The 72,089-nt window shown below is 41.8% G+C and overlaps 1 long non-coding RNA gene across 1 annotated transcript; it reads right to left on the reverse strand.

Annotated features, from left to right (window-relative positions):
* Positions 1 to 18,424: 18,424 nt before the first annotated feature.
* Positions 18,425 to 49,920, reverse strand: LOC122422390. Its single transcript, XR_006263806.1, has 3 exons — positions 49,873 to 49,920; positions 36,896 to 36,899; positions 18,425 to 18,526 (listed from the first exon to the last, which is right to left on the reverse strand). It is a non-coding gene; the product is annotated as an uncharacterized LOC122422390 (long non-coding RNA).
* Positions 49,921 to 72,089: the final 22,169 nt, after the last annotated feature.

Here is a 72,089-nt window from a genome sequence, read left to right on the forward strand (position 1 = left end):
CATTGAGAGGAAACAGGGAGGGAAGGTGCTCCCTTGTTACCTAATCAGTTCAGGCCCTGAGCCACCAGCCGCAGAGAGCAGAGGAGGGCTGCGGAGGGAGTGGGGAGGGTGAGAGGCGGGCCTCCGGGCTGGTCACACACACACACAGAGACACACACACAGACAGACACACAGACAGACACACAGACAGACAGACAGACAGACACACACACAGAGAGACATACACACACACAGACACAGACATACACACACACACAGACACACACACACACAGACACACACAGACAGACAGACACACACACACACAGACATACACACACACAGACACACACACAGACACACAGACAGACACACACAGACACACACAGACACACAGACACAGACACACAGACACACACACAGACACACAGACAGACACACAGACACACAGACACAGACACACAGACAGACACACAGACACACACAGACACACAGACACAGACACACAGACAGACACAGACAGACACAGACACACACACACACAGACGCACACAGACGCACACAGACACACAGACACACACACACACACACACACACACACACACACATGGCTGCCGGCCTCTCACTATCTCCTCTGACTTAGTCAAGACCAGATCAGGCTCAGCCTCCACAGATGTCCAGGTACTCCGTATGGGACCTGGGTATTTCCCTTCCCTGGGTCACAGAGAGACAGAGCGAAGGTCCCAGAAGGCCAACAGTGGTTTGGCAGGCCTTACTCAGCGTTTGGGCACCTCCCTGCCTAGGTATTAGAAAGTAATGATTAAAACAAAAGATTCTAGTCTGTGAAGGTTTGGGGTGCAGGGATTCCCAAATCTACTCAGGGATGTTAATGAAAAAATTTTTTTCCATTAAAAATAACTAAAATAAAACAAGATTTATTAGCTTAGGGTGAAAAAAACCCTAATTTTTCTATATATATATATATACATACATATAATTTCTGAGAGGATAGTTGCTATAGTTCTTACAACAAATAAAGAAGGTAGCAGTCATTTGGCCAGAAATGGTTTTGGAATTAGAGAGCTCAATGACCAGGGAAGCAGGAACTGCCAAATGAACATAAATACCCTTGTAGCAGCTGACGCCCTGCAGTTAAGGGGCTTCTGTTCCCTCAGAAATTGAATGAGAATAAGGTGAAATTTTGGGCTTCCCCGTGGCTCAGACAGTAAGGAATCTGCCTGCAATGCGGAAGATCTGGGTTGGGAAGAGCCCCTGGAGGAGGGCCTGGCAGCCCACTGCAGTACCCTTGCCTGGAGAATCCCCATGGACAGAGGAGCCTGGTGGGCTGCAGTCCATGGGTTTGCAAAGAGTCGGACACGACTGAGGGACTAAGCATAGCACAAGGTGAAATTTTACCTTTTTTTCCTCCTGGGCCTCAGGGCCTGGTGGGCAAACATAGTCCCTTTTCCCCACAATCCAATGTCAATTGATAAGCACTTACTTATAGGTACAGAAGGATTAAGGAACATTTCCATCCACAGAATAGAGGTTTGGGGTTTTAGTAGGGGCATACTTTTGACACAGTTCATTATATACAACTCCTTACCTGTAAGTTTTAGTCACTGACTAGAACTTGTCTTCAGTTTCTTTTTCATGAATGTAGAAGCTATATCTTGTTATATGTTTCAGTGGACAAATATGATAATGTTGCTGGTACCCATGAAGATTTGAGAGCCCTGTAGGTGAATGAAGTGGTAGAAACCCTCCCCTGCACCTGCAAATTCTGATTTTTCAAAAGGAACTTGCCTGGACATTAGCTGGCTTCTCTATCAAACAGCATGTGTACAACGTAGTGACTTACTCTGTTCATTTTTACTGTTCACACCTATCAACTGCAGCTTGCTCTTCTTTTGTCCCTGAGTTTTTAACTCAGAGGGCATGCTTCTGGAGTATAGGTTTCCTGTCTATTAAATGGTGGTGTATTGTATTACAAGCAAGTAGAACTTAATAAACAAATCATATGAACTTATCATTTAAAAGAGAAAAGGTAGGAAATTATGGTCTTCCACCTTCAGATGAGAAGAAGTATTTTAAAAATAATCTTTATCTCTGATTGCAAAGCAATATATTATTTTAAAAGGTTTTGAATATATTATTTTAGGATTCTTTAGAAAAAGAAACATTTATGATCACACTTCTTAACGATATTCCTTTGAAAACATTCCTCAATTTGCTATATTAAAGTGAATCCTGTTCTTTTTTTCTGGAGCTCCTAAATATTATATGTTTACAGAAATCTTTACAGGAAGAAGATGAGACCAGACCCGAAAATTTCATCTTGAATACAACTAGGGGCTTGTCTGAGATTCGAGGGAAGTCATCATCTTTTAAAAGCAACAATTAACTGCAGTCAGTATCATCTACATAAAATCTTTGTAGCCACATCATTTACCAAATTGGGCTATAGAATTGAGATAATTTGGCTGAATGGATATTTGATAAATGTAAAAACTTTCCCCTAAAAGTATTTTTATTATAACTAGATATTTTAACATCTATATCTCCATGCACATTACTGAGAGAGAAAAAGAAAGAGATTTTGATCTCAATCTCTCCTATTTATTCAAGTAAATTGATTTTGTTGGTTTAATAACCGCTTAGCTCTCAATTTCTTGTCTGTGAACAAAATAAACTACAACCTTTTTGGAAGAAAAAGGCTGCTTTGTGTCTCTGGATCCCTAATATTAGGTAGAAGTAGCTAGTAGTATTACTTTAAAGAGAGAGCAAATCCATTTTTCCCAAAGTGAAAGTGAAAAGTGTTAGCTGTTCGGTGGTGTCTGACTCTTTGTGACTCCGTAGACTGTAGCCTGCCAGGCTTCCCTGTCCATGGGGATCTTTCGAACCCAGGGATCAAACCTGGGTCTCCTGCACTGTAGGAAGATGCTTTACCATCTCAGCCGCCGGAGAAGCCCCAGAGTTGGCTTAAATTTCTGACTGAGGGTCTAAAGGAACTTCGACAGCTGAAATGCGAACCCTACAGGCAGTGTGCTTACAGGAAGTACTCAAGCCAAGGCACAGTTAACTTTTCATGCCATTATTTTCTATGAATGCACCTACAGGTGTACTTTAATTAGCTGCTTTATAGGGAAAGCTTTTATTGTCTTTTTTATGGCTCTGAGTTCCTATTGTTTAACTGGATTTTAAGAAAAATTATAAAGAAGGTTTATGCAGATGAATGAGTCAGCACTTTTGTACCTTAAACATTGAAAAGTGAAATGATTTTATACGAAAAGTATATATTTTATATTTTATATACTTAAGTATATACGATTATTTGGACCTAGGGAATATTTTTGTAATCATAACAAAGATATTCATTATGAGAAAAATTTCCTGCAAGTGAGTTTAAAAAAAAACCCTCTACTTGACATTGTAAAATATCTTTCTATTCCCTTTCCTCTCCCAAGTTAATTCAAGTTTTGTTTTCTCATTAAAAAAGAAAATAGTTGGTTTTTACCTCCTCGTTTACTTTCTTTTAAGGAAGGTCAAGGAAATGAGCCTAAAATTGCATTTAAATTTTGCAGGGGCTGAATTTTTACTTAATTTTCTTTTCGTAATAAATATTATTTTATTAGCTTATCCAAGTACTGTTACTAAGGCTATGCACATATTTGCATAGCTATTTCTTTATGCTTATAATTTTTCAGAAATATTTGTTTAAAAGTGCAGGGTGAAAAATTTTGCTTTTCCTCTGAAAACTGGCTGGTTGTAGAATAAAAATGATGAAACTTTTTATGTGCTTAGGCCTCACTGGATCTCTAGGGAAATCTGGTAAGAAATGACAAAATAACTAGCTATAGTGACTGAAAAATTGCATTTGTTCAAGTGTAGGATGGAATTTCATAAACATTGGAATTTACATAACTATTTGTATGACTATAGAATTTCATAAGCAGGAGGTATTGATGTTTGATATTTACATGGCTATAGTTTTAGTCCATTTGTTTGATAGTGATGCAGGTGGATTTCGTTTGTGTATTTAAATAAGGCTGTAGATAGCAGCATTCATATTCTTTGTATTTTTACTTCTTCTATCCTTTATGGCGAAAGCAAATCAAAACAAAGAAACTTCATGGCCTTAACTCAAGCCCAGATTCCCGGGACTTTTTAATAAAGCCTTAAGGTCACAAAGTTAAACACAAACAAAATATATAAGTTTGGCTCTTAGAGGCAAATGTCTTTATCCATATTATGAATAACAAACTATCTTCCCCACTTTTAAAATGTACTCTCAAATTAATTTATAAAAGAGGTTGGTTATTAGTAATGTTTCACAAAGACCATAGCTATGTAATTGTGTAAATATATCATATTCAAACTTGTAAGCTTAATGTTCATGTGATACATTTTCCTTTGCACATATGGAACATACACCATATTTTCAAAGACCATCCACCTATTTACTGTTTTGAAAATAAATGTTACTCACAGTCTAGCTTCCAAACATTCTAGACACACATTTTTTGAGACCTTTTTAATTATATAATTTCCCAACAGGTCTTTATAAGAAACACTAATTACCTCATTTTTTCCATAAACTACATTTTCTAAGTAGGTCCTACTCTATCAACAAAAAATGTTGTCTTTGTATATTCTCAGTCTTTCCTGTGATTTTCATAATATATTCTGGTTTAGAAATGTCTCTTTAAATTTTTTGAATAGTTATTTAAGAAAAAAAATTTCAAACAGTTATTTAAGGAAAAAAAGTGTCCACTGAAAGTGAATAAAATGCGCAACAATGATTATCTGGGAAGTGTTCAGTGCGCCTTGTTTGCCTTGCTTTCTTCACAAGCCACTCCTGTCAGTGGTCAGTTATAATAAAGAAAGAACAAAGTTCCTTGATGTATAACTGCAAAAAAAAAGCTGCCTGCAGTTCCTTTCAATTGCTCTGTTGCCCAGGCAGGCCGGCCTCCAGCCAGAAGCCAGCAGGCAAAATTTAACAGCCACGCTTCAAAATGTTAGTAGCAAGTATCAATGCATCCATAACTCTCAGCCCTCTAGATATGGGGTCATCCTTCAATACTACCCCACTGTCATAGACAACATTTGTCTTGTCCTACATTCAACTGATTGTGTCAAACTATGGAGGGACTCTATAATGCACATATACAATAGCACAATGAAAGCAATAATCTCCAACCCAGCTTCTTTATTTATTTGAGTGCTATTACAAAGTTTCCTGCAGCAAGGAGAAGCTGGGGAGGCTGTGACATGCTCCAGCCCTGCAGTGGATCTTAGAGGATCTGGGCTCCGAAGGGCTGAAGTATAGAGTGAAGTTGCTTTGGTATTATGAAAGAATCTAGCTTTTCCATTAGTTTGACAAGCCACTTTGTTTTCCTAAATTTGGGTAATCACTACTTACAGTATGTAGAATTTATTTTCTTTTTTACTTAAAAAAGTATACTATGCTAATGTTTATGGATGTTGGCTAGCAAAATAATAGGTTATTTACTCACCTTGATGTGTCAGCACTACAGATTCTCCAACCCAAACACATCTTATACGGAAAAGTACATCTTGTTTTCTTGTAACTGAATCGGATTTTCAAAATCATAGTGAGAGTCTAAAGGTATACTTGCCCTAGAGCTTTTTCAAGTTGTTTTACCCATGTATCAAAGCCTTCAAGAAAATAAAAGCTGGCTTTGGAGAATGATTGCATTTTCCTTTTGAATCTATACCTGTTATAAGGACTGAAATGTCAACAAGTCAATGGAGAACATTTAATTATTTAGTCACTGGAAAGGTTGACGACGCATTTAGATAGAAGCCTGTATGACTGGGTAAAATAATATTGAGAAGTACTGCACTCAATTTAGAAATATTACCTTTAGCAGAGATTGATTAGGCTAAACAATAGGAACCATTTAAAAGCTGTGATACAAACACTCTTATAATTAGGATTTGTATAAAACTAGTTAATTTCTGTAGACAATTATTTAATTGTGTGATTATATTGCAGTGTTTCTGAGCCATAGAGCCTACTTTTGCTATGGCAATGTAATGAGAAAAATGACAAAGAAAGGAATGAGTTTCAGGAGAGTGATGTCTTTTTCAGCAATCAGAAGAAATGCCTTGTTGAAGAATATACATCAGGGTCGGATTAATAGGAAAATGACCATCAAAAACCAAATTGCGTGTGGAGGGAGCATGGGATCCTAACCCAGGTGTGACAAATAATTTGTAGTTCTCATCCATCACAGAGCAGAGAAAGAGACATTGAGAGCAGTCAGCCTCCTTCCAAGGACGTTCACAAAGAAAAAGAATCTTGTAAATATCTTCGCAAAAGTCAATTCTCTTTCAACAGTCACACGATGCTCTTGGTTACATAGCTGCAAAGGACGTGGGGTTTCCGCCACACGGTAATATTTTTATAGCCCCGCAGTCACCATCTATTCCATATACACAAACATCCGCGTACCCAGAAAATAATTGTGGATAATTCAATGTTCAGATTCGATAATGGATGCTCAAATAAATATGAGAATTCCAAGCAAATTTGTGCAAATGAAAAAAGATTTCCTCTGACATAATGGCATGGTGCAAGGCTGTGTGTAATGAGCTGTAATTTGTCTGGTAGAGCATTTTAAAGGGGCTGATCCATCCACTGGAAGGCCAGCAGCCGCTCCGAGTCTTGCAGCAGTGAGCTGGCCTGCCTCGTCTCAGAGGAAATTACACCACAAGCAGGCCAAATTTCTGACAACTTCCATAAATTATTTCAGATTTTCATATTTCAAATTTCATCTGCATTCATCATGTGAGTTTGACTGGGGAAAATGTCTGGGAGGAGTTCTCCGAGCATTCAGTGCAGCGGTCCCAGGAGCCTGCCCTGGGACTAGATAATTTAATTTCGTTTTGATTAGATTATTCTTGCTGCAGTCTACTGCCAATCTGAAGTATTGCGCCTTCTCTTCTACTTAACCTTCCTGCCCCATGCCTGCTCCAGCCTGCATGCAGCTCTCTGTATTGCAGAATATATTTGAACAATCAAAGTTAGGAGTTATTATTTTGCTTTCCATTGTCCATCCTTATAAAAGCACACATCTTTCACTGGGCTCCCTCTTCCCAGAAATCAGATTACTCCTTTTTTTTTAGTTTGTAATATTGTTTACCATTTTCAGTGGAAAGTGCCCTGTAATTTAGGTGGAAAATCTAAAATCATTACTAAATCTCAGGATGATGCAATAGACCAGAAATGAGCATCATCTTTAAAACAACTATAATCATCACTAGGCTGATACACAAGAGACTGAAAACAGGTAAATAATGAAAACACCCATCCATTAAAGTAAAAATCTATTGTAAACCAAAGTTATTTTTCAACCCTTTACCTAATGGTCAATGAAGAAAACCCTCTGTAATCGGTCTTCAAAAGCAGGACATTATAGATTCAGAGTACAAACTCTTATAAACATGCAAAGCATAAACATGATTAACTTACAAAAAATACTGGCACAATAGCAAAATAATATGGGAAACAGTAAGGTTTTAAAATATTCTCTTAAATTAAACTTGAAGACATGAAATGATGATTAACAGTAAGTATGGACCATGGGTACCTCAAAATGCATAATCACGATTTTTTTCTCTATTTTTAGAAAATGACTGTACTTACATGGGTTTCAATAACCCAGGAACACCAAAACTGTTTGTCGCTTACTAAGTTAGAGGCAAGATTATTAGAAACATAGATAAATAAACAAAGCTAATGTTGTTCTTTAAGTAATATCTATCACTTCCTCCTTATTGAGTTATTTCTTTAAACAATATAAGTTTTTTTGATGCTATGTGTCTGAACTGAGGACTTTCGGTTCTTTATTGTTCTCCATTTTGATGAAAAAAATTGAATTGGGGTCTGTTATATTGGATTTTGTTCAGTAAATATACTGAAATCATATTTTTGTTAGAAACTATCAATAAATCCAGTATAAGAAAAGTAATAAGATATAAATATGAACAGGACCTTTGCAAAGGAACTATTACAAAGAGAGTGCTCCCAGAAAATATATTAGGGAATGTGTTTTTTCCCTTTTGCGAGGAGAAATACAGAAGGAAGGACATGAAGCTGTGTTGTTTTTAATACAGATTCTGTGCTTGAAGTAAAAACAATTCTAACCACTATTTCACATGGTTCAGTAAAATCATTTTTCCAGCATTGAAGTTAAAAAAATAGCTTAGAAACACACCTAAGTCTTTTTTGCTACATCAAGATAACTTGCTAAAAAGGCATCACACTTGATAAATAATTGACTTCCCAGATTATGAAAATTCTGAACCTTTTGCTGTCCATGTTCCAATAGACGTTATGTAACAGTCTTTGTTCTTAAAATCAATTTCAGTGGCTTATGTGGCTAAACCATCTATATTTCGAACCCCATTATATTCTATCAGTAGTATCCTAGGAAAAGAGGTACAAGGACTTAACATCTACTACATTATGGATACATGTTTTGAAGCAGTAGATCATGTTTATTTCCTCTAGTTTTGGAGATGTTGGGGATCAAGAGGAAAAACAATGAAACATGTTGAATGTTATTTTTCCCCTTACTTGTTTAACTGAGTCCTCTGGGAAAGGAATGATGTTGTAAACTACACTGGCTTGAGGCAACTTCATTCTGTGGAGTCAATTCGCTTAGTGACCCCTTACTCTGTCATATGAAGTCACACACTGGGTGCTGGTCGGTTGAGGTGCTAAAAGCTTCCGGGGTATTTTCACTTTTATACATCATCATGGGAACAAGCACCTTAAATCCAGGAAACTTTCATGACATTCCCTATTAGTTAAGTTCTTTGAACAGTTATCTATCCACTTGGATATAATGACAGTTGTTAAATAACTTTCCAATAAATGAAATATGAAAAGGAAAAAATTGTAGCTCAGTATTTGCAGCTTGTCTTAAGGTTCTAAAACTTGTTCTAATAAAATTAAATGGATGCACTTTTAAAGTCCTATCTAATTACTCTCTTGAAAATCTCTATGACTTAATGTTGGAGCCACTGTGCCGTTTGGCTTGGAGGACTGGCAATTAAGCTTTTTGTACCCAGTATTCAAATTTGAGAATGTCACTTTATTACTTTGATTTTTAATTATGGACCGTGTCAGCAGAAAAACTTCCATTGAGAGCAGTAAAAGAAAAAAAGAAAAACCCTTTCCTGGAAATGGCAGTCAATGAAAAGAAAAGCAGCATTCCTAGAAATGTATAATTTATGATTGTAGCAATAGGCTCCTGAGGGCTATCAAACCAGTTTGGAGACTTGCAGGCATGTCCATATGGTCGGGACCTTTGGCAGCAGAGTTTTGGCTTCTGGTGCTGGGGAGTAGCCTAACTACTTCAAACTTGGTAAGCTGAACTCCGGAAGAAATGCAGTTATTTATGTGTCAACATGGTAGAAGGACTGACTCATCTTTCCAATAGAGCAATAATTTTGTTGCTCTTAGGAAGAAAAATGAAAGCCTTGTTAAGGTGGGCTGTTTTCCCAAGGTAGAAGCATTCGAGTTTTCAGTCGAAAAATTTAATCTCCTGGTCCCATAATTTAGAGGCTGCTATGTTCCCCGCATTGCTTAAACCCAGGCGCGCCACTCATATGATAAGACTATGGACTTCTGCTCTTGGGGGTCAGCGTCATCAAATATAGTGGGAATAGCGCCCCCTAGTGTTGTGGGACTCAGAGGCTCCCGTGAAAGAGGATCTGCCGGCCCGGATCTGCCTGTATGAAGCAGTGGGAGGAGAGGGCTGAGGCTGGCTGCGTTCTGGAGTTCCCGCTCATTCTGACCTCTTCCGCGTAGTCAGAGAACCTTAGGTCGCTAAATCCGACAGGCGTCTCTCTGTGAATCTGAGTGGCAGTACTGCGTTAGAATTGAGACCCAGAAGCCAAATGGACCCAACTGTATTCTCTCAAGGTGGTTCTTTGGGAGTCGTGTAGGCTTTCTTACTCTCAGACGTATTCAGGCCAGGAAAATCTGGTCCCTGTTGTAGATTTGGACTCTTGGTAGAATTAGTTCATTATTTGGAAAGACTTCTGGTTAAGGAAATGTGACAAATGGCTTAAAACCCCAAATCCCTTATGTTTAAATCTTTGGTTGAGAAGAGCTCACAGGGCAAGGAGCGTAGGAGGCAGATCAGAATCACCCTTCTTGGCCTTCACTTTCCTCATCTGTAAAATGGAATGACTGGATTAGATCCGTTGTGAAATGTGTTGCAAGTAATCAGAAATGAATAATGTATAGACCTTTGTGAATTTTAATTTTATCTTAAAAATAAATTAGAACAATTTTGCATCCATCTAATTTCAACTATGATTTTTTGAGTAGGGGAAACATAGTGCTATTACAGTCAATATCCTGGGGCTGGGAGTGTGTCAGCTGCGAGGGGCATCCGCTCAGACAGAGTTAACTGCTGCAGCAGGAGGCCTGAAAGGCAGCTGCCGTCTGTGACAGTTAGGGAGCATGGGCCTGTTCCTGGGTGGACTTCCTGGTGACGCAGATGGTAAGGAATCCACCTGCAATGCAGGAAACCCAGACTCGATCCCTGGGTCGGTAAGATCCCCTAGAGAAGGGAATGGGAACACACTCCAATATTCTTGCCTGGAAAATTCCATGGACAGAGGAACCCGTTGAGCTACAGTCCCTGACATCATAGACACATCTGTAAATTAGGTAAATTCATCTTTGGTCTCTCTCTACTCTTTGCTTTTTTAATATTTCATTACTCTTTTCACATTATGCCCACGCTCTCTCTGCTGCCTCTGCCCTCAGTCCTCACCTTGTCCTTGCCTTTTCTTTCCTCAAAATGAAAATGACCACTTCCTAGTGGTCTAGTCCAGCCCAGTTTTGTAAGACATAGTTCATGTAAACCCGGTAGTGTTCAAGAGTATTTTGGATAGTATCCACAGAAATCTTTATGGTGTAATAGTTAAGAATGTATTTTGAATGGTATTAGAAACAGAATTTGTACATCACAACTGTGGTTCTGGGATATTATTGCTTAGAGCTAGGCTAAAGTAGGAACATGCATTTTTCTCAAAATAAGTCAATTTAAATAAAATACTGGGTATATAATAGTATAATGGTACCACAGTATGGAAGAAATCATGAAAGGTGGTCCATCAAGGACTGAAATTGGGAAACTTTGGATAGATTGATTTTTGCTAAAGAAATAGAAAATCATTTAGTGAGCTTTCCTCCCATTCCAAGTGACTGAAAATCACAAAAATAACAGTGGCCTTAAGTGTTAGAAAAGGAAACTGTTTGCTACGAAAACGCCAGTGATGTTAAGAATATTCTCTTCATCTTTGTGTGGCAGTTCTCATGCTGCTGCCCATTGTTTCTGCTACCTTTTGCTCATGGTGTCTTCATTTCTTGTGTGTTCTGTGAGTTTTTAAAAAAATTAGCCACATGCTCTTGCTCTTTGGGTAATTCTTAGGGAATTTCTTTGAGATATGGTTTGAAGGATAGTTGTTTTTTCTGTTCTAGGTTCCTTGGGTGAACTACCCATTCAGAACTACTTTAAATTCTAGGCTTGAGGTTTTTTAGACCTCTCAGGTGACATGAATTTGGGCTGCAAACCTGTGCGAGGGCCAGCTTTTGGTTATGAATTATCAGGGTGAATTTCTCTTTTCCCTCTCCCACTCTATGCCAAGGTTCAAGAAAGGCAGCTTTTTTTTTTCATTTATTTTTATTAGTTGGAGGCTAATTACTTTACAATATTGTAGTGGGTTTTGTCATACACTGACATGAATCAGCCATGGATTTACATGTGTTCCCGATCCCGATCCCCCCTCCCACCTCCCTCTCTACCCGATCCCTCTGGGTAACGTTTTTGTTCTCTGCCTCAGGAAGAAGTTTATTTCTGGTTTACTGTTACCTGGGTGCTTCGTCTGTCATCCCTCATGTCCCTTGAGGCCATACATTTTTCAAGCCCCAAATCTTATGTGCTCAACAAATGTTTACTGCGGGAGGTTAACTTCAAGGCCCTAAGTACTTCTCTGGATTTCTATTTAATTTTTGGCCTCTGAATATTTCTTATTTTACTTACTTATTGGTATGTTAAAAAATACTTGAAAAAAAAAATACTTGATGCAACAACTCTCATAGATGGTTTGGAGAATGAAAATTGGTATAACCACTTTGGAAAACTGTTTGACAATATATATTAAGGTTAAATCTATATGTAACTTATCTATGACCCAATAATTGTTTTCTTAGCCATATAACCAATAGAAATACATATACAAATGCTCCAAAAGACACTTACAGGAATGTTTATAGAAGTCTGTTCACAATGGCCTTTTACTCAAATTTACATCAGCAGAATGACTATATAAATTGTGGCATATTTATATCACGCATAGAATTTACACTACTGTAGACAGGCTGGGAATGGACAAATGGCAATTATATGCAATAATATGAATGAATCTCACAAGCATAGCTAAAGAATATAGACACGAAAGAAAATATAATGTGATTACATTTATATAAATTGATTTAAAATCTGCAAACTAATCTGTGTTGTTAGAAGTTGAGGTGACATTGTTGGTGGGGATGTAAATTGTTGTCACTGTGGAAAACAGCACGGAGATTCTTCAGTCACTGACAACAGAGCTGCCATATGACCCAGCCATTCCACTCCTGAGCACGTGTCTGGACAAAACTATAATTCAGAATGATACCTGCACCCTAGCGTTCACTGTAGCACTATTTGCAATAGCCAAGACACGAAAACAGCCTAACTGTCCATTGACAGATGAACGGATAAAGAAGACATGGTACATACGCACAATGAAACACCAATCAGCCATAAAAAAGAATGAAATCATGCCATTCGCAGCAACAAGGATGGACCCAGAGATGATCATCCTGAGTGAAGTAAGTCAGAGAAAGACAAACACCAAATGATATCACTTGTATGTGGAATGAAATAAGGCAGTGAACACATCTGTGAAATAGAAAGATTCACAGATATGAGAACAAACTTGTGGTTGCCAACAGGGGGTAAGGGAGAGAAGGGTGGGAGTTTGGGATTAGCAGATGCCAACGGTTACGTATAGAACAGATAAACATCAAGGTTATACTGTATGGCACAGGAATTATATTCAATATCCTGTGATAGATCATAATGGAAAGCAATATGAAAAAGAATATATATATATAGACACAGCTGAATCTCTTGCTGTATGGCAGAAATTAACAGAACATTGTAAATCCACTATACTTCAACACAATTTTTTGAAAAAAGTAGAAGTAGGGGTGGTGATTACTCTGGGAGGATTAGCAGCTGGAAGGGAGCACAGAGAGACCTGTATGGAGCTGATCATTTGTTACCTCTTATTCTGGGTACTGGTGATGCAGGTCTGTTCAATATGTAGGAATTTGTAGAGCTGTACACCCACAACATATGCATGTTTCCAAGTATGTATTTTTCTAAAAAAGGAAAAAGTACTTTCTGCATCCTTGTGAATTCTGTCTTGTGATGAGCGGTCAGAGTAGGCGGCTTGCCATGCTCTGGGAAGGGGAAGGAGGTGGTGCTCGTGTGGCCCTCCGTTGCATCTCCTGCATCTAGCGCAGTATGTGGTCCAGAGTGAGGGCTCAATACTTGGGCACCCTCTTCCAACAACACAAGAGAAGACTCTACACATGGACATCACCACATGGTCAACACCGAAATCAGACTGATTATATTCTCTGCAGCCAAAGATGGAGAAGCTCTATATAGTCAGCAAAAACAAAACCGGGAGCTGACTGTGGCTCAGATCATGAACTCCTTATTGCCAAATTCAGACTTAAATTGAAGAAAGTGGGGAAAACCATTAGACCATTCAGGTAGGACCTAAATCAAATCCCTTATGATTATACAGTGGAAGTGAGAAATAGATTTAACGGACTAGATCTGATAGACAGAGTGCCTGATGAACTATGGATGGAGGTTTGTGACATTGTACAGGAGACAGGAATCAAGACCATCCCCAAGGAAAAGAAATGCAAAAAAGCAAAATGGCTGTCTGAGGAGGCCTTACAAATACCCGTGAAAAGAAGGGAAGCAAAAAGCAAAGGAGAAAAGGAAATATATACCCATTTGAATACAGAGTTCCAAAGAATAGCAAGGAAAGATGAGAAAGCCTCCTTCAGAGATCAATGCAAAGAAATAGAGGAAAACAACAGAATGGGAAATACTAGAGATCTCTTCAAGAAAATTAGAGATACCAAGGGAATCTTGCATTTCATGCAAACATGGGCTCAATAAAGGACAGAAATGGTATGGACCTAACAGGAGCAGAAGATATTAAGAAGAGGTGGTAAGAATACAGAGAAGAACTGTACAAAAAAGATCTTCATGACCCAGAAAATCATGATGGTGTGATCACTCACCTAGAGCCAGACACCCTGGAATGTGAAGTCAAGTGGGCCTCAGGTAGAATCACTACAAATAAAGCTAGTGGAGGTGATGGAATTCCAGTTGAGCTATTTCAAATCCTAAAAGATGATGCTGTGAAAGTGCTGCACTCAATATGTCAGAAAATTTGGAAAACTCGGCAGTGGCCACAGGACTGGAAAATGTCCATTTTCATTCCAATGCCAAAGAATGCTCAAACTATTGCACAATTGCACTCATCTCACATGCTAGTAAAGTAATGCTCAAAATTCTTCAAATCAGGCTTCAGCAATACGTGAACTCTGAACTTCCAGATGTTCAAGCTGGTTTTAGAAAAGGCAGAGGAACAAGAGATCAAATTGCCAACATCCTTTGGATCATCGAAAAAGTAAGAGAGTTCCAGAAAAACATCTAGTTCTGCTTTATTGACTATGCCAAAGCCTTTGACTGTGTGGATCACAATAAACTGTGGAAAATTCTGAAGGAGATGGGAATACCAGACCACCTGACCTGCCTCTTGAGAAACCTGTATGCAGGTCAGGAAGCAACAGTTAGAACTGGACATGGAACAACAGACTGGTTCCACATAGGAAAAGGAGTACGTCAAGGCTGTATAGTGTCACCCTGCTTATTTAACTTACATGCAGAGTACATCATGAGAAACACTGGGCTGGAAGAAGCACAAGCTGGAATCAAGATTGCCGGGAGAAATATCAATAGCCTCAGATATGCAGATGACACCACCCTTATGGCAGAAAGTGAAGAGGAACTAAAGAGCCTCTTGATGAAAGTGAAAGAGGAGAGTGAAAAAGCTGGCTTAAAGCTCAACATTCAGAAAACTAAGATCATGGCATCTGGTCCCACTACTTCATGGGAAATAGATGGGGAAACAGTGGAAACAGTGACAGACTTTACTTTGGGGGGCTCCAAAATCACTGCAGATGGTGATTGCAGCCATGAAATTAAAAGACCCTTGCTCCTTGGAAGGAAAGTTATGACCAACCTAGATAGCATATTAAAAAGCAGAGACATTACTTTGTCAACAAAGGTCTGTCTAGCCAAGGTTGCAGTTTTTCCAGTAGTCATGTATGGATGTGAGAGTTGGGCTATAAAGAAAGTTGACCACTGAAGAATCGATGCTTATGAACTGTGGTGTTGGAGAAGACTCTTGAGAGTCCTTTGGACTGCAAGGAGATCCAACCAGTCCATTCTAAAGGAGATCAGTCCTGGGTGTTCATTGGAAGAACTGATGTTGAAGCTGAAACTCCAATACGTTGGCCACCTGATTCAAAGAGCTGACTCACTTGAAAAGACCCTGATGCTGGGAGGGATTGGGGGCAGGAGGAGAAGGGGACGACAGAGGATGAGATGGTTGGATGGCATCACCAACTCAGTTGACATGGGTTTGGGTGGACTCCAAGAGTTGGTGATGGACAGGGAGGCCTGGTGTGCTGCGGTTCCCAGGGTTGCAAAGAGTTGGACATGATTGAGTAGCTAAACTGAACTGAACTGAACTGAAAGGCTCAATAAATACTTAGAATTTAATTTTTAAAAAACACACAGTTACCAGTTGACCAATTTTCTTCAGTAAATAATCAACCAACCAATTACACAAGCCAGGAAATAACCGATATATCCCTTTAGAAATGCAGTCCACCTTACTGTAAAGAATGTGGGCTGAACAGACTATACTACTTAATTCACTCTCAGAAAGTTATCAGTGAGGGAGGCTCAAAATGTGTCTCAATTTAAAAGAGGGCAGAATGCACCTAGGATTCATATATGGATCAAGGGAATTCTTAAGTAACTTCCTTTTATTTTAGATGCTTTGCCCTTTGAGATATCAATTCCTTGAACAAAGAGTAAAAGTAATTTCCCTAATGGGAAGTAACGGAAAAAAGTCTTTAGAAAAGTTTAAATTATATTTAAGACATGAAGGACGTTTTACTTGAGGAAGTTGAAGCTTATAACAGAAAATCGCTGTCTACTCAGTAAGTTGCTGTGTAACCTTGACCAAGCCTACCAGCCTTCTCTGTTTTCAGTCTTCTGATTTGCAGAATAAAAACAAGCACTAGGTTTTTTTTCAAAACTGAAATTCTATAACTGTACAATGTCATCTAATGATAGAAAACATTGGCTTGAATTACTTTAAACATATGGAATATAAGTTATTAAAAAGGAAAGGTGGTCTTATTTAAAGTAACAAAATATAGTATGATTTAGGATAAATTTCATTTTGTTGAGCGGTGATCTTTTCATAGGGCTTGATTAAGGATTAAAAAGGATTTGAAGTTAGAGTATTCTTTGTTTAGAATTGTCTCTGCATTTTGCTAACCATTGTGGCCGGACTGAGCCTGTTGCCTCGTCTTCCTGGGCACGTAGCTAGACTCTAGTTTCTTCCTTCATAGTAAGCTGTGGTCATGTGTTCTGGCTGATGGTGCGTTAGCAGAAGTGATACATGCCGCTTTCAGACATGGCCCAGTAACACCTCTGACCCAGGATCGTCCCAATCTTTCCTTAGGCTATAGTGTTAGAAGCAACCCATATTATAGAAGATGGCAGGGCCACAAGGTGAAAGGCTTCTGGCCTGATTTATCACTCAGAGGAGAGCTGCTGATAATCAGGAACACCTGTTTTGGTCTTTCCATGAACAGGAAATAAATATCTGTAGTGAAAAGTGGAAGTGTAATTCACTCAGTTGTATCCAGCTCTTCGTGATCCCATGGGCTGTAGCCCACCAGGCTCCTCTGTCTATGGAGTTCTTCAGGCAAGAATACCAAAGTGGGTAGCCATCCCTTTCTCCAGGGGGATCTTTCTGATGCAGGGAAGAGGGCCCCGGTCTCCTGAATTGCAAGCATGGTTTGAGTTTACAACTATTAATGCATATTTAACTAAAGAAACCCTCCCAAAATGTGTCTTCAGAAGAGAAACTGCAGATTGAAGAGAATGCTAATTCTCAGTTTGTGAAAATTCATTGAGCCGTACACTTAAGATACCTACATTTTTCTGAACATGTTTTAAACCTTTTCTAAAAAGAAAAAAGACTTTAACTTTCTGACTTTTGCAAGCAAAGCAAATAAGAAAATCAGATGTTCTTATTTCTTAAATACAATTTATCATGTTGCTTTTCTCCTACTAATATATTCTTTATAAAAAACAGTTTTGCCAACAAGATAAAGTGTGGCCCTCCCAATGTTCTCTGGGAACTGGGCCACTCACTGCACTATTGACCTTTGGAAGGCACCAGGGCATGGTCGAGACTGCGGATTCAGTTAGGCTGAGTTCAAACCCAAGTTTTACCACTCAGTGCCTCATTTTCCTAATCTATAATGTGGAGCTAATAACATGTACCTGCTTAGGCCATTAAACATAGGATAGAGTGGCTCAAAGCATGAAGTTGGGATCAGGCTGCTCTGCCGTCCCTGTCTTGGGTGAGATACTTAAATCCTCTGTGGTCTGTTTCTTCATCTGAAAAGTGGGGATAATGGTACGTATTTGGAGAATTAATATTTAAGACATGCAGAGTGCTTAGAACAGTGCCTGCCACCAAGGTGTATGTAAATGTTTGTTTTATTGCTATTGTTGCGAGGATTCACTAGAATCTGGACAAAGATTCACCCATATTGTAGACACTCATTAAATGGCAGTAGTGTAGTATTCAAAGGTGTTTGGGAATACTTGTTTGTACACAAAAACGACAGAATCTTAGTTTGACACTTTCTGTATACACAATACCCTATTGTCCAGAAATTTCATTCTAACCCATTTCGGTTAGGTCCATACCACACTTGTGTATTATAATGATATATATTAAGAGTACATAAATATGTATACTCATATGTATGAATATTAAGCAGATGCCATTTGTAAGTGAACATATTGTACTTATTTTGAGAGTGCGTGCTTTAAAATTTTTTGCTGATAAGGAACACAATCAGAAAGGAAAGTTTGTCCTAGCTGAAAGATGATTTCATCAATTTTCTCAGGCAAAGGGATAAGCACATCTTAGAGTGCTTAATTCTCCAAGCCAGGCGTCAACAGTGCGTGAACCGAGAACGTCCAGATGCTCGAGCTGGGTTTAGAAAAGGCAGAGGAACCAGAGATCAAATTGCCAACATCTGAAAAAGCAAGAGAGTTCCAGAAAAACATCTACTTCTGCTTTATCGACTACGCCAAAGCCTTTGACTGTGTGGATCACAACAAACAGTGGAAAATTCTTCAAGGATGAATACCAGATCACCTGACCTGCTTTCTGAGAAATCTGTATGCAGGTCAGGAAGCAACAGTTTGCCCCAGACATGGAACAATGGACTGGCTCCAAATTGGGAAAGGAGTACATCAAGGCTGTCTATTGTCACCCCGCTTATTGAACTTATGTGCAGAGTACATCATGAGAAATGCTAAGCTGCATGAAGCACAAGCTGGAATCAAGATCGCTGGAAGAAATATCAATAACCTCAGATAGGCCGATGACACCACCCTTATGGCAGAAAGTGAAGAGGAACTGAAAAGCCTCTTGATGAAAGTGAAAGAGGAGAGTGAAAAAGCTTGCTTGAAACTCAACATTCAAAAAACAAAGACCATGGCATCTGGTCCCATCACTTCATGGCAAATAGATGGGGAAACAATGGAAACAGTGTCAGACTTTATTTTTGGGGGCTCCAAAATCACTGCAGATGGTGACTGCAGCCATGAAATTAAAAGATGCTTGCTCTTTGGAAGAAAAGCTATGACAAACCTAGACAGCATATTAAAAGCAGAGACATCACTTTGCCAACAAAGGTCTGTCTAGTCAAAGCTATGGTTTTTTCTGTAGTCATGTATGGATGTGAGAGTTGGATCATAAGGAGTGCTGAGCATCGAAGAATTGATGCTTTTGAACTATGGTGTTGGAGAAGGCTCTTGAGAGTCCCTTGGACTGCAAGGAGATCCAATCAGTCCATCCTAAAGGAAATCAGTCCTGAATATTCATTGGTAGGACTGATGCTAAAGCTGAAGCTCCAATGTTTTGGCCACCTGATTCACAGAGTTGATTCACTGGAGAAGACTGTGATGCTAGGAAAGATTGAAGGCAGGAGAAGAAGGGGACGACAGAGAATGAGATGGTTGGATGGCATCACCAACTCAACGGACATGGGTTTGAGCAAGCTCTGGGTGTTGGTGATGGACAGGGATGTCTGGCTTGCTGCAGCCCATGTGGTCGCAAAGAGTTGGACATGACTAAGAGACTGAAAAATAACAATATATATTATCACTATAATACACAAGAGCAAACATTTTAGCATAATGGAATAAAGGAAATTACCTATAGTTTAAAATGTATTGCTAACTGTGATGACTTAATGCAATCATTAGCCAATATCTCAAGGCTTAATATATACTTGGGGTAAGTTTCATTGTTAATGAGTGTGCATGTTAACCTATTTTAAACAAGATAATTTCTTGACAATTTCAAAATTGTTTATCTGACTTATGTCAGATCTGATTAGATCATCTTAAAAAAAACTCATTATAGCTGATGATATCTTTCTAGAAGTATAAATTCTGCTGTTTTCATGTTGTTTGTTTTGTTAGAATGACCTTCAGTTCACAGTTTCTCCTTTTAAGCTACTTTTCTATTTGGGCTTCCCTGGTGGCTCAGTTGGTAAAGAATCCACCTGCAATGCAGGAGACCCAGGTTCAATCTCTTGGTGGGGATACCCTGGAGAAGGAAATGGCAACCTACTCCAGGATTCTTGCCTGGAAAATCCCAAGGACAGAGGAGCCTGGTGGGCTATAGTCCATGGGGGTGGCAAAGAGTCATACTCAACTTAGTAGGTAAACCACCATTATAGCTGATGAGTCTTTCCAGAAGTATAAATTTTTCTGTTTTCAAGTTGTTTGTGCTTGCTTTATTAGAATGATCTTCAGTTCACAGTTTCTCCTTTTAAACTACATTTCTGCTTTCCTAGTTTAATTAAAACCAGAAAATTTAACTCTCAATCCATAAACTGGGCACACTCTAAATTGTAAGATGTTTCACTATGCCACTGGCAAAAGTTTACATTAAGAACCCTAAGGGTGCTCCTTCCCTTCTCTGGGAGAGACTGCTGGACACATGAATCTCTGTCAGAGGGACTGGATGAAGGCAGCGATGTCCTTACCTATTTTACATATTATTTAAGTTACATTTCTGGCTTTTAAAGATGAAATCGTAAATGCAAGCAGAAGTTGTAATGTTTTTTCCTACATATACAAAGGGTCTTCCGAGGCCCTCTTCTCACTTCTCACTTCTGTCTGCCCGTGGTTTGTGTGTGTGTGTTAGTAGCTCAGTCATGTCTGACTCTTTATAGCCTGCCAGGCTCCTCTGTCCATGGAATTCTCCAGGCAAGAATACTGGAGTGGGTAGCCATTCCCTTCTCCAGGGGATCTTCCCAATTTAGGAATTGAATCTGGGTTTTCTGCACTGCAGGCAGATTCTTTACTCTCTGCCACCAGTGTGTAGGCTGCCCTAATTCATTCTCTTCTAGTTGAAAATTTTTATTACATGCCAGAGAATACTACCCTTCCATCTCAGGCAGATCTGAAGATTTCTTTCTTAATGGGAAAAAGAAATTTACCTTCTGTAATATAGTAAGTACTTGTAATTGAAACCTCAGTTATAGAGCAAGAGAAAACTGAACAGCAGGTGTAAAGCCTGCCCTTGGGAGAAGGGTGGATGGCGTAGGGGCACAGAACTTGGCCGTGGGCATCAGTCACGCCTTGATCTGAGCCCTGGTTCTACTGCTTACTATTAATAACTGTGCGAACTTGATGTAAGTTAATCAATCTGGACTTCAGTTTCCCCATCTGAAAAGAAGTGATAATAGCTGCAGCATTAGGTAGGAAATATATTAGGTTGCTGTAAAGAAAAACACAGGAGGGGTAACTCAAAATACACTGGCTTACAAAGATGTCTGACTCAACGGACATGCATCTGAGCAAACCCCAGGGGGTTATGAAGAGCAGGGGTGCTCCGCGTGCTGCAGCCCGGGGGGTTGCAGAGTCAGACGGGACTTAGTGACTGAGCAGCAACAACACAAAAATACAATTTTACTTTTACGTGCAAAAGTTCATGCACACTGGGCTCCCATCTCATGATCAAATGCACCTTTCAGTTACTGCTATTGTGTCTGATTGCAGAAGACGGAAAAAGGACTAGGTAAGGTAAGATTCATTACTTTTCTTTTCAGATCCTGACTGGGACGTCTTTTAAATCCCACTGGCCAGGCCTTAGGCACGTGCCTGGAGCTAACTGCAAAGGATCATGGAAACCATAGTATTTCCTGGTGGCCAGATGCCTAGCTCCAGGTTTCTATTACTATAGGCAAACAGGAATAGGATAGAGATTACATGACATCTTTAGCACAGAACTGGGTCCATGACTAAACTACAGAACTAAAGATCACTATTATCGTTATTCAATCTCTAAGTCTTTTGCTTTCTCTTAAGCAAAATGATTATTGATTGACTGCTTCATTCAGTAAACAGGTATTGAGTACTGATCTTGTGGAAAGAGTGTCCTGCCTATCTCACCAGGTAGTACGTATCAAAACAATAGTGACAGAAGTGGATGGGTTTTGGAAATTTTATCAACTATCGTCTATATATGTATCTTTCACTTGCAAGGGATCATTCTTACTTTCATGTTGACATCTTCTGAGGGCCTGTATCACAGCTAGAAAAAAGGATAGAAAGAAAATTTCTACTATTTTTACTGAGAATATGAAAAATAAAAATACTCGGAAAAATAGGCTGATGGGGGAATCTCCTTGAAAGATTGGAGGTGAGAAGCAATAGAGCAGAGTGGAAAAGGCCTGGACTGTGGATTGACATGACCTCATGTATTAGACAACTTAGGCTGTCTAATAACTGCCCAAATCAGTGTTTTACAACAGTATTTTCTCCCAAATCTAAGGCTTGGCAATAGCTTTGCTTGCTTTTGCCAGACTCTTCTTAGATTTGCTCCCTCTGTCTTTTCGTTCTGGTTCTTCTATGTAGGGCATGTTTTTGTGGCAGGTGGCAGGAGCATAAGAAGTCAAGCTAAATCATGAAAGCGCTTTTAGAGCCTCTGTTTTTTTCTACCCAGCTTTATGGCGATATAATTGATACCTAACATTGTGTAAGTTAAGGTGTGCAAATGTGATGGTTTGCTCCACTTACATACTACCTAACGATTCCCACCTTAACATCAGCTACTAGCTCCATCCTGTCATATAGTTACCATTTCTTTTTTTTTTTTAAATATTAGGTATTTATTTATTGATTGACAATACCGGGTCTTCCCGGTCTCCCCTGCACAGGGGCTACTTTCTGGTGGTGGTGCCTGGGCATCTCACCATGGTGGGAGCATGTCTCGGAGCACGGGCCCTGGGGCTCTCAGGCTTCAGGAGCTGTGTTGGGGGCTCAGGAGTTTGACTCACAGACTCCAGAGTGTGGGCTCAGCAGTCGTGGTACACGGGTTTGGTTTCCCTGCGGCATGTGGGCCCAGGGATCCAACCCGTGTTCTCTGCATTGGCAGGCAGATTCTTATCCACTTGACCACTAGGGAATTCCAACCATTTCTTTTTGTGATGAGAACATTTAAGATATATTCTCCTAGCAACACTAAGTGTATGTATATTATGGTGTTATTAGCTATAATCACCATGCTGTACATTAGATGCCCAAATTTGCTAGTCTTATAACCGGAATTTGTACCCTTTGACAATGTTTCATTTCTCCCACCTGCAGCCCCTGCTAACCACCACTCTACTATGTTCCACTCTTCTATGTTTCTCTGAGTTTGACTTTTTAGATCCCAAATATGTGCTGCTGCTGCTAAGTCACTTCAGTCGTGTCTGACTCTATGTGACCCCATAGATGGCAGCCCACCAGGCTCCCCCGTCCCTGGGATTCTCCAGGCAAGAACACTGGAGTGGGTTGCCATTTCCTTCTCCAATGCATGAAAGTGGAAAGTGAAAGTGAAGTCACTCAGTCGTGTCCGACTCTTAGCAACCCCATGGACTGCAACCTACCAGGCTCCTCCATCCATGGGATTTTTCAGGCAAGTGTACTGGAGTGGGGTGCCATTGCCTTCTCCCAAATATATGATATCATATAATATTTGTCTTTGTCTAATTTGCTTAATTTAGCATAATGCCTTCAAGGTTCATCCAGGTTGTCAGAGATGGCAGGAGTTCATTCTTTCTCATGGCTGGATAGTATTCCATTGTATATGTATAGTTACTGTATCTTCTTTATCTGTTCATCCATTGGTAGACACAGGTTGTTTCCATATCTTAACTTAAATTGTGAGTAATGCTGCAATGAACATGAGGGTTCAGATATCTCTACGAGGTTGAAGCCTCTGTTTGGATATGGCATCTCCATTCACATTTCTTTGACCGAAGCACATCATATGGCCAAGACCAAAGTCATTAGAATGGAGAAGCATTTTCCATCTTACAAGTGAGCACTGCAAGGCAGAAAAGGAATAAATAACTGTGAACAAATAATATAGTCTAAAACCCTTGGGTTTGAATTCCCAATTAGCTGTGTGACCAGATGCAAGGCTGTTAACTTTCCTGAGCTGCATTTAGTTAATATAAATAGCAATTAAAAAAAAAAACCCTAGGTGGTCAGTTGCTCAGACATGTCAAACTCTTTGCAACCCCGTGGACTGTAGCCCTTCAGGCTCCTCTGTCCACAGGATTTTCCAGGCAAGAATACTGGAGTGGTTTGCCCATTGCCTCCTCCAGGGGATCTTCCCTACCCAGGAATCGAATTTGCATCTCTTGCATCTCCTGCATTGGCAGGCAGATTCTTTACCACTAGTGCCACTTCAGAAGCCCAAGAGCCCATAAGATTGTACTTATTAGATGATAAAATCCCTTTAAAGCAGAATTTCCTAGTGGCATGCCACAAATGGATTAAGAGTGTGGCATAATAGAGTATTTTCAGTCCACAGACCAGTGGGGTAAGACGCTCACCCAGTGGCCTCCTCCCATGAAGAGCCACCCCTGTGTGTTGGCTGCACAGATAGTATCATTTTCTTTGTGCCATGACATGAAAAATAATAAAAGGCACTGGGAATGAAAGTACCTAGATGATGCCTGACACTCAGTAAGTTTTAAACCAGAAGCAGCTGTCGTGACTGACGGATGGAACAGAGAAGGAGGCAGCAGTGTGATGGCAATGAGGCATCGGTAGGAACCACTGACAAGAGAATTCTTTCCCCACCCCCGCCCCCACTCCCAGCAGTTTCAAGAAAACTCTACTTGATGCTTTGCTGTTTTCCTCTCTGTGACCCTATGGGGGTCATGACCTCACTCCACCCCCACCCCCCAGCAATTTGAGAAATCCTGGGAAAGAGGATGCAGAAGACAATGTCCAGAGCTTATGCTCTGTGTGACCAGAGTTGAAAGTTGAATCTAAAAATATGTCTTACTATAGAACACCAATTGTGGCTGTTTCTATAGTCATTCCGGAGCTTATTACAAATCTTCCCCAAAAGAAATTCCTGGAATTGTGCTCGCCTGTGAATTGCCGGGAAGACACAGTACCATTCTTGGTCTGGCATGTGGTCAAGGCTGACTTGCAGTGGTCTGATTTGGAGCTTCTCACCGTCTGAGAGTGGGAAGCCAACGCTCTGGGTCTCTTTAAATCAGAATCACTCCTGGATGCTGAGACAGTCTTCTCTTACTACCACAAAGATGAGTGTCCTCAGTGTAGACCCAAAACTGAAGGCAACAGCCTAAGTCATTGGGCTATGCTGCTGATCTTTAGGCTAGTTATACTGCTAGGCAGGCATGTCTGTGCACTGAGATATCTTCCTATTATTTTACTCTGATGCTTTCCCAGTACCTAGCACAGGTGCAGTCAGGGTCTAGTGTCCTAAGACAAATATAACAGTTGAGAAGATTAACTTGAAAACTGAAGTTTTAAAAATAAAGCTGGATCCAATTTTTAGCTTTATCCAAAGTGATTTCCATGGCGTGACTGTTGGTTTGTTTGACACCTATTTAAACTTTGTTCATTACTTCAACAGAAATGTATTTATTATGTATTTATTTTTACAATTATTTACTTATTTATGGCTGTGTTAGATCGTCACTGCAGGGCAGTGGCGGCTTCTCTTCCTTGGGGCCTGCAGGCTTCCCCCTGCAGTGGCCTGTCCTGCTGCAGGGCGCAGGCTCTAGGGCATGCTGGCTTCAGTAACTGTGGCCCTTGGGCTCCGTAGTTGCCCCACAGCCTGTCAATCCTCCCGGCCCAGGGATCAAACCCATGTCCCCTGCATTGGCAGGTGGACTCAACCACTGGACCGCAGGGAAGTCCAGCAGACATTAATTAAAAGCCTTTTATGTGAGAGATTCTGGAAATACAATGATTAGTAAGACATAGTTTCTGGCCTCAAGGAGCTTCCATAGTGAGAACAAGAGCATTAATGGAAATAAACATTATTTTAAAATTTCATCACAGTGTTAATTAACTACAACTAATATCTTGAAGAGAAAAAAAAAAACTGCATGAAAATTCTCTGGTAATTAAACAGTACTTTAGATACACACATTAAAAGTGTTGTTAACAAAGTAAATTCCTCTTTCCAAATTTATGTGTCATAATGAGAGTCTCCCATTATCTTTCTGTGGAGGAAAAAGACCCACTTAGTCAGCAGTGTTGCTAAGGGAACAGAGAAGCGGCCATGGCCCTGAACTGCTGATAGGGCTGAGAGGGGTCTGAAATGGTTCATGCTTTCAGGAATGGCAATCTGGCAATATGCAAATGCCTGACAATGGGAGGGAGAGTCTTTAAATAAATTATGGAACATTGCACAAGGGAATACTATGTGAACCATAAAAATGATGCTCAGATGAATATGGATTATGTCTTTGAGCAAGAAAAATACAAGACAGTAGACACAGTATGATTCCAATTACATGTGTGTGTGCCTGTGGGTATGGGTGTACATGCATAAATAAAACTTGGAAAAAGATAAGGCTGATATGTTAAAAGTAGTTATTTCTGAGTCTTGAGAGTCCAAGTGATTTTTAATTTGAGGAGTGCTTTTCAGCACTTTTTGAATTTTCTACAAAGAACACTTATTACTGTCATAATCAGAGTGGGTTGGGGGAGGGTTTGGTATTTTTGTTTTTTATTTACTTTATTTTTGACTGCACTGGGCCTTTGTTGCTGAACTCAGGCTTTCTCTAGTTGCAGGGAGCAGAGGGCTACTCTTCGTTGAGGTGCACAGGCTTCTTATTGCGGTGGTTTCGCTTGTGGCAGAGCATGGGCTCAGTAGTCGTGACCCATAGGCTTAGTTGCTCCGCAGCATGTGGAATCGTCCCCAACCAGGAATCGAACCTATGTCCCCTGCATCGGCAGGTAGATTTTTATCCACTGCACCACCAGGGAAGTCCTGTTTGTTGTGTTTTTTAAGAAACAAAAAAGTCTGGATTGGGTCATGTCAGCTCCAGGGGAAAAACGATTCCAAGTAAAAACATTTACCTTGTGTGGCAGGATTAAAGACATGAGCTTGGGCAGCTGGTGGGGTTTAGACTGATGTAGAATTTTCCAGCTAGGCCTGTTGAAGAGATAGCTGGTTTTTTTGTTTGTTTTGTTTTTGTGTTTGTGTGTAAGCAAGAAATTCATGGAAATTTTGCACTCTTACAGGAAGAAGATGCAGCAGTTCTCTTAGACAAATCATGCCAACTTTGTCACTTTTCAATGAAAATTTTGGAAAAAAGACAACCAGGAGAACTGCTTGCTGGAACATTAGCCAGAGGTAGGCCTGAGTAAGGATTGGTGTTAGTTACCTCATGTCACCCCTCACCTAGGTTGTTGAATTTATAGAGCAAAAGAGAGCTGATCTCTAATTTCAGTTTCTAAGTAAAAGTTGATTCTTTTTTTTTTTCATTTATTTTTATTAGTTGGAGGCTAATTACCTTACAATATTGTAGTGGTTTTTGCCATACATTGACATGAATCAGCCATGGATTTACATGTGTTCCCCATTCCGATCCTCACTCCTGCCTCCCTCCCCATCCCATCCCTCTGGGTCTTCCCAGTGCACCAGCCCTGAGCACTTGTCTCATGCATCCAACCTGGGCTGGTGATCTGTTTCACCCTTGATGGTATACTTGTTTCAATGCTGTTCTCTCAGAACATCCCACCCTCGCCTTCTCCCACAGAGTCCCAAAGTCTGTTCTATACATCTGTGTCTCTTTTTCTGTCCTGCATATAGGGTTATCGTTACCATCTTTTTAAACTCCATATATATGCGGTTTAATATCTGTATTGGTGTTTATCTTCTGGCTTTACTTCAGTCTGTATAATAGCTCCAGTTTCTTCCATCTCATTAGAACTGATTCAAATGAATTCTTTTTAATGGCTGAGTAATATTCCATGGTGTATATGTACCACAGCTTCCTTATCCATTCATCTGCTGATGGGCATCTAGGTTGCTTCCATGTCCTGGCTATTCTAAACAGTGCTGCGATGAACATGGGGGTGCACGTGTCTCTTTCAGATCTGGTTTCCTCGGTGTGTATGCCCAGCAGTGGGATTGCTGGGTCATATGGCAGCTCTATTTTCACTCCTGGGCATGTATCTAGAGAAAAACTCTAACTTGAAAAGATACATGCACCCCAAAACTCAGCAGCACCATTTACAGTCACCAAGACATGGAAGGAACCTGTGTCCATTAACAGACAACTGTCTAAAAAAGATGGGTACATATACGTGATGGACTCAGCCATAGTAAGAGGTAATAATGCCATTTGCAGCATCAATGGATCTAGAGGTTATCACACTAAGTGAAGTCAGTCAGACAGAGAAAGCCAAACATCATATGATATTATTTATATGTGGAATCTGAAGAAGTGATACCAAAGAGTTTAACTTACAAAACGGAAGCAGACATAGAAAACAAACTTAGGGTTCCCAAAGGAAAAAAGCTGGGGCTGAAGGCGAGGTGGTAAATTACGAGCTCAGGATTAGCAGATATAAGCTATTAATACTATATATAAAATAGATAAACAACAACATCCTACTGTGTACCACAGGGAACTATACTCAATATCAACATTCAATATCTTATAATAAGCTACAATAGAAAAAAGTTGATTCTTTTATTTTAAACACTGCATTAAAATTGCTACATATTTTAAACATTCTTAAAAAAATAGAAAATTGTAAAAAGAACACAGTTTTAAAAATTGCCTTATTTTCTTCAGATTTTTCTCTTCCCATACCAATATAAATATTATAGAAAATTTAAGCCATCCTGAATCCTCTCCCCAATCCCATTTTCCTACTTTCCTCCTTAGAGTTAACCACAATAATTATTTCAGCGCTCATCACTTCTATGTGCATTTTAATAATTTCTCTCTATATTTTGTATCAATAAACATCTAAACTTTTTTTCCTCAGACTTGCTTATTTTGGTGGTTGTTGTTCTTAGATTTATCCGTGTTGATAGATGTCACTCTAATTTATTCATTTTGACTTCTGTGTAGTAATCCCTTGTAGACATATGAGGCAACATATTTAGCCATTCTTCCATTGATGGACATTTAGGTTGCTTACAATTTTGTTTTGTTTTTACTATTTCTAACAATGCAACAATGAACATTTGTGAACTTGTATCCCTCTGCAGCATGTAAACCTGAACATGGGATTATTGAGTCATAGGCTAAGTGTAACTTTTTTCTAACTAGGAATAGCAAATGGCTCTTCCAGGTGATTATACCAGTTACAGCCCCACCATAAGTGTTTGAAGGTTCTTGCCAGTCTTTGGAACTGCTGCTATTTAAATCTTTGCCCATTTGAAGACTGTGGAATGATTTCTCATTGTCATTTGGTTTCCCTAATTAATTTTGAGGGTGACCTTCCTTCCGTACTTTATTTGCCATCAGTTTTTCTTTCTTCTTAGCAACATGTTATGGCCTTTGATCACTTTTTAAAAAATACTCTTTTCCATTATGGTTTATCACAAGATATTGAATATAGTTCAATAACAAGTAGGACCTTGTTGTTATCTATTCTGCATATAATAGTTTGCATCTGCTAATCCCAAACTCCCAATCCATCCCTCCTCCATCCCACCTGCCCCTGGCAATCACAAGCCTGTTCTCTATGTCTGTTGATCACTTTCTTAATGAGTTTTTAGCTTTTTCCTGTTTGGTTTAATTCTCACTTTAGCTTTTAAAAAACAAGAAAAATAAATCCATCTACCCATCCATTTCATTTTTTTTTAAGTGAAAATTGGTTGTTAGATGCTATGAGATAATTAAGAAAAAAAGTTGTCACTTACATGAAAATATTCAGTTTATACTATTTTTGAAGGTAAGTAGAGGAAGCTCTTCTTCCATATATTATTTGTATTGTATTAGGACTAATCTTCAATTACATTTTGTTCTTAAGGTTTATTTCAGACTATTCTGATAAAAATACAAAATGATGTAGTTACAATGATTATTGTATTGCCCTTAATTGTCCAAATAAAGCATCCATTCTAGATTTTAGAATCAGAAAATAAAGAAAGATGGCCATGCTCCCCCAAGGTTATCTTGCCCTCATTATGCAGCCGCACATGTGGGATGGTCAGGGGTACACAGAGAATGACTAATGCATTAATAAGGCTTACATGTACCTCTCACCCCCCTATAATTGCATTCCTTTCATTAGCTTTTACCCAGCTGGTCTGAGTTGCACAAACAAAATATTGTATAAGATCGGCCCATTGATGGTAAATTCAGAACAATTTTTGTAAAACTCTTGCCAAGTTACATACTGACCCCAGGGTCTTTAAACCAGCCAAAAAATGTTGAGCAAAAACTGAATTAAACCTATTATCACAAATTTGTGCCCCCTAATCTGATGAGACTTCCAGATGTCCAGCCCAAGACCATCTGCTGAATGTCTGTGGGCGCGCACTCCCAAAACATGTGCCTGGATAAGAGTAATAGACCAACAGCCTGCGGCTCTGAAACTCTGAGTGGTTCCTGCTTAGACATAAAAGCAGACGAACAGAAAACAAGTGAGTGAGGGGCTTTTGAGGGATTTTTTTAAACCATAATTTGCTTTCTGTTTAACTGACCAGTTGCTTTGTTCTTGTAGTCAAGTGGCTCATCTCTCTCAAAAACAACAGACTGTGATTTCAAATATTTTAAAAAGCCAATTCCAAAACCTTTGGGAGTTAGTTGCTAACTTACACTTGGTAATAATTCTGAGTAGCATGATTCGTTGGTTATAGTAGCTTCGTCTTACGGCAAGATTCTGGGAAAACAGACTCAGAGAAGGACCTGCATGGGCAGGAGGTTATGGCAGGGTGCTCTTGGGAACAGTTGGGGTGAGAGAGTGAGGGGAGTAGAATCGGGCGGAAGGAGAAGTTGAACTGAGAGGAGCCACAACTGAGGCCGCAGCCATTCCCGTGCCGAGCTTCAGAGCCCAGATGCTGTGACGATTCCATGTGTTAACTTGGCCAGGCTCTGGTGCCTCTCTGGTTGGTCAAATACCAGGCTAGATGTTGTTGTGAAGGTTTGTTGCGGTTGTGGTTTTTTAGATGTAATATTTAAATCAGTACACTTTCAGGGAAGCAGATTACCCTCATAATGTGGGTGGGCTTCATACAATCAGTTGAAGACCTTAAGAGGTTACTTTCTTTCTTCTTTTCTTTTTTTTAAATTAATGAGAGCATTTATTAATGTATAAAATACAGTGTAAAGTTGTTTGTAAATCTGGTTATAACAAATTAAAATGTAACTATTAATACATTAAATTGAATTAACAGCTGTTTACCTTACTTCATTTGTGCTTAAAAATAATGATTATAACTGTAAACTCATATTCTAAGCATTTGTAATAATAAATCCCACTTATTCAGTCATTCAAAGTATTAAACAATTACGTTTTTTAGTCTCTGTAGTTGGCACTAAGACTATATCAATTAATAATAATAATCCATGGCTGATTCATGTCAATGTATGGCAAAAACCACTACAATATTGTAAAGTAATTAGCCTCCAACTAATAAAAATAAATGGGAAAAATAATAATAATAATAATGGTACCAATGAAAGATCAAATGGAAAAAATGGCCTTCCTTTACAAAGGACCACTTTTATTAGATCCAACAAATTCCAATTGGGCAATTCTTCTACTACTAGAGGAATATGTCTTCTAAGTTACTTTTGCTTCAAAGAGCCAAGACTGGGGTTTATTGAAGCAGAAGGAAATCTCCTTAAGACTGCAACATAAAAACACTGCCTGCATTTCCAGTGCCGGAAATGCGACCCCAAGGTTGCTGCATTAACTCTCACCTATATTTCCAGCCTGTCCTACAGATTTCAGCTATGATTGTCCCCACATGCATATGAGTCAATTTGTTAGCCTAGGGGTTAGATCCTCTGGGTCTATGTTATGGCACTTTTATTAGGGCTTACCATATATGGCATATGGCATCTGTTCCCATCCGTGTCAAGAGCTGTGAAGGGCCTGAGATTTTTATTCTACTTGCAAGCTAACAAGTTGGCTTGCCACAGTTTCTGGGATGCTGGTAGAGCCCCATGGATGAGGCTACTGGGTCAGAGATGAAGCATGGTTTATAACTCAAAGCTATAGAACAGACGAGTTTAAGCATTTTATGTTGGTTGCTTGAGCCCCAATTTCCATAAGGTGATACAAGAAGGATCACATCACACCTGCACCCATAGTGGACTGCATTATAGTAGAGGGACCCTGAGTTTAGAGAATCCAAATCTTTTATAATGGGCAGTAAGTAAAAAAAAAAAAAAAAAAATGGGCAGTAAGTATGCATGTCCTTTGCTCCAGAAGGAGGTATATGTCTATCTTCCATGCCTGTAAGAAAACCTAAGCTCTGGAGGAAGACACTAGATCTTCCAAGGCTATTGGCTACACAAACATCCTTGAAATGGTAATTCAGACCAAAGGCAGCCAATGCCTCAATAGGACTTGCAAAAATGCAAGAACTTGTGGAGAGCTGTCTCAACACAAGACACTTCTAGCATAGGGACTGCCACGTTATATGATCCAAAGAACAGTGCTTTTAAGATGTTGTTTTTAGTGAAAATCTGAGAATTTGGTCTCTAGCTTTATGTTAAACTGTTCTGTCTTTATTTGGCAGCTTTTCACCAGTAGATTAAGAGTCAGACTGCCTGGGTTTGATCCTGCCTCTGTCACACATTTGCTGTGTGACCCTAGGAAAACCATTTAATCTTCTGTGCCTTCAAGTTTTATCTGTATCATAATGGTAATAAAAGTACCTTCCAGATAGGGTTGTTGTGAAGATTACAAAGTTAATAAGGGTAAAGAATTTAGAACAGTGTCTGGCACACAGCCTGTGTTTTTATTTGATGCCTTTGACGTTTGTGCTTAAGGAAACCATTTGCCGCTTCCTCTTCTACTCCAGACTGGTATATTGAGGCTAGATGAAAGGATCAATTCATTTCCTTTTACCACCTCTATTGCAGAATGTATGCTAATGTGTCAGATATTGCTATTGCCTAAACTGATATCCACTCACCCTCATTTCCTTAGTGCTAGAACTTGAATTCCAGGGGTAGAAAAAAGCCTCAATTTCCAAGTCTCTCTTGCAGATTGGTATAGCTTTATGACTGCATTTTAGATGATAAGTTTCCAAGCTGCTAAACAGAAGCAGTCCCATCTTATAGGGAGCTCCCTTTTTGTCCTTCTACCTTCTTATCTTCTAGACTTTAGTTTGGATGTGATGGTGGCAACTCTAGCAGCCATCCTAAATTGTGAAGGTACGAGCCACACTCTGTGCATAGCTTCAGAAAGACAGGAGCCTGTGTCTCTGAAGACATCACAGAACTGCCATCTGTAACAACCTGATAACATTTGACTCTGGAATTCTTTAACATGAGGGTGAAATCAATGTTTTCTTGGTTAAGCCATCGTAATTTTGCTTGTTTGATATCATTTGTTGGCAGTCAACCTCTCCTGACTCATAGCTGCTAGTTTCTGTATTCATTCATTCATTCACTGATTCTTTATTCATTCCTGTGTTTATTGAGTCCTACTCTGTGGTAGACTCTGAAATGTTAAAACAACGTCTTGGTATATTCCCTTCTCCGGGTTACTGGATCTCATGGAGATGAGTTGTAGCTCCAATAAACCCGAATGGAAAATTATACAAAATAATGGTGTTTGTGTTAGAATATCTTCCTGTTTTTTGAAAATGGAGCTGTTTAATGATCTGCAAATTCACGAAAGTTCAGAGGAAAGAATGAAGCTGCACTGAAAAGGCCTTGGTGACGGTGGGAGTCAGAGTTCTGGTAACTTGCTTTGATTTTGCTTCCTGCTCCCGGCTCTTCCCTGCATCCATCTTTGGTTAGAAATGACATCATCCCTCACTCTCACCAGCCTGAAATGAGTTGTCCTTTATCTTTTCAACTATGAATGTTCCTGTGAAGTCTTCTATTTTTAAGACACAGGGGAAACAGATATGAAAGTATAGGAGGGAATTGTGATCACAATAACCATACACTCTCCATCTTTAAAGTAAAATTTTTCAAACATTCAGCTAAGCACATAAATCCTTTAGTTATCTCCTGACAGGTCAGACATATTTAGCCTTGGTCTATCTATGAAGAAGGAAACTGTGTTGAAGTCCTAAAGCTTCAGGTACTCATTTAATAAATATTCATGAATATTAACTACAGACTTGGCACCAGAGATAGGGGTAAGCAGCAAAATCAGAACGGTCCTTGCCCTCTTGCTTCTTAGAGTTTTCAATAGCTGTCTTCCTTTCGTTGACAAAAATTATTCAAATTCTCACCCATCTTTACTTCAAACACACATATATTGTGTTGAGTTGGTTCCTCCAAACTGGAATCATGTGTAAAACTGCCTCAATTTAACCTTTGACCCAATGTAGACTCATTCAGATTTCTTTTCTCCAAAAGAATACCCCCACCCCTGTTTCACATGAGCTATGGTATATGTCTTCATAAGGTAATATGGCATCCATATGATGTGAGCTGCCCTAGGAGAGAGCTATAACATTAACATTCATTTACCTCTCCAGGAAACTACCCCCTCTTCCCATACAAGTTAAACCTAATGTGCAAATATTCAGTAGTCCTTTTTCTTTCCCTTACCTTCAGCGCATCTTCGCCTACTCAGTGTAAATCATATTTACAAGGTAGGTTTTGTTGTTGTTGATTATTTTGTTTTTCAACATCTGGAGTATAATTGAGATAAAATGTAGGTCACTGAATAAAGGGCCCAGGACTTGTGTTTTTTCTTCAACAAGCAGCCCTTTGATCTATTTCAATTCATCAATAATATATTAAGCACATTACCATTTTATCTATTTTCCACAACCCCATATCGGTTTGAAACTTTAAAAAAAACACCATCCAACTATATTTGTATGTTTGCATGTCTTTTGCATAGTATGAACTTGACAGACTAGCAGTGCTGCAGAATTCTGATAGGGTGGAAATTGTGTTTAATCAATGTGATAAAAGCAAGGGGAAGTAACATAGACTTGAATAGCCAAAGGAAAAGGGTTGGCTTTTTTTTTTTTTTTTTTTTTTGAAGCAAAGAAGTCTGGAAGTTAGATCAACAGTTGCATTTTTTTTCAGTTCACTTTGTTTTCATTCTCCTTCCCTGACTCCAATCTAATTTATTTTTGCATTAAATCATTCAGCTCCTTTCCTTTTGTAACGGGTTGGATTTGGGGAGATGAAGACAAACAGCTTAGACCTTGGAAAACACATGGGCTCCCGGGGTAGACGGCATCTGGGAGGATTCAGCATTGCCTCCACATTCTATAGGGAAAAAACAGAGCCAGGTGCGTTTCTCCCCAAATCAAATTAGCTGCGAGATGCCACATCCAATTGTGGCAAATTGACGTGAGGGTTTGTGATGTCTGCACCCGCTCTTCCAGCAAAGGTCACCGCGGAAAGACGCAGGCACCAGGCGGCGGGGGGCGGCAACTCTCGCTAGAGCCGCTCCAGCAGGGGCAGGAGAGACGTAAAATGCAATCAGCCTTCGGAAAATTGCAGGAGAATCCAGTGGTAAGTATGTGTTCTAATCGGATTTACTGTGCCATCATTTACCTCTTTAAGGATGTTAACATAACATTATGTTTAATTGAAAAAATGGGTAGTTAACTGTTCAGAAGAGATTCTCCAGCCCCCTGTATAAGCCACAGTCTAATCAGGCACAAAATATAGGATGCCTTAATCGCATCGCCGCACAGTTTTCACATTTCTTAAATAAAATTTGCTTACTTACCTCCGAAAATTAACTCAAAATGTTGACAAATTTGCCCATCTTGATAGTTGTTTTTAAAGATCTCCCCTGACATTAACAAGTTTACATCATGCTTTATGACATTTAATTAGCCATATTTTATTTAATTAGCATGGTAAGACATCTAAAGCAATCCAAATGTTTCCTGAAAAGCCCAAGCAGAAGGCAGCAGTTCCATACATTGTGAGAGACCATGAAAATGTCTCTTCAGGCCTATTACCAGACGGTCTGCATTTTTGGCTACATCTAGTAGGCTGTTGTTGCTGAGAAATGGGAAGATTTTACGGTTTTGACAGACCATTTCAGGACCCCTCCCCCAAAATCTGTCTATAAAGGGAATATACTTCTTCACACTAACTTAACCCAGGACATGTCTCTGCTTGAAGGTAAAAATGACGCCGTGAGGCTCGTGATCTAACTGTATTTACTAAATAATGAATGGATAAGTAAGTATCTCATCTTGGAGGAGGTTGTTTTATACAATTGAAATCCTTTCTTCTCACAGTTTTTTTTGGTGACTTCTCACATACTTTCTTTATACAACTACTGGTGAGCTTCAGGGTGCCAAGACTCTGCTATAAATGTAAGTCTTGAATATATCGAACCTTGCTTATTTTTTAAAATTTTATATATTCATTTTCAGCTGTGCTGCATGGGCTTTTCTTGAGTTGCGGAGGGCAAGGGTTATCCTCTAGCTGCTGTGCGAAGGCTTCTCATTGCGACGGCCTCTCTTGTTGCGGGGCATGGTCTCTAGAGCACACGCTCAGTAACCGTGGCACACCAGCTTCGCTGCTCCCCGGAATGTGGGATCTTCAAGGATCAGGAATCAAACCCGAGTCTCCTGCATCGGCAGGTGAATTCTTTACCACTGAGCCACCAGGGAAGCCCCTGAATGTTTATTGAGTGAGTATCATGGGCCAAGCAACACGACAACCACTCTCATGCATTTACTCCTTCCCCAGATATTGGGAGGTAGCTGCCATTATCATTGCCATACATTAGAAGATGAAAAGGAGGTGTAGAGATGGTTACTGACAGCTAAGTAACAAAGTTAGGGGTCAAGCCTAGAGCTTCTCAGAGTAGGTCAGGGCTCCTGCAAAAATCACCCTGCCCCTCAGAAGGCAGACTCCTCAGGCCTGTTCAAATCCAGCCTGCTCTATTCTGAATCCAAAGCCAGAGCACATAACCTGTCTATGTCACAGCCTAACTCATGGCTAGTGGTGGCTGGCCCTATTCTTTATATATATAAAAAACCCCAAAACGATATGGACTATCCATAATAAAGTACCAAAAAACCATGATGGAAACTTAATTTCTAATCCTAGAATGTAAATTCTGCTCCCCTCATAGTGTAGCCGAGTAATAAAGCTGAGTCACCTACCCTGCCTGAGTTCTCCTAGTTATGATTTCATTTTAAATGCTACATTAAACCCATATGCTGCCTCCAGACTTAATATTTTTTCTGTGCAGACATGAGTTCATTCAACTTTTTTTTTTTTTTCATTCAACTTTTTAAACAGCAATTAGGCAAAGAACAACCTTTGTTCCATGCAGGTGAGTAAATGAAGATGTCCAATGTGAGGGGGCTGTGATAGGAGGCCACTCAGAAATCTGCTGTCTTCACCTTGATGATATAAAAAACTTGGGGGAGAGTTTTAAAAACACCCATGCAAATCGCTTTCAGATTTGGATTGTTTGTATTTGAAAGTGAGATAAGTGTAACTTTAAAGCATTTACTTAAATATTCCAATGGATATGACCCCCACCCTACCAATATCTGTGGTTACTCCAAGCACTTCCAAATTCCCCCCTCTCCCACATAGGGAATGCAGATGTAGGTTTTATGCTAAAATAGCAGAGCTCTAAGTGCATTAAGAAAATCATTTCAATAGAGCTTTTACTAATGCAGACGATTTTTTAAATGAAACAAGGCAGATACAGTAGCAGAGGCGCCACAGATTGAATAAATATCACTTAACCAATTACCAATTATCCATGCTAATGAAGGATGAGACAGAGCTCTGATAAATTAAAACCCCAAATAGACTGAATGTTGGTTTAACCAATGACTCTCCCCCTTTTGCAAGAGTGTCTAAGGGACAGCTATGAAATGACTGATCTGAATTTTACTTCCTCGCCCTTCCTCCACCTGCCCACCCTCTGACTGTGGCTCTGATGGGCAGGAAAACGGTCAAAGGGCAGACAGCTGGAGGGAACTCAAAGGGAGTAGGGGGGACCCACTGAGTGGAGAAGCTGCCCCTGGATAATTGGAAGTTGATTGGACGCACAATGGCCTCCTTTTGTCCACTTCTCATTTTGGATGAGGGGCCACAGCCAAGCCTGGGACAGCTCTTCCCAGGACCGTCCTCTCCTGGGCCAGTGGGGAGCGTCCATGGTGATAGCTGTGTGTGGCACAGTTCTTGATTTGCTCCTCTCCGCTCTGAGTAATCAGGGAGTGAGCTGGAAAACTCCAGCCATACCGGAACTCTGCTTCTTGTCATTTTGCAGAACTTCAGCCTGGGTCAAAGACCAGAAAGCCCGAAGGGGCTCCAGAAAAACATCTTCAGTGACGTGTCCGACATGAATGTTATGAGGCCTGGAGCTTCAGGCTACAGTATTCATAAGCCTCTATTTCTGCCCCCCCACCCCCGCCACCAGACTTTCTCAAAATCTTCCTTTCTTCCATTACTCTCACCCTCCGTTCCCTCATCTGCACTCCTTCCATCACTCCTCTAATACTCTGTCCCAGCTGGCCACCCTGGTCCTTCGCCTTATCTCTACTTGGTTAGTGGCCTCGCTCCCGTCAGCGTCACACATCCTGCATGTCGTGGGATGATCGCTGTCTTCCTCATGCTCCGTGGGCACCTTGCCCAGAGTTAACATAAAGTCACACGAAACTGTAAGGTCGTAGCCTTGGCCGAAACATCTGAGCCTGTACAGTGCATCTCTGCTGATCCGGCCTTTTCAGCCCAAACCTTGGGGCTCCTGTCCCACCTTTCCATATTTCAGCAACCAAACAGTTAAAGCTGGGCACAGCGGGGTGTTCTCTTGACCTCCACTCTATTCAGTCGGTGCCCTTCAGAAGACACTCCACCTCATCATCCCATGGCTCAGGTGCACTCACGGTACCCCCAGGAATCTACAAGGCCAAGTGCTTATACACAGTAGTCGGAGAATAAGTATAAAATATTAAACATTTAGTCACTTGCAGACCAGAATTTGCTTTCAAGTCCTACGAGCAGAGCTCGGACTGATCCATGGCTACATATGTTAGCACCTAGGGTAATTTAGGAGAAATATTTCTCCTTGTTTTAGAATTCCAAAAATGGTTCACGGTTCCACACTTTGGTGTATACTCTTTACGCTACCTGGAATGGCCTCCCCAGCTGTGCTCACAAGCTGCCACTGATCTAAGACTGCTCACGAGTCTCCTGATGACCCTTTGTCTGTTTAAGCAGTCACAAGCTTCCCTATGTCTCTATAGAGGTTCGTACCATTCTGCGTCTAATGCCTTGTGTTGGAGCTTAGTCAACCCATTTTCAACCCATTGTCTTTGTTCAACTAAACCAGTGTTGGTCAGCCTTGGCAGCACACTGGAAGTCTCTGGGGAGTCTTACCCTCAGAGATTCTGATTTAATTGTGAGTGGGGAGACCTGAGGGCTGAGGGATTTAATCCTCCCCAGGGACTCTCACATGGAGCCACTGCCTTAGACTGTGGGGCAAGGGAGTTATTGTATCGCATTCGTCTTTATTGCCTCTTCCCCTGGTGCGGTGCATGGCATACAGTAGGTGCTCATTGAATAAGTGTGCCTCTGCATTAGTTGTCCTGGTCTAGGCAGTCAAGGGCCCGTGGCAGAGACTGCCAACTTTCCACCAATATTCGTTCTCCATTCTATAGGAGAGCTGTAGAATTTCAGCTGCAGGTACAGAGATGCTTAGGAGAAAGGTCAGGTTTCCCAGCTTCGCTTGTGGCTAGGAGAGGCCAAGAAAATCATTCTGGTCCATTGGATATGAGCAGAAATAGTGGGTGCAATCACTAGGTTATGCCCTTAGAAGGAACGGTCATCCCTTTCTCTGCCCTCTTTCATCCTTGCCTGCTGGCTAGAGTGCCAACACGGTGGTGGTGGTGGGCCATCTGGGACCTGGGAAGGAGAGAAACATAATGGAGGGGACCTGACCCCTGACTTATGAAGCCATCTTGCCAACCCTAGAGAAAGATGTAAACTGAGGTCACTCTTATTCTGGGTCTCTGTTACAGCACCCATGTGGTCTTGCCTAACTAATTTGGAAAAGCATTTTTTAAAAAAAATTCCATTTTATGTGAATTTAAAAAAATAATTAATTAGACTGCGTTGGGTCTTAGTTGAGGCCCGTGGGATCTTTTGTTGCCGCTTACGGAATTTCTAGTTGCAGCACTTGGGTCTAGCTGCTCTGCAGCATGTGGGATCTCGGTTCCCTGACCAGGGATCAAACCTGTACCCTCTGCATTGCAGGGCAGATTCTTTACCACTGGACCACCAAGGAAGTTGTGGGAAAACATTTATATTGTTCTATCACCAGGCCTGATACTTGAGCTTGATAGCACTAGCAAAACTTATCCTACCTCCACGCTAGTCTGGTAGCCAACTCTTGTTGCTCCTTAGGGACAGCAGGACTTGGGTTTCTGATGGCTCCCCATCACTCTTAGGCTAAAGACCAGAATCCAGAATCCAGGTCATGGACCACAAGTCCTTGCCCTCCAGGTCCTGTCTGCCTCTCCGACATCATCTGCTCTCCTTGGTCTCCCAACCCCCATCTCACTGACCTGCTGCTCTTGATTCCTTAAACGTGGTGCATTCTCTGCCACCACAGGGTCGGTGTATGGGCTGTTCCTTCTGCCTGGAATGATCTTGCCCCATGTTTTGACCCGGTTAACCCTAACTCATCCTACTGCCCTTCAGGTCTCAACTTGGTTGTCACTTCCTCAGGTCTCCCCTGATCTCTCTGACTAAGTAACCCTCATATGATACATCTTGAAACTCTAAATTTACTGAGTTGTGATTTTTGTCTTTATTGGGAGTGATTATTTAATTAACAACTGTCTACATCACAAGACTTCTAGCTCCACAGGAGAAAGGCCTATGGCTGCTTTTGCTCACTACCGACTCCCCAGCGCCCAGCAGAGTCAAGCATGTAGTAGATGTTGTTGCTATTGAGTCGCTTAGTTGTGTCCGACTCTTCTGAGACCCCGTGGACTGAAACCCACCAGCTCCTCTGTCCATGGGATTTCTCAGGCAAGAATATTGGAGTGGGTTGCTGTTTCCTTCTCCAGGGGATCTTCCTGACCTAGGGATTGAACCTGCATCTCCTGCATTGGAAGGCAGATTCTTTACCACTGAGCCACCTGGGAAGCCCCATATAGTAGATGCTCAGTGAATATTTACTAAATGAACATGTGAATAAATGAGTGAACCCAAGAGGGTAGTCTTTCCTTTCCATTGCAGAACCAGGTAGAGGCAGGGAAGATGGAAAGCATATGGGGAAGAGGGACTTTATTTCTTAGCTCTCTTGCCAGAAAGCATCAGCCAAGCATGGTCTGGCTAGAGGAAAGTTAGCCAACTGTGATCTCACTAGCCTCAGTCTCAGATTAAGTTGTTCTTGGCACTCAAGCTACCCGATCACAAAGAAGTGGGTCGCCTCAGCTCCGGGGTGCAGCATTTCTTCCTCGAGCTGTGATGAATAGAGAGCACTAGTGCTTTCCTCTTTCCTCTCCTGTTTGCAGGCTCATCCGCCTGAAAGTTCCTGGTCTGAGCTTCCCTAAAGAGTCACGATCTCTTATCCAACCTGGCTCCTCTTGCCTGAATCACCTCTCCCTGTCCGCTTCCAAAGTATCCAAGTCCTGCCTCTCTTCAAAGCCTGAGTTTGTTCTGGTTCCTTCAGGAAGACTGGATAAGCTACATTAACTTGTGAATTCTCCCCAAACCCTCCCCTGCCCTCAAACCCAGGAGTTTTGTTAGGAGCATTCAGTAGGCTTTTGTGACAACTTGCCTAGCAACAGTATTTCTTTTCGTGTAACTGTACTATCTCCCCAAAGAAAACATGAATTCTTTGAGGGCAGGAATATGGTCTTTTTTCTTAGTGCCCAGCGAGTGTTTCCTGGTAAGCAGTTAGTGAAGCATGAAGTGTTTGTTTAGGACAGTGATGATGGTGGGTGTGGTGATGATGATACATAAGGAAGTATATATCTTCTCCCCAAAGACTGTGGCTAACCTGTAATCCTGTGCCTTCGAATTAGGCCAGGAATGGAGTGCACATGGGTCGTGAGAAAATATTTCACTCCAGGATTAAAAGTCAAATCTGTTCTAGCATAACACACCACGAGGGCTCTAATTTACTCAGGCCAGAGTGAAATAGCTGAGATCTGAATCTCAAAATTGCCCAACGCAATAAAAACTCTGAATGAATTGAGGAAGTCTCTTTTAACTTTGGTTATAGTGAAAGAAGAAAAAAATGAACAAGTTAGGTTAAAAGGGCATTAATCTTGGATGCTAATCCTGTGTTTTGTTAGATTTACCTGGTGCCTCAAAGGCACCCACATCTGACTACCTGATTTATTCACAGAAACTTATGGATTCTTTTCTGAGAAGATGCCGAAGTATATTTGTCAAGACATGAATTGGTGTGTTTGCTTTTGTCTGTCTGCTCATCCATCCATTGTTCCTTCCTTTTAGCCAGCCAGCAACAATATATTGAGGGTTGCCCAAATGTTAGGCACTATGCTAGGCAAGTGATATAAGAACAGGCATTAGTAATAGCACCAACCAAAAAAGTGGTGAGGGTTTTGTTGCGTGTTTACCATGTGATAGACACACACATTGCTGTATTTAATCCTTCCAACAACCTCTAATGTACAGGACCATTGTACGCCTTACCTTGTCTCTCCTGACTCATGTTTTTTTTTTTTTTAAGATTTATTTATTTTATTTTTGGCTGTGCTGGGTCCTCGTTGCTGCACAAGTGCTTTTCTCTAGTTGCAGCGAGCAGCGGGTACTCCTTGTTACGGTGCACGGGCTTCTCAACGTGATGGCTTCTCTGGTTGCTGATCACTGGCTCTAGGTGCTTGGGCTTAAGTAGTGCGTGCAAGGGCTCAGGAGTTGTGGCCCACAAGCTTAGTTGCTCTGTGGCATGAGGGATCCTCCCAGATCAGGGAGTGAACCAGTGTCCCTTGCATTGGCAGGAGGATTTTTAATCACTGGACCACCAGGGAAGCCTTTGACTCATCTTTTTAAGCCCAGCTGTTTGCCATGACAACCAGCTTTCTACAGGTATAACCTGGGCAGAACCTTCTTTGAGCTACACCACTGACCTCTCACTTTCTGCCCCGGAGCTTCAGTGCAGCTGCCAAGGTTTGCACGTGTAGAACTGCTCAGCCACTCCGATGTGAGCTCAGAGATGAGAATACGAGGGGGTTACCATGTGATAAGTGCTGCTTCTTCTGTCTCTCAAAAGGACAGTTCTGAGGTCTACACGGTTCCTCAGAGGGTCCCAGCAAGACGGAGCCCCAGTGGCCGCACTGACCAGCTCACTCATGTGTGCTTATACTGATTTTCCCTCCTGCATAGTTTCACTCTTCCTAGTTCCTGCTCTTGTTTCCTGAGATAGCTTCCCCCCAAATAACTACTTGCATGAGTCCTTGGTCTCAGCCCTGCTTTCCAGGGGGGAAATCAAATGAAAACAATTAGCATTTACATTTCAATAATTGAGGAATGTATTGGTGATCCTCAAAGATGCTAAATCCCAGTCCCTGGAACCTGTAAACATTCTCTTATTTGGAAAAAGGGTCTTTGCAGTTGTGATTAAGTTAAGGGTGTTTAGATGGGAGATTATCCTGCATTATCAGATGAGCCCTACATGCCCTCATATTTGTCTTCAGATATTATTATTCATGGGATAAGGTAGAGAGAGAGAGCTGATGCATACAGAATAGGAGGAGGTCATGTGACCGCAGTGGCAGAGTGGAGTGATGTGATAATTAGTCAAGAAATGCCCTCTGGCTCAGTGGCTCAGTGGTAAGCAATCTGCCAGCCAGTGCAGGAGACAAGGGTTCAATCTCCAGGTTGGCCACAACTATTGAGGCTGTGCTCCGGAGCCCGGGAACCGCACCTACAAAACCCGCAGGCCCTATAGAGCCTGTGATCCGCAACAAGAGGAGCCATCGCAATGTGAAGCCCGTGCACCACACCAGAGAGTAGTCCTCACTCGCAGCAGCTAGACAAAAGCTCACACAGCAACGAAGACTCAGCACAGCCAAAAACAATCTAAAGAAATTAGCAAAAAAAAAAAAAAATTTTTTTTTTTTTTAAAGAAATTCCCCTAGCACCAGAGGCTGGAAGAGGAGAGGAGAAAATTTTCCCATGGTACCTCAGAGGGAGCGTGGCCTGCTGACACCTTGATTTCAGCCTACAGACACTGATTTCCAGCTTCTGCCCTCCAGAACTGTGAGAGAGTGAATGTATGTTGTTCCAAGCCACCAAGTTTGTGGTGGCTGTTTGTCACAACAGCCACGGGAAACAGATACAAGGAAACCGAGGTTCACAAAGCTCAGATAATTTGCCATGGGTGCTAGTTAGTAACTGGTGGAGCCAGGATTCAAACTCAGTTCTGTCTGATGCTGGTGCCCAAGTTCTCAGCACCCTGTTTCCTCTCCAGATAGAGAGCGCAGGGCTCCTGCTCTGGACAGTAGGCAGACAGTGAAGCAGGGAATCTGCGCTGGTCCTGTGAGGCTATCATGGAAGGAGCTGGGTGTCTGGGAACTTCAGGGAGAGGAAGGCTTCCCTGGGCAGAGGTCATTGCCTAGTGGCAACCAGGAAACCCCTGATGAGATGGAACCCCACTGCAGGGCACGTCTGGTGGAGTTCTGTCTGCCCATTTCCACCCACTGCTGAGCTATGCATGCCTATGCTCAGTCGTGTCGAAGTCTTTGCTTCCTCATGGCCTGTAGCCCTCCAGGCTCCTCTGTTCTTGGGATTTTCCAGGAAAGAATACTGGAGTGGGTAGCCATTCTCTTCTCCAGAGGATCTTCCCGACCTAGGGATCAAACCCATGTCTTTTGCATTTTCTGCATGAGCAAGTGAGTTCTTTACCAGCACCGGGGAAGCCCTTGATGCTGGCTGAAAGCCAAATCCCTACCCAGTCCCTTCAAAATATCTGTTTTGATTCTCCCACGCTCATGCTCAGGGTGGACTGAGATGGATTCTCCACAGGAAGGCTTCTCTCTGTTCTGGAGAACTTTCTGGTTTCAAACTAAAATATGACATTCTGTCTCTGAAACCTCAGGGAGGGAATGTACTGTGGACTCAAAGGATCACTGAAGGCATGCCTTACCTCACACTTTGGGGTTCACCAAATGGGGTGAGACCCACTAGAAGTGTGTTAGGTCACTCTGGAGAGGCAGATAAAGAGAAAACAGGAAGTGGAAATGTGCACAGAAACAGGCAAGAGACTCTGCAAGGGCTTGTTTGATGGCGGGTGTTAACCCCTCAACTTTCCTAATGTGGCCATTCATTCATAACAAAGCCATAAAAATTCTAACCGTTACCACTTGACATTAAATATTTCACCCCTTCAATACTTCAGGGGCCACTAATGGCTTTCATCCATGAGTTTAACCCTGAAAACGTTCTTTGGGTAAGTTTATGAGATGGCCTTGTTGGATCCTTCTCAGGGTACAGGGCTGGCACGTCTGCTGCTCTTAGGAACTTCCTACCAAACGCTGGGCAAGGTTCTGGGGCTACGAAGATGATGGAATCACTGGCCTCAGGGAGCGCACACTCTAGGTGGTAGGACAGATGCGTATATAGCACTTACCAAATAATCTTAAAGACTTCTCTGGTGGCTCAGACGGTAAAGCGTCTGTCTACAATGCGGGAGACCCTGGTTCGATCCCTGGGTTGGGAAGATCCCCTGGAGAAGGAAATGGCACCCTGCTCCAGTACTCTTGCCTGGAGAATCCCATGGACAGAGGAGCCTGGTGGACTACAGTCCACGGGGTCGCAGAGAGTCGGACACGACTGAGCGACTCCACCACAGTCCGCCACCATGTATGCAGTAGGAAGGAAGAAGAGAAGAGGCAGGCCTAGCTCAGCGTGGGGAACCGGGGATGGGCGGGCGCTTGTAACAGGAGACACTGGGCTGAGTCTCACCGGAAGTGGCTGGAGCTTTCCAGGCGGGAAAGGAAGAGGGAGGCGGGGCTTATTTGAGGGAAGGCAGAGGGAAGTATGTTTCAGTCGATCTGCCTGCCATAAACACCGTTATTGATTAGGTGTCTTAAGCAAACCACACCTGTGGTTCTGGAGGTTAGAAGTCCAAGACGAAGGTGCTGCCTGATTCAACGTCTTCCGGGTTTGCACATGGCTGCCGTCTTACTGAATCCTGATGAGGTGGAGAGAGAGAGAGGTCTCCGGTCTCTCCTCTTTTTATAAGGGCACAGACATCATCATCTAACTCTCGTTACCTCTCAAACACCGCGACTTTGGGGATTAGGGCTTCAACAGGTAAATCTGAGGGAGACACAAGCATTCGGTGCAGACGTATGTATAAAGGTAAAGATGTGAGAGCAATAATAAGGGAGTGAGAGAGAGTGAGACAGAGGGAGAGAGAGAACCAGGGAATTGGCAGGCACTTGGTGGTGCTGAAGTCCAGGGTTCCATGTGCGCGCAGCTGGAGAGGTAAGCATGAAAGCCTGTCTGCCATGTTGAAGTTAGACTTCATTATGAATGTAATGGGGAGTCACTGAAGGATTTCAGTCAGGAGTGACATGATCAGATTTACTTTTTAAATGATCACTGTGACATCAGTGTGCAGAACATATTGGAGCGAGGCCTGACTGGAGACAGAGAGGCCAGTTGGGGGACTATGGCAGTGATCCAGGTGAGGGATGATGAAATGGGGATGACAATAGGGGACAGATGCAAGAGCAATTTAGGATATAGAATCAGCAGGAGGAGTGGGGCATAGATAAGCACTAGAAGCTGAAGGAGAACTTAAGGCTGACTTCTCGATTTTCAGCTTGTGTGAGTTTGTAAATGAATAAAAAGATTTGGGGAAGGGGGGAAATAAGGAGTTGAGTTGAGGATATTCGAATTTGAGAATATTCCCCATCACCCCAAGTGAAAGCGTTTGACAGGCACTTTATTCAGAAAGTGGTCTCTGGGATTTCCCTGGTGGTCTAGTGATGAAACTGCCTGCCAGGGCCGAGGACGTGGGTTCCATCCTTGGTCCAGGAAGACCCCACATGCTGAGGAGCCACAAAGCCTGTGTGCCGCAGCTACGAGCCTGTGCTCTGGGGCCCACAAGCCACAGCTACTGAAGCTCGCCAGCCCTAGAGCCTGTGCTCCAGTCAAGAGAGACCATCACAATGAGGAACCCTTGCATCACAAGTAAGCGTAGCCCCCGCTCGCTGCAACTAGAGAAAGCTGGAGTGTAGCGACAAAGACCCAGCGCAGCCAACAATGAATAAATAAATAGGAACTTAGAGAAAATTAGCCTCATCCCAAGCAATAATACTCTGTCCTGGAGTAGTCTCATACACTCATACACACAGCTGCTGTCTAACTGCTGAGAGCTCTCAAGACTTTACATTCTGCTGGGATCTGTCTTTTGAGCTCCCACTTTCTAGATCCAACCACCAATTAGGTATTTCCTCTTGGATAGCCCATCTCAAAGGTTAAAGTGGCTGCATTCCGTTACCAGGGTAATCTGTTGAAAGCTGTGCTGTCTAATTCAGTATAGCAACCATTACGACTATTGAGTACTATTACTACTGTTATCCAAGACATATAGAGAACACTTAAAACTCAACAGTAAGGAGATGAACAGCTCAAAAAATGAGCAAAAGACTTAATCAGACACCTCACCAAGGGATATACAGAGACAAATAAGCATATGAAAAGTTGCTTAACATCATATGTCATTTACGAGATGCCACCACACACCCATTAAAATGGCTAAAATTCAAAACCCTGACACCAAATGCTGACGACGATGCGGAGCAACAGGAGTTCTCATTCATTACTGGTGGGAATGAAAAATGGTATAGACACTTTGGAAAGACACTTTGATTGTTTCTTTCAAAAGAAGACCATATTATCTAGCAATTGTGCTTCTTTCAAAGGAGTTGAAAGCTTGTGTACACACAAAAACCTGTACAAATGTTTGTATCAGCTTTATTCATAATTGCCCAAATGTGAAAGAAACCAATATGTCCTTCATTAGGTAAATGGATAAATAAACTGTGTTATGTCCAGATAATGAAAAATTATTCAGTGCTAAAAAAAAAAGGGAATTATTAAGCCATGAAAAGATGTGGAAGAAACTTAAATGCATACTAGTAAGTGAAAAAGTCAATCTGAAAAGGCTCCATTCTGTATGATTCCAACCATATGACTTTCTGGGAAAGGCAAAATTATGGAGATAGTAAATGGATCAGTGGTTGCCAGGGGTTAGCAAGGAGGGAGGAATGACTGTGCAGAGCACAGAGGATTTTTAAGGTTGTGAAACTGTTCTGTATGATACCATAATGGTGGGTGTATTACATATTTGTCAGAACCAATAGAACATACAACACCAAGAGTGAACCTCCATGTAGACTACGGACTTTGGATGATAGTGATATATCATTGTAGGTTCATCAGTTCTAACAAATGTACCTCTCTGCTGAGGAACGTTGATAGTAGGGGAGGCTGTGTGTGGAGAGGGAGAAGTAACAGTTACATGAGAATCTCTGTACCTACTGCTTGATTTTGCTGGGAACCCAAAACTACTCTAAAACAATACAGTCTATTTTTTAAAACTGTGATTAGTCCAAATTGAAATGTGCTGTAATTACAAAACAGACTCCAAATTACAAAGAGTTGGGTGAATAAAAGGAGGAAATATCTTAATAATTTTATTGATTACCTGATAGAAAGGCAATATTTAGGATATATTAAGTAAAAAATATTAAAATGTATTTACTTTTTTTTTTTAATTTAAAAATGTGGCCACTAGAATTTTTTTTTTTTTTTGAAAATTTTAAGTAGTATGTGCCTTACATTCTAAATATTTCTACTGGACAGTGCTGGCTTAGACTATACTCAAGCCAGTACTAGAAACTAGGACTCTTGGCTTCTATTCCAGGATGCGTCATTCATTCAACCAGCATATTTCAAGTAAGTACTATGTGATGAATAAGATAGAGATGATTCCTGCCTTTGGGAAGCTTGCAGTCTTATTCTGGCTTATTATAGAGCTCAGTAAAAGAGACAGTTTTGAAAAGCACAAAACACCTTAACAATACAAAGAATAACATGAATATAATTTCCAGGTGGAAAGATGACATGCTCTGATTTCCAGATGAGAGTTAGAGATGTTAAGAATCCTTGTATAAGTAGAAAACCAGGCAATCAGTCTGATAATTATGACGAATTAAGAGAGGTGAAAGGCAAAGGAGAAAAGAAAAGATATACCCATTTGAATACAGAATTCCAAAGAATAGCAAGGAAAGATGAGAAAGCCTTCCTCAGAGATCAATGTAAAGAAATAGAGGAAAATAATAAAATGGGAAAGACTAGATCTCTTCAAGAAAATTAGAGATACCAAGGGCATATTTCATGAAAATATGGGCAAAATAAAGGACAAAAATGGTATGGACCTAACAGAAGCAGAAGACATTAAGAATAGGTGGCAAGAATACACAAAACGATACCAAAAAGGTCTTCATGACCCAGATAACCAGGATGGTGTGATCACTCACCTAGAGCCAGACATCCTGGAATGTGAAGTTAAATGGGCCTTAGGAAGCATCACTATGAACAAAGCTAGTGGAGGTGATGGAATTCCAGTTGACGTATTTCAAATCCTAAAAGATGATGCTGTGAAAGTGTTGTACTCAATATGCCAGCAAATTTGGAAAACTCAGCAGTGGCCACAGGACTGGAAAAGGTCAGTTTTCATTGCAATTCCAAAGAAAGGCAATGCCAAAGAATGCTCAAACTACTGCACAATTGCACTCATCTCACACGCTAGCAAAGTAATGCTCAAAATTCTCCAAGCCAGCCTTCAACAGTACGTGAACTGCGAACTTCCAGATGTTCAAGCTGGATTTAGAAAAGGCAGAGGAACCAGAGATCAAATTGCCAACACCCACTGGATCATTGAAAAAGCAAGAGAGTTCCAGAAAAACATCTACTTCTGCTTTATTGACTATGCCAAAGCCTTTGACTTGTGGATCACAACAAACTGTGGAAAATTCTGAAAGAGATGGGAATACCAGACCACCTGACCTGCCTCCTAAGAAATCTGTATGCAGGTCAAGAAGCAACAGTTAGAACTAAACATGGAAAATCATACTGGTTCCAAATTGGGAAAGGAGTACATCAAGGCTCTAAATTGTCACTGTGCTTATTGAACTTATATGCAGAGTACATAATGAGAAAAGCTGGGCTGGATGAAGCATAAGCTAGAATCAAGATTGCCAGGAGAAATATCAATAACCTCAAATATGCAGATGACACCACCCTTATGGCAGAAAGTGAAGAAGAACTAAAAAGCCTCTTTTTGAAAGTGAAAGAGGAGAGTGAAAAAGTTGGCTTAAAGCTCAACATTCAGAAAACTAAGATCATGGCATCTGGTCCCATCACTTCATGTCTATTAAATAGGTGGCGAAACAATGGAAATAGTGACAGACTTTACTTTTTTGGGCTCCAAAACCACTGCAGATGGTGATTGCTGCCATGAAATAGAACGACGCTTACTCCTTGGAAGAAAAGTTATGACCAAACTAGACAGCTAATATGACAACCTAGACAGCTAATAATTTTTTTAATATAAAAGCAGACACATTACTTTACCAACAAAGGTCCATCTAGTCAAAGCTATGGTTTTTCCAGTAGTCATGTATGGATGTGAAAGTTGGACCATAAAGAAAGCTGAGCACCAAAGAATTGATGCTTTTGAACTGTGGTGTTGGAGAAGACTCTTGAGAGTCCCTTGGACTGCAAGGAGATCAAACCAGTCCATTCTAAAGGAAATCAGTCCTGAATATTCATTGGAAAGACTGATGCTGAAGCTGAAACTCCAATACTTTGGCCACCTGATGCAAAGAATTGACTCATTGGAAAAGACCCTGATGCTGGGAAAGATTGAGGGCAGGAGGAGAAGGGGATGACAGGAGATGAGATGATTGGATGGCATCACTGACTCAATGGACATGAGTTTGGGTAAACTCTGGGAGTTGGTGATGGACAAGGAAGCCTGGCGTGCTGCAGTCCATGGGGTCACAAAGAGTCAGACATGACTGAGCGGCTGAACTGAACTGAAATGTCATTGAGGTTATACCAGAGGATAAAAAGAAAAGCTATGAGGTCTATAGGGGCTTCCTTGTGGCTCAATGGTAAAGAATCTGCCTGCCAATGCAGGGAGACATGGGTTTAATCCCTGGATTGGAAAGATATCTTGGAGAAGGAAATGGCAACTCCCTCCAGTATTCTTGCCTGGGAAATTTCATGGACAGAAGAGCCTGGTGGGCTACAGTCCATGGGGTCACAAAGAGTCAGACACTAATGACTAAAGAACAAAAGCAACAAATGAGGTCAATACAAATTTAATTTCTGGCAAAAGAAGTTCAGTTTGGGACTCCCTGAAATGTACATAACCAAAGGAGCTCTGCAGAGAGATTTGCACATCAGATGGTCTTTGCCTTGGTAGTAACAAGAGAGGTTAGATTTTAGTCAGCTTTTCCTCACTCAGTGCTGTTGGGAGGTCATAGCAGGAAGAGGTGGGGCAGAGCTTAAATCCATCACAGTTGGCAGGAAATGGTGGAGGTAGGGATGACCCTGCAGAGGCAGCTGTGTCTTGAAGAGCAGCTAAACTTGAACGAAGCCTTTGGGAGGCCAAGAAGCTAAATGGCAGGTGACCAGCAGTCCCGTCTCTGCATGGATAGAAGGGTGGAGAAAGTGGAGGCCAGGACCCAGTTTTGTGGTGTGCTTGGCAAATGTTCACCTCCGGGTCAGGGACCGGGGAGGGAGGCCTTCAAGACCAGGCCTCTCATTTTGTGGATGAAAGGGAGGGAGCAGTGGGAGGTAAGAGCAGGCAGTGGCTGAGATTCTGCTTTGTGTCAGGATCTGGGCTACCCCGGGGAAGCCCACAGGGAATAACACTGTTCCTCCTTCCAGGGAGCAATTTCCAGCTGGAAGGAGATCCCATTTATTTGGCAGAGTTTCCCCCACACTGGAAGCTGTCTGTAAAATGATTAGTTTTATAAAGTACATTGTATTATTTTGAAGCCAATTTTGATAAAATATTCCAAACTTCTTTGCATGATTCTATAAAACTGGGATGGTTAAAAGAATTAATTATGAGAGAACATTTGGTACTTCAAAACAAAACCGAAAAAAAAAAAAAAAAAAACAAACCAACAGGGAACTAAAGGAAAAATCCCATTTTGCTGCAGCGGGAATGGTTCTTTGTAATTTGCAAATTCTTCCCCATTCAGGCAGGAGCTGGAGCTGGTGCTTGCATAGTGATAAAGTATCTAGGATTTGGAGTCATGGGCCTGGTTTTGACTCCATTCCCACAACTTGCTAGCTGTGTGCCTTGGAGCAAGTTACTTTACTTCCTAAGGCCTTGACTTCGCGTGTAAAATGAGGCAATGGTCCCTACCATAAGAACCTGTAAATGGGATTGAATTAAATAATTGATTTTGCTGAAACTGAAAATATATTGGCATGAAGCTAGTAATGTTCAGTGAAAGGTGGCAACTATTATTATTGTTGTTGTGATTGTTAACGTCTTAACAAGCCTAAAATCTGAATTTTCCAAAAATCTCCCTCACTTTCTTGCTTGTGCTCATATACACATACTTACATGGTGAATTTAAGTGTCAGAACCAGAACGGGATGGGGAAGCCTAAGACTCGGGTCAGTTCTCTCTTTCTTTTCATTTTGCTGCTGCTGTTGTTCAGTCACCAAGTCAAGTCTGACTCTTTGCAGCTCCATGGACTGCAGCAGCCAGGCTTCCCTGTCCCTACCGTCTCCTGGAGTTTGCCCAAGTTCATGTTCACTGAATCTTTTCATGTTATTCTCTGACAAAGGTCAGATCCTATTATTGAGAACTCCAAGAGACTTAAATGCTTTTTTATGCTTGAAATCATTGCTTTAAATATTCCTTTGATATAGGGATGTCAGTTTAACTGGCTAGAAACATTTTTTTTCATTTATTGGACAAATATTTCCTAAGCAGTGGCTGTGTGTCAGGCCTTGAGGATTCAGTTTTGAAGAACCAGATCCTTGCTCTGAGGAGCCTCCATTTTAAGCAAATAAGCATGACGCAAGATGTCAGATGTTCTGAAAAACAAATAGAACAGGGACTAGAGAATGACAGGGCCAGGCTGTTTTCAAAACTCAATCTGGAAAGGCCTCTTTGGAAAATTATAATTGAAAAATAAAGTTTATGACCATTAGGGAATGATAAAGAAATCCATGAAGACATCTCAAGTAATCAACAGGCATGGTGGTGGGTGGTTCTTGACAATGACTACATTCGCTGAAGTGAAATGTGCCTCTGTGAATATAACTGTGTACACACCCCTTAGTGAATTTCCCACGTTCACGGGGCTTTCAATAAAAGTAGAAATTTGGAGGATAGTTGGTGAAAGCTGGGGAGAGAGTCTGGAGGAGTGAGGGGAAGGCTTAAGGGAATGATGAGGTGAGATCTTTAAATGGCTCTATATCTCACTGTTTTCATTCTTAGGGTGTGTCTACATCAGCATTTCTTTATCTTGGCACTGTTGGTATTTTGGACAGATCATTCATTGGTAAGGGTGGGTGGAGGGAAGCTGTCCAGGGTACTGTAAAATGTTTAGGAAAATCCTTGGTCTTCACCCACTTGGTTTCAGCAATATATCCCATTTGTAGCAATCCAAAATGTTTCCAGACATTGTCAAATGTCCTCTGGGAGCAAAATTACTCTCAGTTGAGAACCACTGGTCTATACACTGCTGGAACAAGTGTTCAAAGTCTCATCATGGGAAAGAAGTTTAATCAACACTTATTGCAAATTTGATTGGGAGGTTAGTTGCAAACATCAAGCAGCCGTATGTCAAGTGCTTTTCATATGCTAGTTTATTTCATCTTCACAATGATCTGATGAAGGAAGTATCATTAGCATTGCTTTATATATGGGGCAACTAGGGCTTCTGGAGATAACTTGTCCAAGGTCATACAACTAGTGAACAGCAGAACCAGGATTCAAATCCAGGTTTGTTGGACTCCAAAGACTTCTTTTACTCGAGATTTGCACTGTCCAACATGGTAGATACTAACCATATAGGGCTATTTTAATGAAACTAAATAGAAAATTCAGTGGCGCTGGTGACATTCCAACTGCTCAACAGCAACATGGGATTAGTGACTACCATGCTTACATGTTCAGTCACTTCGGTCGTGTCCGACTCCTTGTGACCCTATGAACTGTAGCCCACCAGGATTCTCTGCCCATGGGATTCTCCAGGCAAGAATACTGGGATGGTTGCCACAGCCTCCTCGAGGGGATCTTCCCGGCCCAGGGATGGAAGCCAAGTCTCCTATTGGCAGGCAGGTTCTTTACCACTAACGCCACCTGGGAAGCCCAAGAACATACCCCATCCTAAAAAGGGGGAAGAGCTCATAGTTCTTACTAATTATCTCATTGAGATCAATTTCTGAGGACAAGAGCAGACTCTCATTTTATTGTTGCTATTCTTGTTGTGATTTTGTCCACATGCATGCAGGTTGCTGGGTCTTCGTTTCCTGACCAGGGATCGAACCAATGCCCTCGGCAGTGAAAGGATGGAGTCCTAACCACTGGGCAGCCAGGGAATTCCCCAGATTTTCATTTTGGAAGCATGATTCCTCCGGTGTTTTTCTACATTTGGCTGCTAACATTCAGGACATATTGAGTGTCTCCTTTGTGCCAGACACTGTTCTAGCACTGGGTTTATAGCAGTGAAGAAAATAAACAAATACACTTGCCCATATGGAGCTTGCCTATTAGTGGGGGAGACAGATGCAAAAGAAAAGAAGTAAGATATATATGATGACAGATGGGATTAGTGCTGGGAAGGAAAATACAGTATGGAAGAGAGTTAAGGAGTATGAGTGAGGTGAGAAAGTGGCAATTTGAAATAGAGTGGTCAGGAATGATTTCAGTAAGTAAAAACCTAAGGACAGCAAGATAAAGAGCCGTTCGGGTATCTGGGAGGATCTGCAGTCCAGGGAGAGGAACAACAAATGCAAAGGCCCAAGGTGGTAGCAGGAGCAGCAAGGAGACAGGAGGGGCTGGAGAGGAGAGAAGAATGCGGAGAGGGGGAGGAGGTGAGACCAGAGAGGGTGCAGGGTCACGAGCACTCACGGGACTGAGGCCTCTGCAGGGATTTGACTGCTTCCCTGGTGGCTCAGATGATAAAGAATCTACTCGTAGCATGGAGACCTGGGTTCAATCCCTGGATGGGGAATGTCCCCTGGAGAAGGGAATGGCAACCCACTCCAGTATTCTTGCCTGGGAAAACTCCATAGACAGAGGAGCCTGGCAGACGATACAGTCCATGGGGTCGCAAAGAGTCAGAGGTGACTAAGAGAATAAAACAATTAATGGAGTGAGATGAGAAGGCCCTGGGCAGAGAATTGACATCAGTGATCACTCTGGCTCCTGTGTTGAGAAAAAATGATAGGGGAGTGTGAGGGCTTTGAAATTTGTATCCACGGATGCAGCAATGCTCCTCCCTTCAGAGTAGAGCCCGGTTTCCTCTCCTTGAGTGTGGACTGCACGCAGGACTTAATCCTCACAATAGAAATGGTGAAGAGGGGTCTAGGAGGGGAGATTAAGCATAAGGAGCAATGCAGCTTCCTGTTCTTTCCTCTCTCTCTCTCTCTCTCTCTCTCTCTCTGGCCGCTTGCTCTGGGGGAAGCCAGATGTCATGAGGACACTCAAGCAGCCCATGCGGTGAGGAACTGAGAACTCCTGCCAGAGAGGTAGCCAGAGAGGTCCTGTGTGGGCTGCCTGCCCGGGAACCATCCTAGAAGCGGATCCTCCGAAGCCCTCAGAGGACTGGATGCTCACATCATGAGAGATGCTGACCCAGAACCACCCGGCTTAGTCTCCCCTGGATTCCTGACACATAGAAGCTGTGAGGTAATAAATGCTTACTTTACACTGCTAACTTTGGGATAATTTGCTCTGCAGCAATAGGTAATTAATACATGGAGCAAGGGCAGAAGCCGAGAGTCCGGTTATGAGGCTGTTTCAGGAATCCACATGACTTGGCGAAAAATAGTCTTGCCATCGGGGTATGGAGAGTGAGAGAAGGAAGAATCAGGTTTTTATCTTGTAAAATGGGAAGGACAACTCCCACTTGAGCTCTTAACATGATCCCACACTTTCAGTCATTCCCACCTTAGAAGAATATTTCTTCCCCTGGCTTCCACACCAGCACACCCTGATTCTGGTTTTCCTTCTATTACCAGCTGATCCTTTCCATCCTTTGGTGACACATCCGCTACTCAAGCCCTTGATGTTGGAGTAACCCAGGGCTAGATTTTTGGCTTTATCCTCTTTTTTCATTTACAGTTTCTCACTAGGAATTCTCGTCTTCTGTAAAGACTTTAAATACCATCCATAGGGATCCAACGATTCCTCATCCTCTAGTCACGTCCTTTCCACTGAAGCCCAGACTCAAAAATCCCCTTGCCTTTTTTTTTTTTTTTAAATTTCATTTATTTGTGACTGCGCTGGGTCTTCCTTGCTGCATGAGCTTTTCTCTAATGAGGCACAGGCTCTGGAGCATGCTGACCTCAGTATTTGAGGCGTGTGGACTCAATAGGGCTCAAGAGCACAGGTTCAGTGGTTGTGATGCACAGGCTTACTTCTTCTGAGGCATGTGGGATCTTCCTGGACCAGAGATCAAACCTGTGTCTCCTGCACTGGGAGGCGACTCCTTTACCACTCAGCCACCAGGGAAGACCTCCCCTTGCTTTCTGACATTTCCATGTCTGTATCTAGTGAGTTCTGAATTTTACCATGACCAAAACAGAGCTCTTGATTTCCTGCCACCAGTCTTCCTCCCACGACAGTGGTCTCCAACTCGATGAGTGGGACCACCATCACCCCAGTTGTTCAAGCCAAAAGTAGGGGGGTCATTCTTGATTTCTCTCTTTCCTGCAACCCCCACCTTCAGCCTCTTGGAAAGTCTGACTGATTCTAGGTCCAAAACATGCTAAACATGTCTACTTCCTGCCCTCGCCGCAGATACCACCCCACTTGGAGCTATCATCATTTTTCACTTGTCCTCCCTTTTCCCCATGGCAGCCAGTGTGATATTCAAAGCACACAAATCAGATTGAGAAGCTCTTATTCTTAAAACCCTTCAATGACTTTCCATCTCAGTCAAAATCAGATCCAGGCTTGTCAGGGCTAACAAGTTTCTACACGAAGTTGGCCCCTGTCTATCTCTGACTTCATCTGATACTACTTGCCTGCTTTATTTTCCCTCAGTCACTCTGACCTTCTCTCTGTTTCTTGACGATGCTAAATTCATTCCTGGATTAAGACATTTGCATTTGTTGTTCCCTCTGCCTGGAATACTCTTTTTCAGACCTCTGTGTGGCTATAACCTTCTTGTCATTTTGGTCTCATACAAATGTCATTTTCTCGGAGAGCCCTTCCCCGAGTTCTAAATCTGAATCTCCTTCCGGTCACATCTTGTCATTTCATTCTTTTTGGTTTTCTTCATAGCACTTACCTTCTGAAACTGTCCAGTCCATTTATTCATTTACTTATTTATTTTCAGTCTTCTTATCCCTGGACACCCTGACCTTAACCTTAATCCTAACCCTCACCTCTCGTATTCATTACCATATGTATCCTCAGCCCCTATCACAACATCGGGCACCTTGCAGGTATTTGATAAGTAACTGTTGAATGTATGTATGCATGAATAAATAAATGATCTGACAAAGAAGAAAATATACCCATTGACTTTTCCATCACTGTCTGAACTCAAGATCTTGGAACAGGTAAAGGGGACCTTCTCAGCTTTACCAGTCTTCACTTGCCTCTCAGCCTTTGCATCTTGACTTCACATATGTGGTTCCCTCCTTCCCTCAGAGGTCTGCTCAGATGTCATCTTATCAGAGAGGCCTACCCTGACCACTCTTAATCAAATAGATCCCTCTGACATTTATTTCTAGAGATTTGGGGAAATAATTCATCTCCATTTTCTCCTCCAATTAAAATATTGGAATGGTTTTTCACTAAGTTGATAAAAATGTTAACTATGGTGATGACTCTTTATTTATTTTATTTATTTATTTATTTTTTACTTTACAATATTATAGTGGTTTTTGCCATACATTGACATGAATCCACCATGGGTGTACATGTGTTCCCCATCTTGAACCCCCTCCCACCTTCCTCACCATCCCATCCCTCAGGGTCATCCCAGTGTACCAGCCCCGAGCACCCTGTATCATGCATCGAACTTGGACTGGCGATTTGTTTCACACATGATAATTTACATATTTCAATGCCATTCTCCCAAATCATCCTGCCCTCGCCCTCTCCCACAGAGTCCGCAGAACTGTTTGTAATAGCCAGGACATGGAAGCAATCTAGATGCCCATCAACAGACGAATGGATAAGAAAGCTGTGGTACATATACACAATGGAATATTACTCAGCCAGTAAAAAGAATACATTTGAATTAGCTATAATGAGGTGGATGAAACTGGAGCCTATTATACAGAGTGAAGTAAGCCAGAAAGAAAAACACCAATACAGTATACTAACGCATATATATGGAATTTAGAAAGATGGTAATGATGACCCTGTATGCGAGACAGCAAAAGGGGACGACTCTTTAAACTTTGGGCTTCCCAGGTGGTGCTAGTGGTAAAGAACCCACCAGCCAATGCAGGAGATGAGAGAAGTAGGTTTGATCCCTGGGTGGGGAAGATCCCCGCAGGAGGGCACGCTAACCTTCTCCAGTATTCTTACCTGGAGAATCCCATGGACAGAGGAGCCTGGGGGGTTACAGTCATGGGATTGCAAATAGTCAGACATGACTGAAGTGACTTAACACTCTTTAAACTTAGTGCTTGAGTGAGCTTTTATTGCTTTAAAACAAAGAGCCACGAAACTTGGAGATTTAAAACAGCAATTTCTTTTCTCATGACTCTACGGTTTGGGCTGAATGCTATGAAGGCTCCCCCAAGGGGCTGGCGGTGAGCGTGATTATAAGCTGGGAGCTCAGCTGGGGCTATCAGCATGCCTTAGCTCCCCTCCTCTGGCCTCTTCACGTGGTTCAGATTTTTTGTAGTTTGGCAGCTGGGTTCTAAAAGGAAATAAACTCAGAAACTGCAGGTTGCGTGAGACCCAGCTTTGGAAGCTGTACTGTGTTGCCTGAAGTCAGTCTCAGAGGCACACCCGAATCAAAGGGAACAGAAGTCAACTCTGCCTCTCGGTGGAGGAGCAGGAAAGAATTTATGATCTCCAAGCCATCATCTTTAATCAGCTCAGAAAGGCAATCATTTTTATTTCAACCTTTGTTGATGAAAATGTTTCTAAAATATATTAGTCCTGCAAGTAGATTATAATGGACATAGTCTCCTCAATGATTAAAAGTCTTTCAGAAACTCAGGGTCACTGTTCTTCATTTCCATTATTATCAAGTTTGGGTCCTAGCCCCAGCTCTGTCACAAGCTAACTCGTTTTGTTATCTTGGGGAAATCACAGAGGATTTTGGTGTTGGTTTTCTCATCCACAAAATGATGGGATAGAGTTATGGCTTCTATTTTCATTTCCAGTTCTGAGACACTATGACTTTATAGTTTCATTTAAGAAGTACAGGAGGAAAAAAAAAAAAAAGAAGTACAGGAGGTTAGACTACATCTATAATAAATTCAAGTCATATCCACTATGCATAAATTTCTTGTATGAACTTGTGTTTGCTTGTGGTTATGCTCTTTCTTTTTTTTTTTTCTAAGAAGATATAATCCATAATTCCACCACTGAGAATTTACCTCCCTTAACTCCCAAATCTTGGGGCCTTTGTATTTGAGGTCAGCTCAAATATGGATATTTGTGTGTGGTTTGGATAACAGATGACTAGGGCTTCCCTGCTGGCTCAGAGGGTAAAGTGTCTGCCTACAATCGGGGAGACCTGGGTTTGATCCCTGGGATGGGAGGATCCCCTGGGGAAGGAAATGGCACCCCACTCCAGTACACTTGCCTGGAAAATCCCATGGACGGAGAAGCCTGGTAGGCTACAGTCCATGGGGTTGCAAAGAGTCGGACACGACTGAGTGACTTCACTTTCACTTTGGATAACATTTGCATTGCCCTCTCATTTCTGTACTTTTATAGCTGGAAAGACTAACCAGGTAGTTATTCGATCTTCCATGTTTAGAGAAGGGCAGGAAACCAGAGACAGAGAATGGAAGGAGGAAATCCACCTCTTTGATGTCTTTTTCCTTCACCTCAACATGATAATTTCCCCCTGATTCTTCACCTTCAAAATTTACCTTAACTCAAACTTCATCCTTTCCCTCCCTCTTCCTCAGGACACTTCCATCTTCTCTATGGGCATAGAAGAAGAGCAGTAAGAACCATCCCAAGAGCTAGTATTCATTGAGATGACTTAATTCTCTCAATGATATTGAGTATTGCAATTAGCCCATACAGATGAAGAAGCTGAAGCACAGAGGGTTAGTGACTCTCAGATAGGAAGTGGTTAGATCTTGGATATGAATCTAGACCCTGTAATTCCAGAGTCTTGATCCAAACACTATGCCATCTGACCATGAAACTCACCAGAAAACAAAGTTCTGGATCCTACTGACTGGGTTTGTGCTGAAGCAGAGCATGCATATACCAAAAGTATGAAAATCACAAGTATATAGATAGCTTAATGAATTATCCAGAGGGAACATGTCTGATAAACAGAACATACGAGGAACAGACCATTGCAGGATCTCCATCATGTGTCCATTCCAAATCATTGCCCTCTCTTCCCAAAGAGTAACAATCCTTCTAGCTTCTGGATTAGTTCTGCTTATTTTTAAACTTCCTATAAATTGAATCGTATAGAAAGTACTCTTTTTAAAAAAAAGTTTATTCTTTTTAAAATTGAGTATATGATTGACATAAAGTGTTTTATTAGTTTCAGGTGTACAACATAATGATTTGATAGTGGGATACTTTGTAGAATGGCTTTTATTCCTTATGGAATGAAGGAATAGAATATTTGTTAAGTAGTTGAAGGAAGGTGGTTGTTAAATTCAGCTATTCAATTTATGGCAGAGACCTCTAGGCGTTCTCCAAAGCCCCTTTTCTCATCTTCCTAGAAAATAAAGCTGCATTTCCCAGCCTCCCTTGGAGTTCATTGTTGCCTTGAGACTGTGCTGTCACCAACCAGTGTAAAAGTACTGTATATCCCTTTCCCCTTTCAGTAGGCTGGGTGGGGACAGCCCCCAGAGTGATTGGAAACCCCTTCTTAAAGATAGCAGAGCCTCCATCAGCCTGAGTCCCTGGGTGACTGGTGGGGAAGTGCTGATCTGTTCACCCTATAATAAATGAACTTCATTGTGTTTGAGTCATTTTATATATATATATGTACACACACACATATTATTATATATAATATAGTTACATATAATTATATGTTGACTAGTCTATTTACTGTGTTTTTTAAGATGCGTCAAACTAGTTTAATGCTATTCTATTGGCTACAGAAAATAACTAAGTTCTTTTCTATTGAAACTTCTTCAACACTAAGAAGATATCTACAGTGTCTCATGTGTCTCTGGTCCTAACCTGTCCTCAGAGTCTACCTTGATGGTTGTCTTTATATCCATCCTCGTCTCTGCCCTTAGACTTCCCATCAGCCTTCAGTTATTAATTAAACAAACATCACTTTGGGCATCAGTTATGTACCACCAGTGTCATAGGTATCCCTGAGAGGCAATGTACAGAACAGAGCAAGTTCTGCCTTCACACAGCTGGGAGGAAGTTAGTGGCCTCCGGAAGTCCCTAGGTCAGCCACAGTAACTCAGGGCAGGCCAGAACCTCCCACGGACAATAAACTTGTGATAATTGAGTTTACCGTATAATGGAGATGTCCCACTGAAAGTTAAGAAAATTATTTCTCAAATGGCCTACAAATTTCCATCTTTTTCTAGACTCACAGTTCAGAACACAGTTTTACCTTGTTATCATTATAACTGCAGTATGCGGTCATGTAGCAGTGAGCCAAGAGCCAGTGAAGTGTAGAGAACAACTTGCTGAGCGCAATATGGCTTCAGGCTGTTAGGCCTGGGGAATTCTCACATCTGCCTTCGATAGTTTCTCTATTTCCTTCATCCCAGTTGGCTCGCTTTTACTCACCACCAGAATCCGTTTTCACCTTGCAGGTCGCTCCTTGTAGCTAAGGGAACTGAGAACTCGAATTTTCTCAAATTGAGTTCTAATGAGAGGGATGAAACGAGAGGGCACACGGCCGCTAGAACCCTGCTTTTGCAGGGCTGTTTTGGCTGCTTAGAAACTTGACTGATCATCTGTTGCTTCCTTGCTGAGTTGTAGGTCGCTGAGGTAGATGGATATTTGATTTTTGTACCAGAGTCAAGACTTTGCCTGATGTTTCCTTCATAATTTTACTTTCATCCTTTTGTAGAAATGTTCACATTTTGGGAAAAGGGAAATAAAGAGATTAATTGCGAGAAACTCTGTTAGACATTGGACTTTTAATAAAAACGGATTTTGGAGATATGTGGAGAGGTTTTATTGTGGGGAAAGAATAAGAGTTCTGTGTGCCATGAAAGCTGGTGATCAGGGAGCTGGCCTGGGGAAGGAGGTCTAGCGGGAGAAGCCCTGGGGCCCGCACAGAGGGTTCCGGGGAGTGTCTCTGTCGACTCTGAGGAGGGCAGTTTCTGCTTGGATTTCTTTAAAATTAACTTTTATTGGAGTATAGCAGCTTTACAATGTTGTGCTAGCTGCTACTGTACTAGCAAAGTGAATCAGATACATATATATATATGTATATATATATCTCCACTCTTTTTTGGATTTCCTTCCCATTTATTGTCTTGGAACTTTAAGTGGACCTGAAGTCCAGACAGAAAGGATTTTGCCTTCTCCAAGGGAATTGTGATAAATAACCATGGCATTGACTTAGGTGGACATTAGTAGTTGAACTAGAAAGTGGAACTGCAGTTGACTCTAAAAATCTAATTTATGGATTAACTGGTACCCAGTCAAAATAACTAATAATTCTCCGACTCTAATTACCCACCTGTAGACTTTCTATTTTTTCCTCCAACTCTCTACTTTTCTGTATTTTACAAATGTTTAATAACGAGCACACATTCCTTTTATAATAAAAAATCCAATTAACTTAATTAGAAAAAAATTACCCACCAGGTGATGGGAGAGTTCTCATTAATTTATCATTGGGCATCAGAGTCTGCCTTCAAGATCTTTACTCGCTGAGGAACAGTTACTCTTGCGCTCTCAACAGCTTTAGCTGATTCCGGGGCTGTGGGAGGGGAGGGAGGTGATAGGAAGAGTGAAGAGAAAGACTATTTCCGAGAGAGACCATCCTGGGAAGAGAGCCAGGGCGACTCCCTCTGAGCGGGAGCAGCACACATCGGTGGGTGGCTTTGGCGGTGTCAAAAGGAGAGGGGAGGGGTGGAAGCCGAGGTTCCAATGGGGGTGGGAAGACCTCTCTGAGTGTCTGACTTCGTTACACTATGTCCGCCATCACTGATGACGTTACATTTGGAAATCTCGGTCTGGTCCAAAAGGGGCCTAGAAGAGAAGTCTGCCTCTAGGCTGAGTGGTTCTTGCAAGGGAGCCATGGGTGGAGTAGCCAGCTAGCCTCCCTCCCACTCGGAGCCATGATCTAGCTCCTGCTGAGCCTCTGGTTAGGTAGGCTTGTTGAGTGCCTCTGCATTCATACTGCCTGGAAGGTTATAAAATCATCAGCGTTTCTCTCGGCTAGATCTGAGGCTGGTGTTTGGGTGACCCATTCAGGAAACTTGGGAAGACCTGAAGTGATTTACTCAACGTAAATGGAACCATTAATTTCACTTTTATCTGAGAGAGTCAACATCAGCTAATGAGCAGTCACTCTGAGCTCATTAAGGAAATAGAGGATGCAATCCTCGCTAGCCCAGGCTCCAAATGGAAGAATCTTCATTTCTCTGAAGTGCAGTGCACCCAGAGATTCCAACATCACCACCCCCGACTCGGTCCCACATGAGGGGAGAGGAGGAATTTAGTCACAGTTTGCAATGAGGTTCAGGGGACTGCAAATGAGAATTAAGAGCGCAATAGAAAATGAAAATGTGTCATCGCAAAAGAAAAAAAAGTGCATTTGGAATTGGAAAGGATGTTCATCCTCTGAAAGAAGCACTCATGCAGTAGGTATAGTTAATGCATGACAGCTTTGTAATAATCATTCCATTATCGATTAACTTCATATTGTTCTGCTGTTACTTAATTGCAGCCTTTTCCTGTTTTTGGCTCTGGTGTTTAAAGGCAAAATAGGCCCTTTGTTGCGCTCTCAGAAGAACTATTTACACATTTTGATTTGGCAAAGAACAGCTCATTTTTTCTGGGCCCTTCTGGCTGTTTTATTCCACATGGAATATGCAAGCAAAACTGGCTGAACTTTCAAACATCAGCTAAATCCTAATAATCACTAGAGTGTTCCTTGCCTTGCCCTCCTCAGATGGCTGTATTTATTATAAACCAAGTCAACATTCTGCAGCAGAAAGGTCAGTCTAACGGGCCCATCTGTCTGCTGCGCTGATACTTCAGAGCCAGAGGCCCCGTGACGCTGCTCATTCAGCTTTGCAGGCAGCCTCATCTGGAATGTGGCTCCCTCCCCAGGGAAGGGTCCCGCGGCACCACGTGGGGGAGGGGAGGTTGTAGGCAAAGTCCTCGGCCCCTTGGAAGACGTCCTGACCTCCCCGGGACTGAACTTTCAACCTCTTGAGCTGACAGTTAGTGGTGGATGCACAAATTTTGTTTGCGACTAATTGCGGCTTATAAATGGAGCATTGTGGTCCTGGAAAAGAGTCTCTCTCCCCAGGGTCACCCAAGTGGAATCTGGACACAAGAAAGCCTGTCCCTTAATAGGCCTCCTCCCCGAGCCCTTCACAACCTCTTGGGCTCTGGGCTTGTCTCCTTCATCAAGTTTAGAGCTAGAGGGCACAGCGGGAGACTCCTCTGCAAAACTTCTCTTCCAAATGCCAGGCTATTCATAGCAACTTGCAGCTCCCTCAGGAATTCCCGCAGGAATAGTAGCTGACTATTGTCTCCCCACCCAGCAGCAGCGAGGCCTCTCACAGAACCAAGGACTTACACGCCATCTCACAGCACATAATGCTTTGCAAAACCATCCATTGGGAGTCTGCCAAGGAAACTCCTGGAAGTTGAGAGGAGGCAGAAGCAAGGTGGGAGGGTAGAGGGTAGATAAGATTTTCCAGCAGATTGCTTCTTGTTAGTTTCACAAAGCTGATGCAGTTTGTAAAGGACGAGCAAGTGATGGCGTGGTTTGGAACAAGAAGCCACATTTCCGTCTACTGGAGGCTAGGGATGGGCCCAGCCTCTCTCTGATAGCGCAGCTGGCTGCGCGTGTGAATCACAAGCCTCATTCACCGAAACCTTCGGCTGGAAGACAAAAGGGGTAGCCAAGGGTGACGCTCTTTGTTTTCTCTGAGGGTCTCATTGGGCTGAAGAAATAGCTAATATCATCCTGTATCCTTAGACCATGAAAAGAACATAAGGGAGTCTGTGAAAGTGTAGACTGAGCTTCCTAGGCCAGCATCATATTGTTCTCAGTTAATCAAATTTGTCAAATTGTTCCCAGTGCCTTAGAGCTAAAGGGTGATACTTAGGACCCTGGTAAACAAATCTCCAGCCATCTGCTCTGACAGCTGTTGGACCTTGAGCAAGAACTTGTACCCGTAGAGTCTTCTGAGAGCCCCAGGCATGGGGACAGACTAGAATGGTTCCATCATCAAGTGGCCAAAGGTTAAAACTACTAAGGGCCCCTGGGATATGCATACCCAGCTAGAGGTACTCCCAGGAAGCCCTCACAAGAGCAAAATTTCTCCTTTGCCCATCAACCTCCAAACACCCCAGTTCCTGTGTCCCCTGGATATCTTCTCAATACCTTTAGCCTAGCCTTAAAAATCAATGCAGTTAGTGAACTGCTTACTTGAAACTGAACACATCTATTGATGCTGAAACAAGAGCTGTGCGCTTCCAGCCAATTTAAGGAAATCTGCTCGGATGATCTGTTCGATTCTGTGGCTTTCAAGGGTGAGGGCACAGAGAATTCGCTTGCAGTTACAGTAAATTATTTCTATGAAGGTTGCTTGCTTCTAACAAGTTAGTGTTCCTGTGCCAATTTCATTAGGCCAATTGGGTTTCATGAATGATGTTAGAATAGGATGACTAACCATCCTAGTTATTCTGAGACTTCCTCATTTTAAAACTGAAATCCCCACATCCCTGGGGAAACATATCCCTCATTCCTGGACAAACGGGGATGGTTTGTCGTTGTACCAAGTCCTTTGCTTTCTAAGAAGTCAAGATGTCCTGTTGAGTTTGAAAGGGAGCAGTGTCATTAATTCTGAGTTTCTGTGTTTAAAATCTTAGTGGGGTAACATTGAACGGGGTCTTCTGAAAGTGGGGAGGGCCTTCTCTCCTGGAGGTCTGTTTACTTTGTAATTATCCAAGACTTAGGGGACTCTGTGACATCTGGCAAGGGGGGAGTTCAACATCCAGGCATGCCACCCTGAATTACCACATGTGGACATTAATAGGGCTGGCCAAAAAGGTCGATTTTCTGGAAAAACCCCAATGAACTTTTTGGCCAACCAATGTTGTCTAGTGTTTTACTCTTTCTTCTGCATCCTTAATTTCTGATAAGAAAACAAACAAACAAAAAATACAGATTTTTATGAATGTTTTCTTGGAACATTTTATATTTCCATCTGTATATCTTGAAGACTTGCATGAAAAAGATAGGAACAAATGTTTAAACCTCAAAAACAAGTGGTGTAAACCTCACTTTTACTGCATTCTTAGAAGATAAAGGACTTCTCTGGTGGCTCAGACGGTAAAGAATCTGCCTTCAACGCAGGAAGCTCGGGTTCAATCCCTGGGTTGGGAAGATCCCTTGGAGAAAGAAAGGGCTCCCCACTCCAGCATTCTTGCCTGGAGAATTCCATGGACAGGGGAGCTTGGCGGGCTACAGTCCGTGGGGTCTCAAAGACTCAGACACTACTGAACAACTTTCACTTCGCTAGGAGATCAAATTAATTCTGTGTATTATTATCTATCCATATCTAAACTTTTATACTTGACTTTTATTTCTTCCATTTGATTTGACCTAAGTCAGTGCTTTTATTTAATTATTTAAAAATTTTACTTTTTTATACAATTTTATGAAATTTTAAAAGGTTACTTTCCATTTATAGTTATTGGAAAATATTGGCTGCATTCCCAGTGTTGTACAATATCTATCTTACACCAGATAGCTTGTATTTCGCACTCTTTCACCCCCGTATTGCCCTCCCCTCCCAGCTGGTAAACATTAGTTTGTTCTCTCTTTACCTCTTTTTATTATATTCACTAGTTTGTCACTATTTTTCAGATTCCACATGTAAGTGGATATCATCCAGTCTTTGTCTTTTTCTAAGTCAGTGCTTGGGGATCCTATTAAAAATGCAGGTTGTGGTTCAGTAGTTCTGGGATGTTGCCCAAGATTCTGCATTTTTAGCAAAAGCTCCAGGGGCTGCTGGTGTTCTGAGGCCCCGTTTTAAGCAGCAAGATCTCAGGGGACAGTACCTAAGCTTTCTTTACCTTTAGGACATTTCTAAAGAGAGAGAGGAAAGTATATTTTAAAGCGAGTAGTGGAAGAAAATTGCACTTTATACCTGCAAAAATAATGTCTGTTGAGAAAGAATCCTGTGTGCTTTAGTGTGCAACACAAATGCAATTAGAATTGAACCAAAACATCGGCGTACCTAGGAGAGGAAAGCAGATGGGAGGAAGGAGAAGGAAATAAGGAGGGGGTGGCAATTACAGTGTCTGTGGCTGGAGGGAAGCCACTCTTCTTCAAAGTACAAATACTTGCCTTTTTCTCCATCACTCCCTTCCCTGAATGTCAGGCCTTTCCCTTCCAAAGGTTGCCTCACGTGGAAGCAGTACTTTGGGTGCAAGGCAAGGAAATGTTTCATTCCCTTTTGATTGGTTGCAAGAACCCTACAAATAGACCCACTAAATATGAAAAATGAAATATGTTCTGAAAAATGTACCAATCTTTTCCTGTTGCTTATCGTTTATTGTGTTTCTGAAGACACAAAAACAGATAATGAAATGCATAAGTAAGTAGAAGAGGAAATATCATTAAGTCAAATGCCTGACAGAAAATGGATTATACTAAATCACATACAGTTCCGATATTGTTTTACAATAACGATTGTTAATGCAATTCAGTGAAATGCTATTGCTCACACAGTCCTGGTTAATGAGATGACACATTTAGGGGCAGAAAAGGAACTCTGGGATGAAAAGTTTTAATTATTTAAGAACAAAATCTATGTGCCTCAGATATGGATAGGACGTTTTTGCTCCCCACACTGCATCAGCTATGACCTTGGGAGTGTTAACATCCCTTTCTCCGAAGAGAAGCATCAAACGTGGCTGACTGAACTGTCACTCAGCACCTAAAAAGTCCCCCAATGTATGTTTATGTTCCCTGAAAAATGTGCTCCATCCAGTGTGACTCTTACTTACTGCTCTTTCAGGGGCTTTGGACTCAAACGTAAAACACTTTTTTTGTTTTTTTAAAGAGCATCAAAGCAGAAGTGGCTCAAATTATGCTTCATACTTCTTTACATTTCCACAAAGGAGGAGGATGGAACTGGAATAAATAGATTTCATTTTCCCTCACCTAGGAGTCTGTCTCTGTTCAATTGTCTCCCGTGTTTTTGTTTTGAACAGCCAGCTGCTCAGAAATGTTCCTTCTGATCTGATGTCCTCAGATGCCCTTTCAGACTGTGCCATCCTGGTGCGCGAAGCTGCGTATTGGCTGATCACCAACCCAGGTGGCGTCTCAGCCCAGGCACAGTTCCAGTTCTTTAGAGAACTCTGGGGCTGCTCCTTTGGCTTCACATGGCCGAAGATTTCCCTGTTACACCTTAGGTTTGCTTCCCTCTCCTTTCCCTTGATGTGGGTGTGTGTGGGCGTCGGTGGGTGAGGGACAGAAGAGGGACAGTGAAGGAGGACCAACCGTATTCTTCTGCTTCTGCAGCCCTTCATGTTCAGGCACACGGCCTCGGCTGGGAGCCACGCACAGAGCCCTGGAAGCCATCCCACTTCCTCAGGCCTCCACACCTTGGACTCGGCTGCCAGCGGCAAGTCACGGCTCACAGGCAATGGTCTGTTTAAAACGTCCTTCCTTGCCTCCTTTTCTTTAATTTGCTCAGTCACTTGCACAGAGTTACACAATCATTCCATTTATAGACAGTTTTGGCATTTAATCTTATAACTCTCTCTTTGTTTAGTCATTAAGTTGTGTCCGACTGTTTGTGACCCCATGGACTGTAGCCCACCAGGCTCTTCTGTCCATGGTATTTCCCAGGCAAGAATACTGGAGTGGGTTGCCATTTCCTTCACCAGGGGATCTTCCCCACTCAAGGATTGAACCTGCGTCTCTCCTGCATTGGCAGGTAGATTCTTTACCACTGAGACACCAGGGAAGCTATATATATGTATATATACATATGGCCATGTTTTGTGGCTTACAGGATCTTAGTTCTCTATTTAAAGTAGTCATTTCTATTTAATCATTTCTATTTAAAGTAATCATTTCTCCCCAGAATCTTAGTTCTCTATTTAAAGTAATAATTTCTCCCCACTTTTTTCTATTCTCTACCACTGCCTTATTTCACCTGACTCTAAACTCTTTGTTCCTGAAGGCATCAGGTCATGCGGTCTTTCACTCATGTAACAAATATTTTGGGGGTGACTCCTATGTGGCAGGCACTGTTGTAGGTGCTAGGGTACAGAACTGACCAAAGCGAAGTCTTGGCTTCTTTCATTCTAGTGGTGGGTGGAGAGTCAGTCTACAAACACACAACGAGATAAGTACTACCTGAGCTGGCAATGAGCACCCAAGAGGAGCACGTATAAGACCAGGAGGATGGGGGTGCCGCGGGAGGTGGGGGTGTTGCTCTTTTACAAGAAGTAGACAGGAGACCCCACATCCAGGGATACTACTGAGGACTGGATTTCACACAGCTCTAGGGGTACTTTTTCCTCATGCATCTATGTGGTTATGAAAATACTCTGGCAGATGGTATCAAATTGAGAAAGAGGGGACCTTTGTTTGCAATTCATCCATTTGGACTAACGCTGGGCTTGATAAGGTGGCATTTTAGCAGAGACCTGGAAGAAGGGAGTCACGCAGCTGTCAGGAGCATGAACAGCAAACATGAGGCCCTGAAGCAGGAGCTTTCTCACGTGTTAGAGTCAGAGGGCCAGCCACGTGAACAGAGTGAATGATAAGCAGGTGGTAGGAGGCGAGGCTGGGGACGGGAAGGGCAGATCACAGAGGGTTTGGGAGACCACTGTAGAGGCTTTGTCTTTTACTTTAATGGAAACAGGAAGTAGGCGGAAGGTTTTGAACCAAGGAGTGATGTGACTTGATTTACGTATTTTAAGAATCACTCCGAAATGTGGAGGTTTGATATTGGGGACAAGAACACCAGATGACAATAATGAGATTACTGCAATTCTCCAGGTGAAAGAAGATGGTGGTTTGGTCCAAGGTGGTGGAAGTGGAAGTGGTAGAGAATACTCATTCTGGATATGCTTTCTGAAAAAGCCTTTCATTCACATGTGATTCCTGAGATGCACTGACTTCTTGCACACCAGGTCTATTTCACCAGTCAATATCTTACAAAAGGTTGGGCACCCTTGGAGTTGGAAGGACTCTTAGAGGCAGGTCAGCTAGTAGAGAAAGAATGAGAACAGAGACACTTGGCTTGGTCTTCAAGCTAGTGGGCTCTTGGATTTTGATGGAGGTGGGTTAAAATGAGATTGATGCCTCATAATAAATTGGTTCATTTGGAATCCACAGAGGCCCCCCACTAGTGAACTGAAGGTGGAGGCTGGATCCTACTGTAGGAAAACACAAGATCTGAAATCTCCCAGTCTCACCGAATTTTCTTCGGAGGCTGTCTATTCTAACCTCTCTCACACAATGCCAAGACTCTTAGCTCGGAATTCCAAAGCATGTAAACCCGGCTGTGTCTATACTTCCTGGCAGAGTGCTCATTATTGAAAGGTGATTCACCATGCTGCGGGACATCCCCAAGGTTCCAGAAGTTTTTTCTTGTATGAGGCTCAAACCCTCCTCTTTTATACCCTTCTGCCCTTTGAAGTTACGCTGACCAGGAGAGACAACCGCTGTATTGGTTAAAAGCCTGGGCTCTGGAGCCAGACAGTCTAGGTCAGAATCCAAGCACTTTGTACACTTGAGCAAGCGACCTAACCCATCTGTGTCTCAGTTTCCGTCAACAAGGTATCACATCTAAGCACTTATAAGAGGACATGATACAGACTCCTTATTGTCAAATTCAGACTTAAATGGAAGAAAGCGGGGAAAACCACTAGACCATTCATGTATGTCCTAAATCAAATCCCTTATGATTATACAGTGGAAGTGAGAAATAGATTCAAGGGATTAGATCTGATAGAGAGACTGCCTAAAGAACTATGGACGGAGGTTCATGACATTGTACAGGAGGCAGTGATCAAGACCATCCCCAAGAAAAAGAAATGCAAAAAGGCAAAACGGTTGTCTGAGGAGGCCTTAAAAATAGCTGAGAAAAGAAAAGAAGCTAAAGTGAAGGAGAAAAGGAAACATATACCTTTTCGAATGCAGAGTTCTAAGGAGAGATAAGAAAACCTTCCTCAGTGACCAATGTAAAGAAATAGAGGAAAACAATAGAATGGGAAAAACTAGAGATGGCTTCAAGAAAATTAGAGATACCAAGGGAATATTTCATGTAAAGATGGTCACAATAAAGGACAGAAATGGTATGGACCTAACAGAAGCAGAAGATATTAAGAAGAGGTGGCAAGAATACAGAGAAGAACTATACAAAAAAGATCTTCATGACCCAGATAACCATAATGGTGTGATCACTCACCTAGAGCCAGACATTCTGGAATGCGAAGTCAAGTGGGCCTTAGGAAGCATCACTACGAACAAAGCTAGTGGAGGTGATGGAATTCCAGTTGAACTATTTCAAA

Source organism: Cervus canadensis, chromosome 19 (genome assembly GCF_019320065.1).
Source record: "Cervus canadensis isolate Bull #8, Minnesota chromosome 19, ASM1932006v1, whole genome shotgun sequence".
NCBI classification, from domain to species: Eukaryota; Metazoa; Chordata; class Mammalia; order Artiodactyla; family Cervidae; genus Cervus; species Cervus canadensis.